Source organism: Meles meles, chromosome 18, assembly GCF_922984935.1.
Source record: "Meles meles chromosome 18, mMelMel3.1 paternal haplotype, whole genome shotgun sequence".
NCBI lineage: Eukaryota > Metazoa > Chordata > Mammalia > Carnivora > Mustelidae > Meles > Meles meles.
In genome coordinates, this window is record NC_060083.1 from 1,430,605 (window position 1) to 1,501,049 (window position 70,445).

The 70,445-nt window shown below is 49.9% G+C and overlaps 1 protein-coding gene across 1 annotated transcript; it reads left to right on the top strand.

Annotated features, from left to right (window-relative positions):
• Positions 1-2,958: 2,958 nt before the first annotated feature.
• Positions 2,959-57,795, top strand: SLC47A1 (solute carrier family 47 member 1). Its single transcript, XM_045984872.1, has 20 exons — positions 2,959-3,156; positions 9,963-10,129; positions 23,215-23,222; positions 23,284-24,071; positions 28,854-28,955; positions 29,625-29,693; positions 30,601-30,749; positions 31,586-31,628; positions 32,946-32,990; positions 35,987-36,084; positions 36,408-36,505; positions 36,614-36,727; positions 36,856-36,923; positions 40,230-40,338; positions 40,462-40,537; positions 44,141-44,210; positions 44,679-44,811; positions 53,840-53,934; positions 54,637-54,706; positions 57,044-57,795. Exons 1-20 carry the CDS (start codon positions 2,959-2,961, stop codon positions 57,265-57,267), a joined length of 2,724 nt encoding a protein of 907 aa, XP_045840828.1. The 3' UTR covers positions 57,268-57,795.
• Positions 57,796-70,445: the final 12,650 nt, after the last annotated feature.

A 70,445-nucleotide genomic window follows, 5' to 3' on the forward strand; every position in this document is an offset into this window, starting at 1 on the left:
GGGGTACATTCTCTCTGAAAGAAATACACCCTCAAAACAGGCCTTCTCGTTTTAAAGGACCAGTCAGAATAAACTCATAAAAAGAGGGCTAAGAAATTAACAGAGGGTGCCTGGGTGCCTCAGTGGGTTAAGCCTCTGCCTTCCGATTGGGTCATGATCTCAGGGTCCTGGAACCAAGCCCTGCATCTGGCTCTGCCCAGCAGGGAGCCTGTTTCCCCCTCTCTCTGTCTGCCTGTCTGCCTACTTGTGATCTCTCTCTCTCTCACTGTTAAATAAATAAATAAAATCTTTTAAAAAAAAGAAATTAACAGAAAAAGAGACAGTAAGAATGATTTAGTATGTTTTAAAATAACAAAAGAGAAAATTCTAGAAATGAACAGTTTAATATTTGATATTAGAAACACAGGGGTATATTATCCAGCAGATTAGAGAGAGTGGAAAAAAATAATAAAATAAATTTTTTGGCAGTTCAAAATGTGTTTGTAAATCTTGGCATTCCCTCCAAAAGGTGATGCCTAGTTCTTGTCCCCTTGAGTATGGGTTGAACTTAATGCCCTTCCTCTAACAAACAGAGAAAGGATAAGTTATGCTGTGTGACTTGGACACTTAGAAAAGAATGGTGGATTCCTGCTTCTCTCTTGGATGACTGCAGCCCCAGCCAACATTTTGACTTGAACTTCATATGAAGCCCTAAGACACACCTTGAATTTTTTTTTTAAGATTTTATTTATTTGACAGAGAGAGATCACAAGTAGACAGAGAGGCAGGCAGAGAGAGAGAGAGGGAAGCAGGCTCCCCGCTGAGCAGAGAGCCCGATGCGGAACTCGATCCCAGGACCCTGAGATCATGACCTGAGCCGAAGACAGAGGCTTAACCCACTGAGCCACCCAGGCGCCCCAATACACCTTGAATTTCTGACCCTCAATAACTGTGTGAGATAATCACCGTTAAGATGCTACGGTTTGGCGTTAATTTCCCCTGTAGCGATAGATAACTAATACAAAGGTAGAATTAAAGAGCTACACCAAAAGCATATGTGTGCGTCCGACCCAGTGTGTGACCTTCCCATGTGCCTCCTCTGTTGACCCCATTCACGTGACCCTTCCCCTCTAGCTTCCAACTGATGTGGCGTACCAGCTGGAGGAGGAAAGGAAGAAGCGTGGACGGGAATGAAGACCAACGGAACGTGAAAGTCGGGCCACATGCTCTGAGCTTGCTGTAGAATGGAGTCCACGACCGGCACCTGTGTTTTGGCGGAGACCCAGAGGCGGGCACAGGGTGGGAGGAGGGCTTTACGGTGGCGGGGGGAAGCTGGAAACAGGCTGCTGTGTGATCGGTGCTGTGTGATTGCTCCCAGGTGCATCTTTGCTTTGCTCTGGCTGCTCCCAAGCTGGAGGCAGGGACAAAATTCAGGGCAGCTGTACGTGGTTAATCAAGTCCTGGCCATTTGGAGCTGATTGTTCTAGAAGTCATTGCTTGGCTTCCTGGATTGTGGCTGGAGATAGCAGTCTGACTTCCGAAAGTCCCACCTACAGCCAGTTGCCTTCCTGGGCTGGCTACTGTCCTGAGGAGTAGATGGTGTGTTGGAGCTCCCCACCTTTTTTTTTCTTAAATAATCTCTGTGCCCAACATGAGGCTCGAACTCCCAACCCTAAACTCAAGAGCTGCGTGCTCTACTGAATGAGCCAGCCAGGCGCCCTTGGAGTTCTACTTTGATATATGGCCTGGCATCGTCCATTCGTATATTCAGTCTCTCAAAGGCTGCGTATCCCCAGCTGCTTCCCTACGGGGTCACTGCAACCTGTGGCCTCAGCGGAGGTTCACAGATCCCATCAGGTGGCCTCTCTGCGGGGTCCCCTCGGTCCCCAAGTGCAGGTAAGCACTGCCTCCCCTCAGGTCCGCAGGCCCCAGGCTCAGACACCCTGGTGGGACTCTCCAAGGGACTCATGAGTGCGTCCTGTCGTCCTTGGTTCCAGAGAGGTGGAATATGGTTGGGCATCAGAATCTGCTCCTTCAGGAAACAGAGCACAATCGCAACCCAAGCTTCAAGAATTCGGCGGTGAGCCCGGTTTCTGTTTTCTCCCCATGTCCCATTTGAACTTGGTGCTTCAGAGGAGGGCAGGGGGACCTCAGCCCAGGGGCACACAGCAACACATGGAGGGGTCCCTACCACCACATTCCCCTGAGCTGCCCTTACAGGGGAAAATTCTAGAAGCTGAATGTCAGAAAGAAACAGAATGACGTCTGCCAGCTTTATCTTCAAGGGATGCACAAAACAGACAGTGGCAAAGAATAGAGACAAAAGTGACCGAGGGAAACCCGGATGTATTTTGAGGTGTCCCGAGCACGTTCTAGAAATAGAAGGTTTCTCGTGTATCAAACAGAATGATAGACCCACACACTCACACGCGGGGCTGGAAAGGAACATGCTGAAACACTAGCCAGTGACTATCCCTGGGTGGGGAGGGGACAGATTTTTATTTTGTCTTTGTGCCCATGTTTCTCAGTTTTCCTCAACGAATGGGAAAGAACGGTGGCAAGTGTGCCAAATGGGGTGGGCCTGGGGGCTGCTTGGCTCCACATCCTGGCTGTGTCTCTGATCAGTTGTGCGACGTGGGCGATTTATCTTATTTTTCACTGCTCGGTGCCCAAAACCCTCCTCTGGAGAACGGGAACAATAAAGGTTCCTACCTCATAGGGCTCCGGGAGTGAATTTACGGAGAGTGCTTCGGACAGCGACGGACAGGCACATAGTAAACACCATCGACTGTGGTGCTGGGTATTGTTACCGTGATTATTCCAACACGATTACTGTTTCCAAGGCCAGAAACTTCTGGTTCCATCAGTGGGCAAGGGAAGGTCACGTGAGTCCCGCACCTGGGCGTGAGAGCATTCCGGGGCCTGCCGGACCGCGTGATTCCGTGCTCTGTGTGCGGCGAAGGGATCACGCAAATCCACATGGGTCTGACCACAGTGGCGGCCACGGGCAGCCCGACTCTGTGCAGGCCCCACGCGCGTGACCTGGACCCCGCCGGGACTGCAGAGAGCAGAGACCGCGCTGCCCGCTTAGAGACGCGGCTCACCAGCAGAGGGCGCAAGCGGCAAACCCGGGAAAAGCCCGGCCTTGGCCCTTGGAAAATCGTTCTCCGGGACACAGTGAGTACTTTGGAGATTTTCTGTTTGCGCACCCCGAAAAGACTTTCTGGAAATCGACGTGACCTTTGCATATTTTGTAGCGGGCACCTAACACTTTCTGTGATAATTAAAAGTCGTTGCAAGAGCCGGCATGTTATAAATAGTAATATGCTAAAACCTGCACTTACGTCATTTTCTAAATATAGCCCGTGAAGTGTAAACACCGCCACGATTTGATACTATGATGCACTTTAAAAAGACAAGAACAAACTCCTATGTGCTGGTTAGAAATTTTGCATGGTTCCTTTTTCTCTTCGTATGTCCCTGTTCCTCCCTCCACAAATTCAGGATGATATACACTTTCATGCCGGATGACTTTTTATTTTACCCCCCCCCCGCCCCCGTCATACTTCTCTCCACAAAAATGCAAATATAAGTTGAAAATGAAAATGCCTATTTCCTGAGACCTTAGAGGTCTAAGCGTTAACAACTTTTCTTTGGGATGGAATTATCACTGATTCGCATTAGCGCAGCCCTCAGACAGCGCAGATGTATTACAAGTTTTGGTAACAGAGCTTGAAATGGTCCGATTGCAAGTTTCTGCACCCTGGGGCAATGCACCCTTGGGAGAAGGTGACTTTTCTGGTGGCAAAGACCGAACAGAGAAAGGGCAAAGACAACCCAAAGGAACACTCAACGCACTGTGCTTTTCTCAGGCAGGGTGCTTGTAACAAGGAAATGGAGAGTCTGGAAAATCAGTTCCTTAAAACAACTTGTCACAGACTCCCTCCGAGAGTCTTGGGGTGCGTCCTGGGGTGTGCTGTCAAAGTCCATTCTTTAGAGAATAGAAAAGCCAAATGAGTACGTTGGCCACTGGACTGGGGGCGGGGGTGGGGGGCTGTGTTGGCCCAGCTGAGTGGATACAGTAATGGGGAGAGCACAGCAACATGCTTTCGTTATAATGAAATGTCCTTGGCCCATGGGGTGGCTGGATCAGAAATCACTGATGGGGGGGGGCCCTGGGTGCTCTGCCTTCGGCTCAGGTCACGATGCCAGGGTTCTGCGGTGGAGCCCCAAGTCAGGCTCCCTGCTGTGGCAGGGCGGGGAGGGGGAGGTTTGCTTCTCCCTCTCCCTCTGCTGCTCCCCCTGCTTCTGCTCTCTCTCTGTGTCAAATACATAAATACATAAATAAATAAAATTTTTAAAAAATCACTGATCAAAGTCAACCCAGAGGAAGCTTCAGGACCCACTCACAGACGGCATCTGTGCCAAGGGATGAAAAGAAAATGTTCCTGGTGACATCACTCTTTTACTCCAGGGAACGGCAGCACAGCCAGCCGGACCCACTCACAGACGGCATCTGTGCCAAGGGATGAAAAGAAAATGTTCCTGGTGACATCACTCTTTTACTCCAGGGAACAGCAGCACAGCCAGCCGGAGCTATGTCTGTTTCAAATGTTTTACATTCTTTTTAAGAGTTTATACTTCATACCATAAGCATCACACGCGTCTATAGTCTATCTAATGGCCTTACTTTGCTCACTGAAATAGTTTACAGCTCTTCAAATCCCGTTTTTAGCAAGTCCTATAAATAGAACCTGAATGTGAGAAAATGAATGTATTTGTAACTCGCCTGTTTTAATTTGTAAAAATAGGGGTAGTTTGTGATTGAATGGAGCTTCAGTCCCCTTGCTTTTTTGGTCACACGTGATGTCTGGTCTCTGAGATTTTAAAATAGATGAAATGCATGTTTCTTAATGGAAAGGATAAATTTTATGTTTGACGTATTTACATTAGAATCCTAGTTAGGCCTGTAAGGTCCTGTTTAGCCAGAGTGCCCCCCTGCCCAGAAATTACTTCAAAGTAAGTCCCGGAAACCAGTCCCAGGTAGCAAAGCCCAAATACAAGGGCAGGTCAGGCCAGGTGGAGACATCTGATCAGTGGGGGGGATGCATACTGTCTCCCTAGCTACCAGGGAGTGTGGGTCCCGCCTTTTGGGCTCCAATTCTGACCAAGGTGATAGGCTCGTTCAAATATCTACTATAGAGTAAATTGTAGTTCAATTGGCCACCCATGTGTGACTTAGCGTGACTGTGCAGCTTTCTCTGGGTGTTGCAATCTCATTGGCCACCTGTGTGTGGCCAGGCCCAGCTACATGGCCTTTGCTCTATAAAAGTTAGTCTGTGAGGCTGGGAGGAGTCGCCTCTTTGTAAGAGACGGCCCCAGCTGGTGGGTTTGATTCTCCATGCTTGGCTCGAAATAAAGCTTTGCTTGACCTTCGCTTTGTATCAGTCTCACTCCTTTGATGACGAAGCTAACAAGGCCAATTGCTTTTTTTTTTTTTTTAAAGATTTTATTTATTTATGTGACAGAGAGAGATCACAAGCAGGCAGAGAGGCAGACAGAGAGAGAGAGGAGGAAGCAGGCTCCCCGCGGAGCAGAGAGCCCAATGCAGGGCTCAATCCCAGGACCCTGAGATCATGACCTGAGCCTAAGGCAGAGGCCCAACCCGCTGAGCCACCCTGGTGCCCCTCTCTCTTTCTTTTTAAGATTTTATGTATTTATTTGACAGAGAGCAAGTGAGAACACAAGCAGGGGGAGGTGCAGAAGGAGGGGGTGAAGCAGATTCCCCGCTGAGCAGGGGAACCCCCCCCCCCCATGTAGGGCTTGATCCCAGAACCCTGGGATCATGACCTGAGCTGTAATCAAGACACTTAACAGACTGAGCCACCCTGGTTCCCTGTCCTATGTGTTGAATTCGAGGATTTTACTGGCAACTAGTTATAACCCTTCCAGCATTGACGCTCTCTACTCGTGGCTTCTCTCAAACTTCACTGCTCTCGTGTGGTCCTCTGACCTAGATTAAATAGATTTGAGGCACTTTAGAGAACAAAACTGCTGGAATCATTATAAATGTAGAAATTTCACAGACTCTTGGGTCGAGGTTGCTCCTGACAATATGGAGATGGTGGGTGCCTTTTCTGAACCCCCACATCTGAAAATATGGGATTTCTTCGTTTTTGTCACTGTGTGCCTAGGGACAGGGGGCTCACACAATGCATTTGCTGCGTATCCCTGTCTCTCAATGATCGGATATTAAATTACGACCTATTTTCCCGCTGTCTCTGGAATCAGGCAGAAGTCATTTCCAGTCCCCTTTCTGCACTTAGTCATCACTTACCCTGGGGCAAGTTACTTAGCCATTTGAACCTGAAAGGAGGCCCTCTGAAGAAGCTAAGAACGGCTTGCTCTAGGATTGCTGTGAAGATTAGGAGATTATGGATGAAAGCACTGACCATAGCCCCAGAATATGTGGCTAATGCTATTACAAAAAAAGAAAATGTCATTATGTCAAATTATGGGTAATGACATGACATTTTTATTGTTGTTGCATTAGTCAGCTTGGGCTGCCATAACAAAATACCATAGCCTGGGAGCCCTAAACAACAGAAATTTATTTTCTCTTGGTTCTGGATGCTGGAAGTCCTAGATCAAGGTGCTGGGTGGCTCACTTCCTGCTGGGGACCTGCCCTGCCACTCTTTGATGGCCGCCATCTTGCTCCGTCTGTATGGCCTTTTCTCTAATGCATGCTGTCTTTTTAAAAGGGCATCAGTCCTACCAGATTAGGACCCCACCTTTCTGACCTCATTTAACTTCAATTACATCCTAAAAGTCCTACCTCCGGGGCGCCTGGGTGGCTCAGTGGGTTAAGCCTCTGCCTTTGGCTCAGGTCATGATCTCAGGGTCCTGGCATCGAGCCCCGCATCGGGCTCTCTGCTTGGCAGGGAGCCTGCTTCCTCCCCTCTCTGGCTGCTACTCTGCCTACTTGTAATCTCGCTCTCTCTGTTAAATAAATAAATTAAATCTTTTTTTTTTTAAAAAGTCCTGCCTCCAAATATAGTCACCCTGGGGGTTAGAGCTTCGACATGGGAATCAGGGAGGGGACACAATTCAGTCATCATTGTTATTAATATTCTTGGGGTCAGGTGTGCCTGGATGGCTGAGTTGGTGAAGCATCTGCCTTTGACTCAGGTCATGATCCTAGGGTTCTGGGATGGAGCCCCATATCTGGCTTCCTGCTCTGCGGGGAGTCTGCTTCTCCCTCTGCCCGCTGCTCCCCCTGCTTGTGCTCCTTCTCTCTAACAAATAAATAAAATCTTTTAATTTTTTTTTAAAAGATGCTGAAATGGCCAAAAAATATGTGAAAAGAGAACAGATCTCATTAATCCTTAGGGGAATGGAATCAGAAGCAAAATGTTCTACGCACAAACACACACACGCACACGCAGCACACGTTGGTGAGGAAGTACAGCAAACGGAAATGTCTGCCCTGCTGGTGGGCATTTTCTGACGGAGGATTAGCACAGTCATGAGAACCAGCCAACTTCCATCGCACACCTGAGCAGGGATAACCCTGAGTGCTGAGAGAGAGAACGCTGGGTGAGAGAAGTCACACACAAAACGTGCGCCCTCACTAAATTCTTTTTATGTCAGCAGAAAACAGCGAAGCTGAGTTTGTATTCATTTCCCAGGGTTGCCATAACCGTTGATCTCTACACACTCCATGACTTTCAACAGGAGGAATTCATTCTCTCACAGCCAGGAACCCGGAAGTCTGAAGTCAAGATGTCCGCTTTGTTCCCTCCAGAGGCTCCAGGGGAGAACCCACGGTTACCCCTTCTAGCTCCTGGCAGCTGTAGAACAGCTTGCCCGACCCCATCATGGTGGCCTCCCTCTGTCGTCTCCTTCTCTGTCTTCCCATGCCCTTCCCCAAGTGGGTCTTTTCCCTCTTCTGTCTCCTGTAAGGACACTTGTTGTAAGAGCCAGGGCCCATCCGGGCAATCCAGGATGATCTCTTCTCCAGACGGTTAATTGAATAACATGAGGAACTTTTTTCCAAATAAGGTCACGTTTGTGGGTCCTAGGGATTATATTTTTGCAGAGTGTGGGGGAGGCACAGTTCAGTCTGCTACCACGCGGGATAGTGGGTTCATTTGGGGAGATTAGTGACTAGAAGGCCACAAGGGGGCTTTGGAAGGCTTGGTAATGTTCTGTCTTTAATCTGGCTACTGGTTACGGAGGTGTGTTCACTCTGCGAAAATTCACCAAGCCGGAAACCCATGATCTGGGTGCGTTTATTTATGTATGTTGAGATACGGTGGTTCTTTCTTTTCAAAAGGGGTAGGTAAAGATTGTCCGTTCTTTGCTGATCTTCCCAGCTTCCTAATGAAGGGAGTTTGGGGTTCTCTGAACAGACCAACCTTTGGGATGACATCTCAACTTTCGTCGGATGTGGAGGCTTCAGTAGAAAGAGGGTCAATGACAGATCACGCACCCCAGAAGAAACTACAGAATTTTTTTTTTAACAGAAAAAATACAGAAGAAACCACATCCTTGGCTCAGATCATTCTAGAACTATCATGTGGGAAGCAGAGAAGCCACACATCATGTGAGAGCAGCATTAGGACTGGCCGGTGGGGATTTTATATTATGTCTCAGCGTACTGAAGAGCCTCCCCCTTCTGGGGTACGTTAGGCAGAAGAGAGGCTCCCAACCATGCCCATGCCTTAATCCCTGGACTCTGTGAGTAAGTTAGATCACACGGCAAAGGGAAATGAAGGATGCAGGTGGAGACGGATGTGATTTGACAAGGACTCCATCTGCGTTGCTAGCTTTGAAGATGGAGGAAGAAGCCACGAGCCCAAGAAACATGGACAGCTCGCTTCCTGAAGCTAGGAAGGACGAGGGAATGGATTCTTTCTTGGCGCTTCCCAAGAGGAGTGGAGCCCGGCCAACACCTTGACTGCAGTCCAGCGAGAACTACTTTGGACCTCTGACCTCCAGAACTGTGAGATAATCCACTGGTGTTGTTTAAACCACTAGGTTTGTGGCAACTGGTTCCAGGAGCTCCAGGAAACTGGTAGAAGTCATGAGACCCATCACTGAAGGTGTTCAAAGAAAGACTAGACGGCTTGCCGTGGTGGTCATAGAGGACACACAGAGTAAGCTAGAGATTCTGTAAGACCCCTTGTCTCTTGGAGAGGAGGAAGGCTCCTATTTGCGTCCTTCAGTAGAGTTCATGGTGTGCTGTTATACACATTTTATCCTTTAAGCCTCTCAACAAGTTTATGGAAATAGAGGGCACCTGGCTGGCTCAGTCAGTAGAGCCTGCGACCTCTTGGAGGTCGTGAGTCCGAGCCCCACGTTGGGGGGAGTAGATGACATTAAAAAAAAAAAAAGTTTATGTGAATAGACCGAGTAGGAATTATTTTTATCATTTAGTGGCAAGAATGTTGAAATTCAAGGTACGGTGGCTGGTCTGCAGTCATGGAGCCAGGAAATGCTTCAGGGTTCTGGTCTCCTGATTTACCGCTGGGTGGCTCTTTCTTTCTTTTTCTTTTTTTTAAAAGATTTTAAAATTTTATTTATTTGACAGACAGAGATTACAAGTAGGCAGAGAGAGAGAGGAGGAAGCAGGCTTCCTGCTGAGCAGAGAGCCTGATGTGGGGCTCGATCCCAGGACTCCGGGATCATGACCCGAGCCGAAGGCAGAGACTTTAACCCACTGAGTCACCCAGGCACCCCTGGGTGGCTCTTTCCACTCAAGGATGCTGCTGCTTTCAGAAACTAAAGGTCTCCATTGGTGGGGAACCGAATGGGCTTATTTCACGCTATCCCAGAGAAAGACCTAGGGTGTCTCCTTTTAGCCTCCAAATCCAACCCCCGTCCAGCTCTGCCCTGCACCCTTTCCCTGCCCCCCGCCCCGCGGCAGCGCTGAGTCAGTGAGCTCCTGACTGGTTTGGGGTGTTGAGCTCCCTCGTGGCAGAGCAAGCCTGGCCTCCGAGCGGCCAGCCTCCGGAGCTCACTGAGGCAGCAGCTGGTGCAGGTGTTAACCTCTGGCGTTGCCTGGAGTTTGTTTATCCTGATCGGAAGGAATGGCAGCCACGCCTTTGTACCCTGGCTGGCCGCCCCGTGGGACATCAAGTCCCCAAGGTGCGGGCTGGGCGGGGCCAGCAGGCATTCCCTTCCAGGTGTACGTGGTGTACCTGCCTGGGGGGGTGCAGAGCTCCAAGCCCAAGGGGAGTAGAGATCCGCCCTCTCCCCTCTCTGGGGCGGGAACACTGGCTTTCGCTGACACTTCCGACCGGAAGACACTCACCTCTAGTTGTCTGCTCTGTACCCGTTCCTCCCCTCTTCTATGCCAGAGGAACCACACAGTGCTTGTAAGGGGTCATTTCCCACCACGGCCTGAACTCCCTCCTGTTTGAAGCGGTCGCCCCTTGGATGCATCATGAAGGCGTAAGACACACAGAACAGTGCCCAGATTCGCGACAGAGTGTGTTAGCCTAAATCAGTCCCCAAGTCCGCTTCTCCCAGCTTACATAGAGGCCTTTCTGAGGACCCTATTGGGGAGGGCATCAGTTTCCCACTCTAGGCAAGATCAGGTTCTACCACTTAAATTTTACTTTTCAGGTGATAGGGTGACCTTGGGGCGCCTGGGTGGCTCAGATGGTGAAGCGTCTGCCTTCGGCTCAGGTCATGACCTCAGGGTCCTGGGATCGAGCCCTGCAACATGCTCCCTGCTCAGCAGGGACTCTGCTTGTCCCTCTCCCTCTGCCTGCCTCTCTGCCTACTTGTGCTCCCTCCCTCCTTCCCTCTCTCCTTCTCTTTCTCAAATAAATAAAACCTTAAAAAAAAAAAAAAAAGAAAGAAAAGATGACAGGGTGCCCTCAGCAGGTTGGACAGTTTGGGGACTTCCAAGTTGCTAGAGTTGCGTGTACACGTGGACTGGAATTATCTTGATTCTGCCACTTTGCGGAGTTCATAGTTGTCCCTTCTGTAAGTGCTGATCCATACGAGCACCCCCGTGGGGTAAGATACCTTCAAAGCTATTTTGATGCATCATAGATCCTTAAGACACAAAGCTCAGACAGACAAAACAGCACCCAGATTTGCTAAAGAGTGTGTTTGCCTTCACAAAACCCACCGGGAAACGGCGAGGGGACATTGGGAAAAACATCGGAGACCTGGATTCAGAGGCCTCAAAGTTTGTAAGAATTTGGGGCAAGTTACTCTGTTGGTCGTGGTTTCCCGGTCAGTGAGGACCATTTGGCCGAGCTGAGGAAGTTCATGAATGAAGGGCACCACAAGTTCAGGAGCAATTGAGGGAGGACCTGACCTCTGACAAATTCTGGTGAAATATCAAAATTCCAAAGATAAAGTCAAGATTGGCCATATAAGGAGGAAGAAGAAGAAAAAAGCCGTCTTTTATTTATTTATTTAGGAGAGAGAAAGAGCAGGGGGTAGGTGGGCAGAACGGGAGAGAGAGGAGGAAGCAGACTCCTCGATGAGCAGGGAGCCCAATGCGGGATTTGATTCCAGGACCCGGAGATCATGACCTGAGCCGAAGGCAGACGCCCAACTGACTGAACCACCCAGGCACCCCAGAAAAAAGCTTTCTGTATCAATGAGGCTGTTTTCCTCAGTGTGATAGGTACAGTTGTCCAAACTGGACCAGAGTTAGACATGGAGGAGCCCAATGGAGGGAAGGCTCAGCCATACCCATCAAAGCTTCTAGGGTCTATGTTCTTTGGGGAAGCAACTCTGATTGCTGACACTTTGCCGACACGGTGAATGGGAGCTTATGTACATGTTCCAGGCAGGAGCGAATCCAAAGCAAACACTTTGTACCCTGAGCTAAGCCAAACCAAACCCCAAACCCACTCTGTCAAGGTCTGGTTTCCCAAATTAATGAGACCTGAGTCCTATAAATTGTTTCCCCTCTGACCTAAAACCGTCCTCCTCAACTTTTGTAATGCCGACATCTGAAGGCATGTGGCCAATTTTATGGATTTGATTTTCACGTGATCATGGGATCAAGGCCTGCATCGGGCTCTTTGCTGGGCCGGGAACCTGCTCCCCCCTCTCTCTCTGTCTACTTGTGATCTCTGTCTATCAAATAAATAAATAAAATCTTAAAAAGAAAAAAAGAAGAATTCACTCAAGGCAGAACAAGAGAGAAGTTTCTTGAACACAGTGCAAGCGAGCCATGGACGGGACAGCGAAGGAGAGAGTGTCTGCCACGCGGCGGTGGTCAGGGGTATATTTACAGGATGGAGTGACGGAGTATGGGACCGCAGGGAATTTTTCCTTTTTTGGTGATTTTAAGAACTGGGCCGGTTGTAATTGGTCCCTTAGGGTCTGTGGCCGTTCCGAGGTGTGTCTTTTAAGGAGCCTGTTTGCATTCAGCTCCGTGGTCACTGCGGCCTTTTGCCTTGTTCAAGTTCACTTTGCTCAAGCCTGTTGCCTGAATGCAGCCTCTCCATGGCGGTTTGCCCTGGCCTGGCCCAGCATGAATCTCACAAAACAGTAAAGCTTGGGTCTCACGGACCCTGTGTTTTCTTTTTTTTTTTTTTTTTTTAAGATTTTATTTATTTGACAGAGAAATCACAGAGAGGCAGGCAGAGAGAGAGGAAGGGAAGCAGGCTCTCCGCCGAGCAGAGAGCCTGATGCGGGACTCGATCCCAGGACCCCGAGATCACGACCCGAGCCGAAGGCAGCGGCTTAACCCACTGAGCCACCCAGGTGCCCCCTCACGGACCCTGTGTTTTCTATGAGTCCTTTGGTTCTGCTTCGTCCCAGGTGATACCTGCGTGTTGGCCAAGTCCGGTTTGGTCTGGTTCTGACCCTCGTACAGAGACTTCTGTCCCTATGGCAGGGGTGGGGGCCTGGGGGGTGGGATTTATGGCTGGACTGTTTGGTGAGCAGCGTCAGATGTCCGTATTTCTGGTCATTAGTTTATTTCCTCCTTTATCTTGGAGATTCTGGTATCTCGATTGGGAAGCCTAGTTTTATTTTTTTGTTCCTACGCCAGTACGAGCTCAAGTCACTTAAATAGGAAATGTAGATTTTTTTCCTCCCTGGGACGGAGAGAAGCTTGATGGTAACTGTAGTTCCGCCGTCCAGTAATTGTTACAGTTCCGTGTTTTACTTAGTGACCTGTGCGTTCTCTCTCTCTGTGTGGCTATGCTTGTAAGAAGCATTCTGCACCGAATTCCAATGTGCGTGTGCGTGTGTGCGCGTGCGTGTGCACAGGGGCCAGTTCCCCACACCACCGAACAATCCTTAGACACTAGCAGGGTATCCTACGAGTCAAGTCAATTTTTATACCATCTACCTGGAGATAGGGTCATATCCCACGGGTAAAGGGCTGTTCTATAAGGCCGCCCCTCACCCTCCTGTCCCCACACTTAAGATGCCAAACACAAGTCCAGACTGGCCCCTGTACTTTTGACCAACAGGCCAGAGTCTGGAGATACCCATGACCCCCACCTTCGATTCAATTAACTTGCTAGAGCAGCTCACAGAACTCAGAGAAACAGTTTACTGACGAGGTGACGGGTTTGTTGTAAGAGGATATAACTCAGGAACGGCCTGATGGAAGAGATGTGCAGGACAAGGTATGTGCGAAGGGAGGAAGCTTCCATGTTCTCCAAGGGCCACTGTCCCCAGATATACACCTGCTCACCAACCTAGCAACTGTCTGAACCTCATCCTTTGGGGTTTTTATGGAGGCTTCATTAAGTAGGCACGATGAATGAAATCATTACCATTGGTAATTGAACTCCACTTGGATCCAAGCCTTCTCCCCTTCCTGGAGGGTGAGGGTAAACCCAGAAGGCTCCAACCCTCTAATTACACAGTGGCCTCAACTAGCAAACCGTCCTCACCCTTGTGAGGCCTGGGAGTCACCATGAACAGAACAAAAGGCATCTTGATTGCTCTTCTCACTTGAGAAATTCCGATGGTTTGGGGAGCTCTGTGCCGGAAATGGGATGAAGAACCCAATACAACATCCATTTTTTAAAAATTTAAAAAGATTTTATTTATTTATTTGACACACAGAGAGAGATCACAAGCAGGCAGAGAGGCAGGCAGAGAGAGAGGAGGAAGCAGGCCCCCTGCTGAGCAGAGAGCCTGATGTGGGGCTTGATCCCAGGACCCTGAGATCATGACCTGAGCCAAAGGCAGAGGCTTAACCCACTGAGCCACCCAGGTGCCCCCGTATCCATTTTTTTTTTTATTATAAATCACATTCACAATTTTAAAAAACTTTCCCCTTCTTGCAAATGAGAGTAACTTACCTTTCACAATGGTCTATTTATAATCTCTCTGGAGCTAGAGCCCTTTCTCTCTGAGTCTTTTGACTCTGTGACTCCCCTGACTGTACCCTTTTCCAGTTTTGGTTTCATCCTTGGGCTGGCAGCATGATGGGATGGCTGGACTTTTAGGGATCACACCTAGATGTCGTAGGGGCCTACTTACCTGGAGCAGCCCCACCTTGGTAGAACAGCCATTTTGTTGTTTATGCAGTGAACTTAGATTGACCCTGTCCCCCAGAGGAGCTCACTTAGAAACGGGTCTGGGAAACCGGGAACGTATGGCCGACCAGCCCCTGATGAAAGAGCCCATATACCAGGACGTGTCAGGTCAGGTAGAGAGAACAGAGCCCAGAATGCAGGGATGAGTCAAGCCAGGTGGAGACATCCAATCAGTGGGGCGCACATACTGCCTCCCTAGCTACCAAAGAATGTGGGCCCCGCCTGTTGGGTGCCTTTTGGGCACCAATTCTGACCAAGGTGATAGGCTCGTGCAAATGTCTACTATGGGGGAATTGTAGTTCAATTGACCACCCGTGTGTGACCTAGCGTGACTGTGCAGCTTTCTCTGGGTGTTGCAATCTCATTGGCCACCTGTGTGTGGCCAGGCCCAGCCACATGGCCTTTGCTTTGTAAAAGCTAGTCTGTGAGGCTGGGAGGGGTCGCCTCTTTGTAAGGGGTGCCCCCCCCCCCCCCCGGTTAGTTTGGTTCTGGATGCTTGGCGCGAAATAAAGCTTTGCTTTACCTTCGCTTCGTATCAGTCTCGTCCTTTTGTCCCCGGGCCCTTCAATATTGCAACACCTGAAGGGGAAAATAAGGGTTTTCCCCTTCGAGGACTCTTTCTTAGAAACAAGGTGGTCCTTGCCAGACACCTGCGGCACACGTGTCCATTCCAACATGGAGCCCTGACCAGGAAAATGAGAACTAGCCTAGACGAATCACTTGGAATGAAAAGAATATTGGAAAATTAGGGGCGCCTGGGTGCCTCAGTGGGTTAAAGCCTGTCTTCGGCTCGGGTCGTGATCCCAGGGTCCTGGGATCGAGCCCCGCATCGGGCCCTCTGCTCCGCGGGGAGCCTGCTTCCTCCTCTCTCTCTGCCTGCCTCTCTGCCTACTTGTGATCTCTGTCTGTCTAATAAATAAATAAAATCTTAAAAAAAAAAGAATACTGAAAAATTAGCCACAATGACCGCCATGGTTCCTTACAATAAAAAGAATCTGAGTGGCTTTGAGTTTTTCATCTGTAACACACAGTGCTGGAAACAAAGGATACCTCGCATGTGCTTTCTAAAACGTGGCGACCTGCGAAAATAGCCACTCTGTAATGAAGAGTTCATCAGAATAAAGAATCAGGAAACCAGAGACACGTTGAGAATACGGTGAGTGTGGGACGCAGAACACTGTTCCCGAGAGACGGCCACACCCTAACCCCTGCAAACTCTGGGCGTTGCCTTTTGCCTGCCAAAGGGACTTTGTGGACGGGCTTAATTTTTTTTTTTTAAAGATTTTATTTATTTATTTGACAGAGAGAGATCACAAGTAGACAGAGAGGGAGGCAGAGAGAGAGGAAGAGAAGCAGGTTCCCGCCGAGCCGAGAGCCCGATGTGGGACTCGATCCCAGGATCCTGGGATCATGACCTGAGCTGAAGGCAGCGGCTTAACCCACTGAGCCACCCAGGCAGCCCTGGACGGGCTTAATTTAAGGATCCTGCATGCAAAGATCATCCTGGATTATCAAATATAATATATAATTATATAGAATAATTATAAATTATAAATTCATAATAAAACTGTAATTATATATTTATATATAAATTTATATATAATTTCTTATTATAATATAAATTTATAATAAAATTATAAGTAATTGTGATTATAAACATATATAACATTATATAATATATAATTATATAATATATGATATATAATATAATCTCAAAGGTCCTAACAAGAGGAGAGCAAGAGGGTCAAAATCAGAAAAAGGCCATGTGGTGCTGAAGCAGAGGTTGGAACAATGAACTTCAAAGATGGAGTAAGGAGGGGCGCCTGGGCGGCTCAGTGGTTAAAGCCTCTGCCTTCGGCTCGGGTCATGGTCCCGGGGTGCTGGGATCGCGCCCCGCATCGAGCTCTCTGCTCGGCGGGGAGTCTGCTTCCCCCCACCTCTCTCCCTGCCTACTTGTGATCTCTGTCTGTCGAGTAAATAAATAAAACCTTAAAAAAAAAAAAAAGATGGAGGAGGGAGCCATGAGCCAAGAGGTGCGGGCAGCCTAGAAACGCTGGAAAAGGCAGGAAGATGGATTTCCCCCTAGAGCCTCCAGAGCATCGCAGCCCCGCTCACATCTTGCTCTTACCCCACGAAACCCATTTGGGACTTACGACCGCTGCAAAATAAAGTTTCTGAAAGAGGACTCCACCAATCTCCAGGTTGACCTCAACATTCTAACCGATTAAGTTCTTCTTTCCAGTTTATCTCTTACCTCAGGCAAAAGACCCCGTGGGCAAGTCACCCGGGCTGGGAACCGAACTATCCAGCCCCTCAAGCCATCAACAACCGCCCTGAGCCAGCGGGACCCCTCCCGCGGGTGACTGACTCCAGGACAATGATGGACCAGATCTTCACTGCCCACCTGTGGGGACCCACCGACCTTCGTCCCTTAGGTAAACCTGGAATTTTTTCCGGCACTTTGGAGACAGTCTCTGAAACTGTTGATTGTCTTCCCCAGTGCTGGCCTCACTGAAGTAAATTCCTGTCTGTTTCACCACCATGGTCTCTCCGCCTTTGGATTTTGTCAGCAGTAAGCGGCTGAACCTGGTCTGGGAACCCTCGGACCCCACCTGCATTCTCTTGTTTCAAGCCACTAAGTTTGCGGTCGTCTGTTACAGCCGTAATCCACAAACATTTATCACTGGCCAAAACCGATTCAAGAAGAGGTAGAAAATCGTAATACACCAGCAACCTCTTAAGAAAAAGCAACTTGTTCCCTTTTCCTTTTTTTCTTACGTTCAAACAAAATATAGCCCCTAAAAGGATCAGCCAGTTGTCTAGACGCACGCCTTCAAACCTTCAAAGAACAGATAAGTCTTTTAATTAATTAATCACCTTATTTGACAGAAAGAAAGCGTGGGCACAAGCAGGGGGAGCAGCAGGCTCCCCGCGGAGCAGGGAGCCGGGAATGCGGCTCGATCCTAGGACCCTAGGATCATGACCTGAGCTGAAAAGGCAGACACTTAATGACTGAACCACCCAGGCACCACAAGAACAGATAATTCTTTTTTTTTTTTAAGATTTTATTTATTTATTTGATAGAGATCACAAGTAGGTAGAGAGGCAGGCAGAGAGGAGGAAGCAGGCTTCCTGCTGAGCAGAGAGCCCGATGTGGGGCTCGATCCCAGGACCCTGAGATCATGACCTGAGCTGAAGGCAGAGGCTTAACCCACTGAGCCACCCAGGTGCCCCAAGAACAGATAATTCTTAAGATATTTTAATACAGAGCATAAAAAGAGAACTGATTCTACAAGGTTATAGCCTACGTTGGACAAAGATGGGAACGCAGATATAAAAAATCCTGAATAAAACCCCTGTAATAAATTCACCACCATACACCAACGGGACTACGTCATAATAAAAGGAAACTGGTTCCAGGAACCAGTAATGGTTAATCATTAGGGAAGCTAGGATGAACTTACATTAAAATCCGAAAAGAAGAGGGTTTCCTGGGTGGCTCAGTCAGTAAAGCATTTGTCTTCCGCCCAGGTCCAGGTCGTGGTCTTGGGGACGTGGGGTCGAGTCCCACATCCAGCTCCTCACTCAACAGAGAGCCAGTTTCTCCCTCTCCCTCTGCCTGCTGATCCCCCTCCTGTGTTCTCTCTCTCCTAAAAGAAGAGAACGTGATTTCTTTGGTGAATGCTGGGACAAAAAGGAGATAAATGGAACTTCAATACAATTAAAAAAAAAAAATCTCTTATCAAGAGCCACGTATTGGGGCACCTGGGTGGCTCATTTGGTTAATGACCTGCCTTCGGCTCAGGTCATGATCCTGGGGTCCTGGGTTCGAGTCCCACATCGGGCTCTCCTCTCAGTGGTGAGTCTGCTTCTCCCTCTTCCTCTGTGATCTCTTTTGCTTTCACTGTGTCTCAAAAAAAAAAAAAAAAAAAGAGCCACATGTGAACAGAATATGAAAACTTGTCAAACATCACCAGCAAACTCAATACATTACTCCTCCAGGGGAATCAGAAATGAATCGAAGTAGGGATATGATTAACCGGGAAGGCTCAGTCTCTTAATGTGGTACATTCTTTCTGAATAAATGTCAGTCAAAATCCCAGCACTGTCCAAGTTAAGCTTTTCCACAGCTCTTCATGAAGTGACCCTTTACTTCTTCATTGACTCCAATAGCCCTTTGTAACTATGACTTTTTATTTTTTTTAATTTTTAAATTTTTTTATAAACATAAAATATGTTATTAACCCCAGGGAATATGACTTTTTAAAAAAGATTTTATTTATTTATTTGACAGAGATATCGAGAGAACACAAGCAAGGGGAGTGAGAGAGGGGAAGTAGGCTTCCTGTGGAGCAGGGAGCCCGATGTAGGGCTCGATCTCAGGACCCTGGGATCATGACCTGAACTGAAAGCAGCTGCTTAACTGACGGAGCCACCCAGACGCCCCTAAATATGACTTTTTTTAATGTAAGAAAAAGCCTATCCATAAGGTCCATCTCTTGGCTCCCTACCATTCCCTTGATCAAGCTGTCTAGTCTTTGCTGTGTATTGTTTTAAACTGATGATCGACCGACAGAACTTCTCTCCCCCCTAATTTCCTTTTCCAGAAAAACATATTTTTCATATCTTTGCTTCTTTACATTCCTAAATGCTTTTGAGTTATTTTTAATTTTTTTAAGTAGGACATGTATTGCAGTAGACTAAAACCTGATACATTACTTGGAAAAGACTGGTCCTCTTCAAGAACATCACATGTCTCTAACTGATTCAAGTCTTTTCTAAAATTCACAAAGACATGCCCTGTCTATTTCCTATTAAGGTTACTCTTAGGGCACCTGGGGGCCTCAGTGGGTTAAGCCACTGCCTTCAGTTCAGGTCCTGATCCTGGAGTCCTGGAATCGAGCCCCGCATCAGGCTCCAGCTCTATGGGGAGTCTGCTTCTCCCTCTGAACTTCTCCTCTCTCATGCTCTTTCTCTCTCGAATAAATAAATAAAATCTTAAAAAAAAAAAAAAGATTACTCTTAAGCTTTGTTTTTGAGGACCTGCCACAGCCCAAGAAATGCCTGTACTCTGGTCTGATTGCATTTAGCTTTGGTTCTTTTCATCCAGATGGAAAACTGAAGAACTCGGAAACAGGCCAGTTTCATAAGCCTGTTATTTATTGCCCAATAAAGATACTTAAAAGCTACTTAAAAACTAAAATCAACAAGCGTTGATTGTAGTTCTCTGCAAGGGAAAAACTTCCAGGTGTCCCCCAAGCTCCCAATTTGCCTGCCTTTGAGAGTCGAATCTGTTTGTTCTGTCTGATTCTATATAAACAATAATTTTCAGGAGCTGAACTGATGCGGATACATTATTACTAACTGAAGCCCATACTTCACTCCGATTTCCTTGGTTCTTACCTGATATTTTTTTTCTGTTCCGTGATTCCACTCAGCATACTGCCTGACATTTTGTTGTCCTATCTCCTTAGGTTCCTCCTGGCTGTGACAGTTTTTCAGAGGGTCCTTGTTTTTTGTTGACCTTGACCATTTTACGGAGTGTTAGGTGTTTCATAGCATATCCCTCGGTTGGGATTTGTCTGATGTTTTTCCGATGCTTAGACAAAGTGGGGAGGTTGTGGGTTTCAGTGAGAAGACCAGAGGTTAAGTTCCTTTTTCATTCCATCACATCAAAGGTGCTATGCTTGGTTAAATAGCATCATCTCCCCCAAAGGCCTGTCTACTTGGACTTTCAGCATGCGACCTTAGGGACACCTGGGTGACTCAGTTAAGCGTCTGCCTTCAGCTCAGGTCATGATCCCAGAGTCCTGGGATCAAGTTCTGCATCAAGCTCCTTGTTTAGCAGGGAGCCTGCTTTTCCCTCTGCCTGCTGCTCCCCCTGCTTTTGCTCTCTGACAAATAAATAAATAAAATCTTAAAAAAAAAAAAAAGTACATGACCTTATTTGAAAAGAGGGTCTTTGCAGATGTGATGAAGTTAAGATGAGGTCGTAATTAGAATGAGTCCTGATCCCATGACTGGTGTCCTTACAAGAAACCAGAGACATAGAGGTAGACACACAGGGAATGCTATGTGCTGACGGAGAGCGAGATTGGAATTGTGTTGTCACAAAACAAGGAATGCCAAAAATTGCAGGCAGCCCCCAGAAGCTAGGAGGGAAGCATGGAAGAGAGGGAATCAACCCTGCCGAGGCGTTTACTTTACTTTATTTTTAATTAATTTATTTATTTGAGAGGAGAGAGAATCTCAAGCACACTCTGTGCTGAGCACGGAACCTGACATGGGACTCGATCCTGGGACCCTGAAGTCAAGCGTAGAATGTTTAACGGACTGAGCCACCCAGGCACCCCTAAGTCCTTGAGTTTAGACATTCTTCCGCCATTAAGTTTGTGTTAACCTGTCACAGCAACCTTAGGGACCTAAGATAGTTGCATCCATCAATATGATTTTGATAATGACCTTGATCATCTGGCTGAGACAGCATTTGCCAGTTGTCTCCACTCTGAAGTTACGATTTTTCCCCCTTTGCATACTGCGCTCTTTGGAAGGAAGTCACTGTACATAGCCCCTCTAAGGAGGGGATTCTGTTCTACATCACAAGGTACTACTACTTTGAGATTTCTTCTTCCAATATTTTCACATATGGTATCACCAGTTTAAAAGACTGATATTCGGGGCACCTGGGTGGCTCAGTGGGTTAGGCCTCTGCATTCGGCTCAGGTCATGATCTCCGGGTCGTGGGATCGAGCCCCGCATCAGGATCTCTGCTCAGCGGGGAGCCTGCTTCCTCCCTCTCTCTCTGCCTGCCTCTCTGCCTACTTGTGGTCTCTGTCTGTGTCAAATAAATAAATAAAATGTTAAAAAAAATAAAAAAAAATAAAAGACTGATATTCTCTGTTGAAGAACTTGCATGTAGCAACTTGTTAAACCTTGTTACCTTCTCTGTTAGCTTTCTTTCCCATTTTTCTTTGGATTGTATGTAATTGTCCTTGCAAGCTCTTACCTCTTTTTCCTAGTATTTATAGATTACATTTGTTATATGTCTAACTGCATTGGCCAGAACTCCAGAAGGCTGTTCAAGTCAAGAATAGCAATGATTGGGATGTAGCGCCCAGCCTAGGACTTTTGTCTGGTGGGGACTCACGCCTCCTCCTCCACTCCCTAATGAAATTCTGGTGGGTCTATTAGCAGTCACAGTGGTGACATTCGGACGCTTTGGGTTTGTGAGTGGACAGCTAAGAGAGAATTCTTGAGATGTTTTTGGTGCAAAAAGGTGATTGCATTATAGCATGGGGACAGGACCCGTGGACAGAAAGAGTGGCACTGGTTTTGTGAAGTGTTAAAAATACTTTTTAATTAGCGGGGCTTAGGAATAGCATAAGTTTTTAAGGAATTGGAAAGCAAGGCTTTCGGGATTTTAAAAGGCTAGCTGCTGTTAAGATAAAGTCACTTTTAGTCTCTAATAAAACAGAAACCTTAAGGCAGGAAGGCAGCCATGAATTCCTTGAGGAAGGTCACACTCTGTAAATTTCAGGTATTTATCAATGGGATGCAAGCTGGACGGAGATTTTTTTTTTTAAAGATTTTATTTATTTATTTGACAGAGAGAGAGATCACAAGTAGGCAGAGAGGCAGGCAGAGAGAGAGGAGGAAACAGGCTCCCTGCGGGGCTCAATCCCAGGATCCTGAGATCATGACCTGAGCCGAAGGCAGCAGCTTAATCCACTGAGCCACCCAGGCGCCCCTGGATGGAGATTTAATTCAAGCTACATTTGTCTTGCCTTTGTTTCCCTCATCAATAGCACCCAGCCCTTTTGGGACAGAGCTGAGTGCAGGGTGCCCTCCAGCCAAACATTCCACCCTATTCCCCTACCCAGGATGATTGTTTCAAAGTGAGCAAGAAACCTACATATGAAACCTACAAACATAAGTTTCCTCTCTGTTTTTTTGTCTGTTTGTTTCCATCTAGAAAGGGGAGGGTCTTATTACCTGGCTTAGGGGGTGGGAAAGAAAGGGGTGAGTGTTGCTGAAGGTCACCCTGCCCCCCCAAAAAAAGGTTGCCTACAGAGAAAAATATGAAACTGGGGAGACAATCGAAAAACGAGGGGAGGATGAGGAGAGCGGAAGGGGGGAGGGAGAACCCTAAAGATCTTATTTTAAAATCCCCGAATCCAAGCTTTCTGGTTATGGGAGCCCCCAAAGTTGAATCACTTCTTCTTTTTTTTTTTTTTTAATTTATTTGACAGACAGAGATCACAACTAGGCAGAGAGGCAGACAGAGAGAGAGGGGGAAGCAGGCTCCCTGCTGAGCAGAAAGCCCCACGTGGGGCTCGATCCCAGGACCCCGGGATCATGACCCAAGCTGAAGACAGAGGCTTTAACCCACTGAGCCACCCAGGCGCCCCAAGTTGAATCACTTCTTACAACCGAAGGCATTTTGACTATTAGAGAAGTCATCCTGTCCCGGGGACTGATGTCCGCTGGGCGGTTACTGTGTAGCAGGCTGAAAGCCAAGGGGTCCACCTTCACAAGCTCCGAGTCCTCACCCAAACCAGCGACGGAGAGGCCATTCCAGTTTTACAGAGGAGGAACTGAGGCTCTGGGAGGCAAGCAAGTCGCTCTGCTCTCCGGGTGGCAGGTGTCTCCCGAGTTCGAGCTTGTTAACGCTCACAAACTTCTGTTCCCCCACTTCAGGCCGATGGGTAAATAAACAGAGGCCGCATAGTTCTGTTTGGGAAACGTGGGCTTGTTGCTCTCTTTTAGTAGATACTAAGTCTTCCAAGCAGTTGGCGGGCGAGGAGGAGTACGCATGTCCCAACCGCGGCCTCAAAAGGCGCGCGCTGAGCGCACTGCGCGGGGCGAGTCCCGCCGAAGCTCAGGAGCCCGCGATGCAGGCGAGCGCCCCGCCCGCGCCCCTGGCCGACCGCCCGGGCGGAGTGACCACTCTAGACCCTTCTTCGCCACACGTTTCACAGCCTGAAGCCCTCGGCGCAAGGCCCAAGACCCGGGCAAGCCGCGGCGTCCGAAGCTCGGAGGCTCCAGGCGCCCAGAACGCTTTCCGTCTGGTCCCAGACCTTGTGCAACCCCTCGGCTTCCCGGTCCGGGCGTCCGTGGGCCTCTGCGACACCCGCGGGCGTCCACGCTCGTGCGGAGATGCAAGGGAAGCGCCCAAGGTCGCGGCCGGACAGGCGGCACGCGCGGCTGGGCCCTGGGCTGCTGGCGGGCTCGCGACGCTGGGCAGGCGGCCCGGGGCGGGGACTGGGGCGGGGGCAGCCCTGCGTCCTCCCAGAGGCCGCCTCTGCGCTTCCCAAACGCACAAGGCAGAGGTGGTCCTGTGCCCTTTCACAGGCCCGTTCTGCGCTCCCCAAACGCAGAGCGCCTGGCGCATGGAGGCTGTAGAGGGGCCCGGGCCGGGAGGTCAGGGGCCCGGCCCCGAGAGCCCCGGGCCGGGAGGCCAGGAGGCCGACCCCGAGAGCCCCGGGCCGCGCTGCCCGCTGCTGTCCGGCTTCCGAGAGGAGCTGCGAGCGCTCCTGCTTCTGGCGGGCCCAGCGGTGAGTAAGGCGGCGTCGGGGACCCAGGACGCGCGTGTGGCCCCGGGTGACCGGGGAGTGGGGGGAGGGAGCGAGCGAACTGGCGGCTGGCGGGCGGGCGCCGGGGGACGCGGTGCCCAGAGAGAGCCCGGCGGGCGCGCGTCCTGGTGCCTCCGCGTGCGTCCCGGGCCGCGCTCTGCACCCTCGCCGGGGCGGACCGCCGGGCGCGGCTGGCACACTTGGCACACCCGCCCGGGCGTGGGGAGCCCCCAGGGAGCGGGCACCTGCTCGCCTCCAGGCTCTCCCGGGCGCATTCTCGGGGTGCGGACTCCATGGAGCAAACAGGTTCGCCGAACCTTTGACATTGTTTGAAAACTAGCTGCCGAGTTGGGACTTCAGGTAGCTAAATTACCCCAAGACAGGGTAATTAAATTAGCCATTTAGTAATTAGTAATTAAGCTACATTAATAGTTTAGTAATTAAGCTAAATTATCCTCCGTGAGGCAGGGAGGAAGGGGGTGAAATTGTCTGTCCTGGATCAAGATCTCCAAAACCGTCAGAGTTACCCAGACTTTGCAGGAGGAAACCAGAGGCGTCCTCTTCTGCCCCACACTCCCCTCCCGTTAGTGAGTTTATTTTTTAAAAATGTTTTTATGTGGTTCTCTTTGGGGTTGAGGTTTCTTCCCATCATTAGGTTAGGTTTTTTTCTGCGTTATCTAGCTGAAAGTTATGTGGGTTTCAAAAACCACAAGAAATAGAATCCCGTCCCTGTTTTCCTGACAGTTTGGGTGGTTTTCCAGTCAGCGGAGTGAGTCATTTCATTGGACCAGAAGAATCCATTGTGGTTTTAAGGGCTAAGTCGTGGGCGGCTGCGTAGACATTCCGCACCCGCGAAGGTTAAGGTGGGCTGGTGCGTGTTCCCGGCGCGCTGGCGCCGCTGTCGGTGGGATCGGATCGCGGGATACCTGCTGTGCTGTGCAGGAGGCAAGAGTAACGCCAGGGAGAAAGCCAGGAAACACCAAAGACGTGTTTGTGAAGCTCTTTTGCAAAATGCAAAGAATGCATGGTTTGGAATCTCCATTCTCTATACCTGGGGCCCAGTTCCCTGCTTTAATCTCAGAAGGAAGGTTGGGAAACAGCTGTGTGACCTTGAGTAATTCCCTGTCCCTACTCTCTTCTAGCCTGTGCTTTTCCATCCATAAACTGAGGCTCATAATCTGTGCCCAGATTTCCCTCACGGGGCCGCTGTGAGAAAGTTCTCTCCATAACATCGTGACTGATGTAGTAATACAACAAACACCACAAGGCAGCTTCCTGAGACCCTGCGTCTCCGGGGACCAGTCCTTTGTCTCTACGGGTCCCCGAAGTAACCTGGTCCCCCTTGATGCAGGAGACTTTCTAGGTCTCCAAGGACGGGCATGAGCCTGATATGCTTGGTCCTTTATGTCTGTGCGTGTACAGCGTAAAGATATATGGGACTGTGTTAGTTACGAGTGTAATTAATATTTGTCATTGGAGGAAAGAAACCAGAAAACCCAGGCAACCAAAGGAAGACGCCACTGAGATAATTTGGGAATGCATTTTCCTTCCAGTCCTTTGTGTGTGGGTTTGTATGCGATGGCTTTACCGAGTGACGTCCTAGAGTTCCGGCACCTGGTTAGTTTCTTGTGAATTCTATATGGAACCCCTCTTGGTCTTTCTACAGCTCTGTTTCCATCCGCTGTGAGCGCTCTATTTCCTGAGGGGCTTGGAGGGGGAGGAGATAGATGCCTCCTTCTTCTCCCGTGCTCAGTGTCCCATACTCTGCTCTCCAAGGATCTACCATCAATTAGGTGGGATGCCTGGTCTGAATTTCCCGTCTCCGATTTTGTCTCCGCTATTCACGATCTGCCTTCCAGGCCTCTCCTGTGAACGTGGACCCTTGAGGATCTGAGATAGGCTTCAGGCTCAGGTGTTCAGACTTCCCTTACCCCTCTCCCATCGCGCTTTCGGTGAGGCCTGTAGAGAGAATATTCCTAACACAAGGGAAAGCGGAGCGTGTTAGAATGCAAGTCACTACGTGTTCCATTTGTCATGCGGAAAACGTATTTGTGTGGGAGAGGGACGTAGCTGGTAGTGCCTAGTCTCGGGCATTTCAGTCACGCCTCCTTCTGGTCATTAGCGTTTTATCTTTTTTTTTTCTTTTAGGATTTTATTTATTTGACAGACAGAGATCACAAGTAGGCAGAGAGGCAGGCAGGGGGCAGGGGAAGCAGGCTCCCCGCTGACCAGAGAGCTCGATGCGGGGCTCGATCCCAGGACCCCGAGATCATGACCTGAGCCGAAGGCAGAGGCTTTAACCCACTGAGCCACCCAGGTGCCCCCCCCCTTTTTTTTTAAGTATTTTACCTTTATCGCGAGACTAGGTCGTAGTCCTGAAAATAATCTCAGAGAGGGACGGCACTCTGCCCAGAAGCACGGGCTGAGCGCCGCATTGCTGAGGATGAAAACGGAGTGGAATAGCTTGGGTCCAAACCGAGTGAGTTTGTTTCCATCCGTGTCCAGAAAGGACTGCCTGAGAGGGAGCCGGAGAGCCTTCTAGGGCTGCAGGGCAGGAAGACCAGAGCCGGCCCCGCAGGGCGAGGGGTGGCTGGATGGACGGGCCAGACTAAACACAAGGCATGCAGGCTAATGGCTTGATTTTTATCCTAGAGGCAGTGGGGAAAGTCCTTGGTGACATACTAGGGCTCAGCAGAAGCGAGCTCCTGTCACAGGCACAAGGTGATGTAGGCTCAGGAGATAAAGGTCTCCAAGAACACGAGGCATTTCAAAGGCTGATGGGCGCGGGGGCAGGTGGGCGGGGGAGGCCTGGGGGGTCCTCCCCTCCCCTCCCCTCCCCTCCCCTCCCCTCCGCCATCCATGCTCCAAGCCTGGACCAGGCAGCCTCCCTCTGCCCTCTCCCCTCTTTAGCTCGCCGCCTTAAATGCTCCACGTGGAGCCAGCCACCAAAGTCCTCTTCGGAGGGGAGGTGCGTGTGAGCTTGTCACCCGCTTTGTTGGTCTCGTGAGGTCCTCTGGGGTTTGGCTTCTGTCAGGAGATTTTGTGGTTCCCGGTGGTCCTTCCCCTCGGCCTTGCCTCCGACCCCACATCCTCCGGCTCTCCGTTTCCTCTGCCCGGAACGTTCTGCCCGGATGGAAAGCCCACCTTCACCTGCCTGCTCACCATTCAGGTGTCTGTGGAGCTTCATTTCTTCCAGAACCTTCTCTGACTCCCAGGTTGAGCTCTTAGAGCTCCTGCTGTCTTTGCAGTGCCCATCTCCTGGGTAACTGGCCGCGTCACCCCATGTCGAGCCTCTTCCCCTGCTCTAGGGTGGGTCCCATGAGGTAGGAATGGAGCGACAGCATTCTTCGTGCTTCCGTCCCCGTCCCCAGGGCTTGGCGTGCGGTTTGTGCTCCAGAGATGTTGACCCGCAAGTCAAGTGACGTGGGTCCCAGTTGTCCCTCCGTGATGAACCAGCTGTGTGACGTGGGGCTGCCTGGGTTTTCTCCTGTGTCAACGATGAGGCCGTACCCCATGACTCTGCAGCTCCTTCCAATGCTGACCTTTCAATAACCAGGAGTGAGCTTTCAGGATCCATGGGAGGGGGCGAGACCAGGGCTTCCGGCACCGTGCTTACACAGCGAGCACACTGGGCAGGCTTCTAGCCATTGCCTCTGTGGCATCCGGCCCTGGGGAGCTCCTTTCCAAAGCCTGCAGGTGGCAAGACTTTCGGTTATACTGGCGGGGTAAAAACACGAGCGGGGCCTCAGGAACAGAGGGAAGGAACAGAGGCACGGTCTCAGTCTGATGATTTCGCTTGTGCATTTGACTATAGCTAGCTCCTGCCAGTCAGGCTGTTGCTGAGACAGCCATCCGTGAGGACGCGGGGGGACAGAATTGTCTAATGCCTCAGGCACGGCAGCGGGCCCCATGCTGGGTCTCGTCCTTGACCGGGTGTGTGGATGCGGTGGGCGTGGGGGTGTTGAAAGGCAGATCCCACTGCCCCGAAGATGTCTGGGATGTCTCTTGAGCTAGGGCGGGGCATCGGTGGGCTGAGTAATGTCCCCAGGGGCCCCTCCTGTACAGGAACCACAGTGCGCTGGCCAAGAGCCCACCCAAAGGGCTTGAAACCAAGATTCGAGAACAGGGACTCAACGGCTAGTGAGCAGAGGCGTCTGTTTCCCTTGAAGGAGTCAGGAATTAAAGGTGCTTGGCAGATTGGGGGATTCTCACCCCACGATTTCCAGAACCCACTGATTTTCTGGTTGAAGAACCTCATTTTTTAAAAGGTTTTATTTATTTATTTGACAGACAGAGGTCACAAGTAGGCAGAGAGGCAGGCGGGGGTGGGGGGAGCAGGCTCCCTGCCGAATAGAGAGCCTGATGTGGGGCTCGATCCCAGGACTCTGGGATCATGACCTGAGCCGAAGGCAGAGGCTTTAACCCACTGAGCTACCCAGGAGTCCCTATTTTTTTTTTTTTAAGATTTATTTATTTACCTGAGAGCGAGCGAGCACTAGTGGGAGGGACAGAGGGAGAGTGAGAATCTCGAGCAGACTCTGTACTAAGCACAGAGCCTGACTCGGGACTCGATCTCAGGACCCTGAGATCACAACCAGAGCCGAAACCAAGAACTGGACGCTTAACCAACTGCACACCCGGGCACCCCGTTTCTTTATTTCTGACTAGAGTTGATTGTGGGGGAGCTCCCTGCCGGGACCTCATGCCCTTTTCCCGCTGTGATGGTTGGGACTCACCTGCGGCTCCTTTTCTGTCTCTTCCAAGTTCTTGGCGCAGTTGATGGTGTTTCTGATCAGTTTCATAAGCTCGGTGTTCTGTGGCCACCTGGGGAAGCTGGAGCTGGACGCAGTCACCCTCGCGATCGCAGTATGTATGGGACTTCCTAACATGCCTTTCTGAAAGCTGTCCTTATGGGTTTCCTCTTGCTGCTTCCCATCCTTTAATGGCTTAAACCAGCACAGTTCATTATCTTGCGGTTCTGGAGGTCAGATGCCTCAAATGGGCTTCGCTGGGCTAAAAACAAGGTGTTGACTGGGCTGTCCCCTTTTTTCCGTTTGCAACTCTAATTCTCCTTTGCCATGTAACCTCACATTTTCCCAGGATCTGGGGGTTAAGACCGGACATCTCTGGAGGGCCGTTATTCATTCTCTCAGATCAGTGAATTTGTAATCTGTGGAGCTCTGGCTCCCGTCCCCACTTCCATCTCCACGATACAGAACTGGAAGGGGAAACCCTGGTGTTCACACCTAAAATTGGGAGGAACCCCAAACTGGGGATCAAAATGCCCAGGACTTACAGAAGGAAAGGACTTGGTAATAACCTCTGGCTGAGACTTTGTCTTCTCTCTCCAAACTTGTGCCCATCCTTTAGTGGGCCCAGCGGATTTGTGCAAGGGCTCCGGGGGGAGGGACAGGCCTGGGCGGGCTGACTTGGGAGGGTTGCCGGAGGCACACAGCAGCCTCTGATCCAGGCGGACAGAGAAATCGCCTTCCTGCCTCCCTTTCATTCTGAATGGCCGTCTTCGTTTCTTTCCAGGTTATCAATGTCGCTGGTGTCTCCGTGGGCTTTGGCTTATCTTCTGCTTGCGACACCCTCATGTCCCAGGTAAATGGAAGCCGCAGGTGACCCCACAAGTGACCCTGGACACGAGGTGGGAGGGCCCCACTGGCAGGAAGGGAGGGTTTCCTGCGCAGAGGGAGGGATCCCCGGACAGCAAGCCCTCCATTCCGCTTTCCACTGCCTGCTTTCTTGGAAATGCGGCCAGGTGCCTTGCGGGCTTGGGAAGCCGTATTTATTATCCTTTTCGCCGCGTAGGAGACACTTTGTACAAGTCCCAGTACTTTCCACATTGCTGAGTTTGACACTGTCCCACGCTTCTCGAACTTAAGTGCCCACCTGAGCTACCTGGGAGTTGGGGGGGGGCTTGTTAAAACAGGCCGGGGGCCTCCCACCAGTGCCCTGCTGGTAAATGTTGAATGTCCAGGTCTTGGGGGGGGGGGGGAGGGAAATGTCCTGACCTGCATGGTTTGCTCGTTGCGGTGGCAGAAGGAGCTACTTTGTCTGGAGCCGGTCTCAGGCTGCCACACAGACATCACTGAACATGGCCCTGGGAGAGACGTGCACAGTTTGGCTTCTTGAAGCCCATGGAAGCTCAGAGTTTCTGCTCTGAGCTTGGGGGTCGGACAGCAGGATACCGCATCTCTAAGAGGTTTCCAGCTGACCAACAGGTCATTAGGATCTCACCAGGAGCTTTCTAGAACGACTGCTCTCTGCGGCCCCACCTTGCAGCTGTTAAATCCTGACTTGTCCTTGGTGGACCGTGGCATCGGGGTTTTCGGAAGGCCCTCCAGGTGATTCCAATGGGCAGCCAAGTCTGAGAACCACGAAACCGTAAGGAGTGTGGCAAAGTCTTAGGACCATCTTTATGGATCGCAACTGCAGGCCTTTGCGGGGCCAGGGCTGTGGGGGTGCCCTTCCTCTGCTAACGGGTTTGTTTTGACTGCGCCCCTAGACGTACGGGAGCCAGAACCTGAAGCACATGGGGGTCATCCTGCAAAGGGGGACGCTGGTGCTCCTTCTCTGCTGCTTCCCCTGCTGGGCGCTCTTCCTCAACACCCAGCAGATCCTGCTGCTCTTCCAGCAGGACCCGGCCGTGTCCAGGTCAGGCGGGCCCGCGCCGCGGTGGGGTTGGGTCCCTCTGGGCAGAAGAATGACCTGTCCTGGTTTGGCCTCTGGCAATTACAAAGGCCACACACTGAGAGGGGGAGGTCCAGGGATTCCCCTAGCTGGCTTCTGGCAGGCCGTGGTGCTGTCCACACCTGGCACCCAAGGTCTACACTGGTCCTTACTTGAGTTGACTTCAGGGTAAAAAGTTGGGAGTGAAACAAGACTTTGCAGACATTCTCCACTTGATATCGTAGTTTGTGGTTCTTGACCTTGGCTGATAATGCAAGTCACCTGGGTGTCTGCACCCCCCCCATACCTGTTCCTCCTCCCCTTCTTAGCATTCTGTTTTAACGGGCCTGGGGGGCCGGTGTGAGCTCCAGGGTCTTCCGGAGTTCCCCTAGAGGATTCTCATCTGCTGCCAAGGTTGAGGTCTGCTGGTTTAGTTCAAATAAGTCCTTGTCCTCGACCAGTGGCTGTGAACCTGGGGACGTTTGGCAATGTTGGGAGGTACTTCTGGTTGTCAGAACTGGTATGGGGAGAAGCCAGAGAGAACACAAAACCTCTTTCGAAGCACAATAGAGAATTCTCTGGCCAAAGTGCTGAGTTTGAAAAACCCTCTCCGAGGCTTAGAGATTTGGAAGAACCAAGAGACGTTATCTGGGGTCTAAGTTGATAAGGTCTGTGTGTCCATTTCCACATTCGTGCTAGCACGGTAAGCCCATTAATTCGGAAAGAGCCAAGAATGGGAAAGGGGTTGTTAGTTAGCTGAGCCTCCCCACCCTGGCCTTGGAATGGAGACCCCTGCCACTTTTTTCTCTTTCATCATACAGGCTTACCCAGGACTACGTCATGACCTTCATTCCAGCTCTTCCTGTAAGTCTGAGGGGTACAAGGCCCCCTTCTTGAGGTTCACTGGGGGCAGGCAGCTGGGACACCTGGGAGCTCAGTGTGTTGGGTCAGTCTGGCCAGTCCTAGGGGATTTGCACACGTGACTTTGGCTCCTTCAAGAAGCATTAATTATGCCCCTGGAACGCATGGACGTCTGTCCTTCAAGAAACACCTGGGTCAAAGCAAGTCCAAGGGGGCCCTGTCCTGAACTCTTAGAGCCGGAGGGACCTTCCGGAATCATCCATGGAAAGGAGTTCAGACTTTTTTTTTTTTTTTTTTTTGATGTGGTGGTAAATTCTTCCCTGTGTTGAGCCCTCGGGGCCTGCCTCTGAACTTCTAGGTTTGTTTCCCTCACGGTGCATGGTCACACAGACCCCTCAGTGTGCGATCTTGTTGGACACAAAAACGCGTGGTCTGTGACAGTCAGAATTCCTTTTATTCAGCTGGGCGATGAGGCTGTCTTTGGTTTGCCTGGGCGGTCATAAGACAGAACACAGACTGGCTGGCTGGCTCTAACAACAGACATCGATTTTTCTCGATGGAAGCGGGCAAGTCCAAAGTCAAGGTGTGGCCGGGTTGGTGTTCTCCGAGGCCTCTCTCTGTGGCTTGCAGACGGCCTCCTTCTTGCTGCCTCTTCTCACAGGTGTCCCCCTGAGCAGGGGCAGCCCTGGGGCCCACCTAATGGCCTCATTTTAACTTACATTTTATTTTACTTCTTATTTTTCACTTTTTAAAGATTTTCTGTTTACTCATGAGAGACAGAGAAATAGAGAGGAGGGGGGAGGCAGAAGCAGAGGGAGAAGCAGGCTCCCCACTGAGCAGAGAGCCCGATGTGGTGCTCGATCCCAGGACCCTGAGATCATGACCTGAGCCAAAGGCAGAGGATTTAACCAGCTGAGCCACCCAGGCGCCCGTGTGGCCTTGAACTTATCCTGAAATCTTTAATGCTTAATATTCTTTAACTGTTCACCAAATAGGACTGTTGTCTCGTCTACATGAGAGGGGTTCCTCCCCTAGAGTTTGCCCAGGGGTCTCCTTGACAGCCTGCGACCCCCAGAAGAAGTGTCAGGCACTCACGGGGACCAGTCTCCCAGACCCTAGGGTCACTTGGATTGTGCGCATCCACGAGAGATGTTTGGAACACCCCGGGCCCAGACACCCTGGCTGCCACCCCCGTCCCCTCCTGTCATGGCGTGGCTCCGTGGCTCCGTGTGGGAGCCGGGGGCAGCCGAGTGGTGGCTCCCAGCTCACGCCTGCGTGGCAAGGCCAAAACGTTAACCTTCGTCTCTTGTTCTCTCGCAGGCAACCTTTCTTTATATGTTACAAGTGAAATATTTACTCAACCAGGTAATACAGACTCTCTTCTCTCTTTGGCGGGGGAGCTCATGGGAGTTCATGGCTTTCGGCAGTTGGGGGGGGGGGTTGCCCTAAAATACTCAGGAACCGTCGCAGTCCATTTCCCTGTGTTGAAGGCGCAGGACTTCGGTGTGGAGAGGTTTATGGGTGAAATCGAGGAAAGTGTATGTTATAGTTGGAAAAAATCTTACCCGATTGCCCCTTGGAAATGTTGCCGTTGGCAGGATGGGGTCAGCTCTGGAGCGGGCTTTGGCTGCCTAGGAGCGAGCGTGTGTGGCTGTGCGGCCTGCAGAGGGCGCCGGTCGGGCTCCAGGGAGCCAGCGTCCCAGCTCTGATCCATCCAAAGCGTCCACGCTCCTCGGCGGGGCGTGATGGCCCAGGTCGTAACTACACCTGACGTTGGTTAGACCGTCACAGGCGGCTAGCAGCGGAGACCCGGGACGGGAGGCGTGGATTTGCCGTGCCTGGGTATGAGGGACCATGGACTTGCTTCCAGATGGGTCCGGGGAAACGAGGGTACCCGGCAGGGGGTCATGGCCACGGAGGCAGGCTCTCCAGGACACATGGAGGGGCCAAGGCAGGGAAGAGAGAAGGGAGGAGGTTTTCCAACTGTTGAGTGTTCTTAAACGTAGGATCTCACCCTGTGAAGGAAAGTTCGAAATCTTCTTTAGTGTCTGTAAAGAGGCAGAAGTCTCCATGTCTGGGGTCAGCCCGTAACCTTGTCCGAACCCACGCAGAGGCCTCGGCCTGCTCGGGACCTCCTCCCGGACCATCTCCCAGCAAACGCGGGGGCTTCTGACCACAGGCTCCAGCTCGGTCCAGTGAGCAGAGTGGGAGCGGCGACCCCCCTCTCTGATCCTCGGAGGGGCAGGGAAGGACCTAGAAGGAGGAGCCCGGAGCCGAGAAGGGCCGGGAGGCATTTACTGCGCTTTGGAGAACACACGGGGCTCCCAAGGCATCCGAGTCACCGAGGGGTGGGAGTGCTGAGGTCACAACCAGGGTAGAGGGACGCAGTGGAGGACAGAGCCGGGGAGGCGGGTTGGCCTGGGCTCAGCGCATGGGGCTCTGTGTTGGTTCCCTGCTGAGGATGTTTCAGTTGGTGGAAACCAGTGCGTGGGTGGAGGAGGAGAGGCGAGTTACGGACATGGTCCAGACGAACGATGCCGTGGGTCTCTGACAAGAACACATGTCCTGTGGAACCACGGAGCCCTATGCTGGGGTATTTCCTATGGAATGAAATGACCCTCGGCTAAAGGACCGGCAGGAGAGCCAAGCGTTGGGTGTGACCCAGCTTCCGTCCCGGGGCACAGCAGCTGGGCTGGGGACAACGTTAACAGTGCTGGGGAGGCTGGGAAGAGCCCCAGATGAAACCAGGGGCTGCTTAGACTTTCAGCGGGGAGAGCCAGAGAAGGCGACCCCGCCGGCTTCCGCTGACCTTCTGCGGGAAGCTGCCTCTTGGATGTCTCCGGTTTCCATCTGTGTGTCCACGGCTCCCACGTTTCCAGCCTGAGCCACCAGTCTTCTCATTCCCCAGGCCTGCCTCTGCGCTTGCCCGCCTTCCCTCCCAGTGAGTGGCCTCCAACCCCTTTTCTTCGGGTAACCTGGCCTCACGTGGCACCCCATCCTTTCCTTCACTCCCACAGGCCATCAGGGGCGGTCCTGTAGGTCCTGCCTGGCCCCTCCTGGCCCCCTGCCCCCCACTTCAGTTCCGCTCTCGTTCTTCCTCTTCCTTCTGTGATAACTTCCTCTTACCAAGCTTCCCTGCTGCCAGTCCCTGCCTGGGCCAACCGCACCCCATATGCTACTTTACTTTCCGTCTGAAAGGTGGGTGTGGTCACCTGCCCCCTCGCTAAAAACTAAGCAGGTCACCTGATAAGTTGGTGACCCATAGTAGTGGTTGGCCACGATCCTTGCCCTGCTCCCCGAGCCCAGGACTACTGAGACCGCTGGAGACGAACACGCAGCAGGACGGAGGTCAGAGGAGTGTGGTTCTCGCTCAGCGGGGGAGGAAGAGTGCTAGGATTCTGTAGAGCGGGGTTCGGGAGCAGTCCAAGGGAGGCCATGTTTTGGTGGGCTCCGAGCAAAGCAGGAGGGTGTCTGCCCTGCCAAGTGGACCCAAGTCCTCTCTTCCTCGGGGAGCTCAGTTGCAGATGGCCACATCCAGAAACCCAGGAGAAGCCCGCCCCCACTGAGATGGAAATCGAGGCTGCTTTTCGTGTGTGAGAGAGTGACTTCAGTCCCCCAGGCAGCTGAGGGATCTTTGAGGCCTACTGAGATGACTTCAAACAGCCCAATGTCCTGTGTTCTGGGATTTTTAGAGAGCCAGTTTTCTCAGAGAGAGGAAAAGCATTCAGAGAAGGGGCCGGGGTGACCTGTTTGCAGCTGGAGAAACAGCACCTCCTGTCATGGTCACCGCTGGCTTCCTGGTGTCCGCGGTTCTGTCCTGATGCTCGGCGGCCGGGTCTGTACGTCCCCAGCCTGTGTGTGTCGTTTTCCCCTTCCGCTGGAAGTCTTCGATTGAGATGCCGGACAGCCTGGAACTTTCTGCCCTGTACTTGCGGGCAGAGCAGGTGTGATGGAGTGCTTCCCACATTCTAGGTTTGTGAGGTCGTCCTAGGTTTTCTTACACCCTCGAACTTCCACTTGGTCAAGAAAGCGCTGAGCTCTCGCCCACCATGCAGTGCAGAACGTGACTTGTTTATTCTCCGTCCCTGTCAGTCCTTGCCCTCTGGAAGGCCAACGGATTTGTCTTCCTGCCTCGTTTTCACCCGCCTGCCTGCCAGTGGCCAGAGCTCCGTGCTTCCCGGCCCTGGAAGGAGAAGGTGTGGGAGGCAGGCAGGTAGGAGCAGCGAGGAAGGGCATCCAGTTAGGGATGCTGTTGGGGCTCCAGTTGGGGAGCCTGTGGCAGCCTTCCGTGCCTGTGTGTTGGGGACAAAGTGGCAGTCCCGCTCCTTGGTCTCCAGCGTGCGGTGTGGTCTCTGTTTCAGGGAATCGTACTACCCCAGGTCCTAACCGGAGTAGCGGCCAACCTTGTCAATGCCCTCCTCAACTATCTTTTTCTTCATCAGCTGCATTTTGGGGTGATGTGAGTGCAACTGATTCTTGGGACGGGGGAAGGAATGACCTTGGGATGGGGGGAAGGAGTGACCTGGGGACAGGGGGAAGGAATGATCTTGGGACGGGGAAGGACTGACCGTGTGGCTTTTCCAGGGCAGGATGGTGGGAGGGGTGGAAACCGAGACTCGGTCAACGTGTCTGTGTGTGGTTCCCTCCCTGGGCCACTCTGGAATACATTCTCCGGGATGGACAGTGAGGCTGCCCCAGAAAGAAGACACGTTCAGGGCTTACATAGGGGTCCCAGCAGCATGGAGGACGGGCACCTCCCCTCACTGGGACTGTTCTTTCCAGGGGGTCGGCACTGGCAAATACCATTTCCCAGTTCACCCTGGCACTCCTCCTTTTCTTCTACATCCTTGGGACGAACCTGCACCAAGCCACCTGGGGAGGTAAAGACCGGCGTTTGCGCTCCAAGTCGGTTGCGGGTTTTGTCTTGGGTTGAGGTCTGGCCCGACCACCCATGTATCGTTAATAGGTTTGTGTCCCCACTGTTACAGGGTGGTCTCGTGAGTGTCTGGAGGACTGGGCCTCCTTTTTCAGCCTGGCCCTCCCCGGAATGCTCATGCTGTGCATGGAGTGGTGGGCTTACGAGATGGGGAGCTTACTGAGCGGTCAGTGTGGGGGCAGGGGCGATGGGGCAGGGGCGATGGCTGAGCGGCCAGTGGGGGGGGGGGAGCGATGGCCGGCGTAAACGCAGGGCCTGTCCGGAAGCGTGGTGTCAGCTGCCTCTCTCCCCCAGGTATCCTCGGCATGGTGGAGCTGGGAGCCCAGTCTGTCCTGTACGAACTGACCCTCGTTTTGTACATGGTGAGTGTCTGGGAGCCGGTCGTGGGGAGGTGCTAGATGTTTCCCTTGAACAAAGAGTCTGAAAAATAAGTACAGGCATTCCTCCCATGAGTAATTTTTATTCATTCATTCATTCATGCGTTCATTCATTTGACAGAGAAAGACCTAGTGAGAGCGGGAACACAAGCAGGGGGAGTGGGAGAGGGAGAAGCAGGCTTCTTGCTGACCAGGGAGCCTGATGCAGGGGTTGATCCCAAGACCCCGGGATCATGACATGAGCCAAAGGCAGACGCGTAACGACTGACCCACCCAGGCACCCCACATTAGTAATTTATAGACTGATTCAGGAAAGTAAAATTTCATCCCAGAGCCTGGGAGGGTCCGTTTGGAACAATGGGGTCTTCCTTGGGAGCTCTGGAAAGTTGGGAAGAATGAGACACTCAGGGCTGGTCAGGCATGTCCTTCATTGCCACACTTGCCAAACATGATGAATGTTTTCCAGTTGTCACTATTCAAATGCCCAGGGTGCGGTACAGGTGGGGGCCTGAAGGACAATGGCGCTAGGTGCCTGGCAAGAAGAGCCTAGCTCCTGTGGGTCCCCGAGCTCCCCTGCTGCCTGGGTCTGAGGCTTCAGACCCCTCATGGATTAGACCCTAAAGGCATGAAAGCAGGGTCTCCAGCAGGCAAGCCATGCCAAAGCCCCCAGCAGCATTGTTCGCGATAGCCCAAAGGTGGCACCAGCCCAAGTGTCCACCAAGAGACGGACGGAGAAGCTCACTGTGGTCGGTCCGTGCAGTGGACTATGACTCAGCCTTGGAAAGGAAACACCTTCATGTGCTAGAGACGAATCCCAGTTGTTAGAGGCTTTCCTTTGACTTTGTTTAAAAAGGTTTTGTTTTAAACTTGAAAACAGCAACTGGAGATTCTGAAGGGCTTTCGTCTCTAGCCCAGTGCCCGTAGAAAGGGACAACTGTGATGTGGAAGGGACTGAAGACGGCAACTAATGCTTAGCACCCCCACCCCCGCCCCCCCTTGGGTCTGGTTATGTTTAAGAATTATGTAAAGTACGTATTTACTATTTTTTTAAAAGATGTATCTTTTTGAGAGAGAGAGAGAGAGAGAGAGAGCGCGCGCGCGCACTTGAGGGGGAGGGGCAGAGGGAAAGGAAGAGACACTCTTAAGCAGACTCCGCGCTGAGCACGGAGCAGGACGCGGGGCTTGACCTCACGACCTTGAGACCAGACCTGAGCCGAAACCAAGAGTCGGATGTGACTGACTGTGCCACCCAGATGTCCCCGTATCTCCCTTTTTTTTTTTTTTAAAGAATCAATCTCCCAAGGAACTCTGATTTTTGTTTTTGCTTTTATTCTATGTTTGGCGGAATTTCTAAACCTATATTCATCACTTCAACTCTTGATATTTTATGTATATGTTTTTTGAATTTCAGTAAGTTCTGTAACTATATCCAAATCAAAATGCGCACCAGTGTCCCCTTATACATATAATTTTAAAATCCATCTCTCTCTCTTTTTCTTTTTAAATCCATCTCTTACTGCGAAATTAAATATTCCTTGCTTTAGGACAAAATATCTACATCTTTCCTTAAAATAAATTTCTAAAAGTGAAATTTAATTACAGTTTTATGTCTTTTGCATATATTGCCATATGCTTTCCAAGGCTTATAAGAATTTATATTTGTATTTCTCTAATTGAAACAAAAGTTTGTATCCTTTACTCCTGTTCCCCAGCTGTTTACATTTTGGCCCATTTCCTCACTTTATGGATCAATCTGTGTATCTACCCATTACCTCCGCAACCTGTATTCAAATACCACCCATTGTTCTGATAATGTCCTTTAAAACTACTTTTCTTCTGGAACTAAAGTGTTATACTTTTCTAAAATAATTGATTAACTTGAGAAAGAGTGTATGATCGGGGAGGAGAGGGAGAGAGGGAGCAGCAGACTCCCTGCTGAGCAGAGAGCCCGATGTGGGACTCGATCCCAGCTTCCTGGGATCATGACCTGAGCCGAAGGCAGATGCTTAACCCACTGAGCCACCCAGTTGCTCCCTCTTTAAAAAAATTAAAAAAAAATGATTTATTTATTGGAGAATGTGCAGATGTGGGCGCAAAGACAAGCGAAAGTGGGGAGGTAGATACAGACGGAGAGAACGTTGCAGACTCCTCGCTGAGCGTCGAGCCCAACGCTCCATCCCATGACCCAAGACGACGACCCTGAGACCGTGATCTCACCCAAAACCAAGAGTCGGAGCTCAACTGACTGAGCCCCCCAGGTGCCCCTAAAGTGTTAGGCTTCCTTAATCTTCTTTAATCTAGAGCAGATCCTCAGCCTTCCTTTGTCTTTCTCGACCTTGACCTTTTGAGGAACAGAGGCACTTTATACAGACTTTCCCTCGATGCGCCCAGCTTCCTTGTGAGTGGTTTCCGAGCCTGCGTTTTTGGCAGGAATGCGACAGAAGTGTCGCTCTGTGCTTCTTGCGTGTTCTGTCCGATGACCTGGGTTTGTTCCACGGTGGGCGATACTAACTCATTTCGTGGTCAAGGTGGTGTCTGCTCTTTCCCTTGGTGGTTAATACACGACCAGTGGGAGAGCTGTATGTCCGCTCCCACTAGTGAGTTTCCGGAGGGTACTCAGTCTCCCAGGTCTCCTGTGTTCCTCACTCTGAGATTTCTGTCATCCTGCCCCTCGGTCAGCCTGCGCAGGAGGCAAAATTCACTTCCAATGGCTGATGACTTTTTTTTTTTAACCTAAATCCTACTTTCTCCCGGGGCAAATTTGTAGGTCCTAGTGATGACTAATTTTTATTGAACAGTTACTGCACGTGAGGCCTTGTCCTAAGCAGCTAGCATGTATGGACTCATCCCATCCCCACAGTAACCCTACAAGCTAGGCTCTGTTACAGGATCCCATTCACAGCAAACAACCGAGGGCAAGAGAGGGTGAGTAACTTGCTCAGGAGATAAACAGCTGCATCAGGACTTGAACCCAGGCAGCGTGACTTCAGAAATACCCATTCCTTGGGGCGCCTGGGTGGCTCAGTGGGTTAAAGCCTCTGCCTTTGGCTCGGGTCATGATCTCAGGGTCCTGGGATCGAGCCCCGCATCGGGCTCTCTGCTCAGCGGGGACCCTGCTTCCTCCTCTCTCTCTGCCTGCCTCTCTGCCTACTTGTGATCTCTCTCTGTCAAATAAATAAATAAAATCTTAAAAAAAAAAAAAAAAGGAATGGACTCGGGAGGCAGGGCTGCCTCTCTGCTCCCGGCTTGCTCTTTCCTTGTCTATACTGTACGTTTCCTTTTGTATTTCAGATACCTTCAGGCTTCAGCGTGGCTGCCAGCGTCCGGGTGGGGAATGCCCTGGGCGCGGGAAACATCCAGCAGGCCAAGAAGTCGTCAGCTGTCGCCCTGCTGGTCACAGGTGCTTAGCGTCTCCCGTCAGTGACTCACCCGAGCACGGGTCTTGGCACGGGAAGCCCAGCTGCCCGGTTCCCGACAGCCTTCCCTTCTCACTGCGCTGTCTCTCTGCCATTTTTACATCCAGGACTCTTTGCTGTAACCTTCTGTGTCCTGATGTTAAGCTGTAAAGATCTCGTGGGGTATATTTTCACTACCGAACGGTGAGTGCAGAGATTTTCTTGAAATGTGAAATCTGCGGTAAAAAATCGGTTGGGTAGATGCCTTCCTGGGAGAGCTGCCTCCCAGAGGGTCCCTGAGCCATTCGCAAGATCAGAAATGCGCTGCCGTTACCTGGCAAGAACGGGTCCGCTCTGGGAGCTAATTTATCATCCAGAATCTGCTGATAGCTGCTGCTGGTGTTTGGGACATGCGTGTATTTTATTTTATTTATTTTTAAAGATTTTACTTATTTATTTGACACAGAGAGAGAGAGATCACAAGTAGGCAGAGAGGCAGGCAGAGAGAGAGGGGGAAGCAGGTTCCCCGCGGAGCAGAGAGCCTGATGCGGGGCTCAATCCCAGGACCCTGAGATCATGACCTGGGCTGAAGGCAGAGGCTTAACCCACTGAGCCACCCAGGCACCCCAATATGTGTGTATTTTAAAGATTTTATTTATTTATTTGAGAGAGCGCGATCACACAGGGAGAGGGAGAGGGAGAAGCAGACTTGTTGCTGAGCGGGGAACCCGATGGGGGGCTCGATCTCAGGACCTGAGATTATGGCCTGAGGTGAAGGCAGGTGCTTAATCGAATAGCATTCAGGCACCCTAGAATATGCATGTATTTTAAAGAAGGAACCCCCTTTTGGGTCCCATCGATTACATTTCTAGTTAAATATTCTGTTCCCAGGGACACACATCATTTTGGTATCTCAGAATCTGCCCAAGTGCCTGGTCTGGACGAGTTGGGTCATAGACTCGTCAGTTCAAATTGAAGTTAAAATCCCCCTGATGAATCGTCTCAAAAAAAGTCACGTTATCAGACTGATCACTGAGAAGGATTCTTGTAAGGAATGAATTGGCTCCGTGGTTCTCAGGTTCTGTTGGGTTGGTTGTGGTGTGTTTTGACTACATGGATATATGGGAAGGATAACTGTGATCTGGGATTCTTTTTTTTTTTTTTTTTAACATTTTACTTATATATTTGAGAGAGAGAATGAGAGAGATCACGAGTGCCGGGGGGTGGGCGGTGGCAGGTGGAGGGTAAGGGAGAAGCAGGCTCCCAGCTGAGCAGGGAGCCCGATGCGGGGCTCAATCCCAGGATCCTGGGATCATGACCTGAGCCAAAGGCAGACGCTTAACTTACTAAGCCCCCCAGGAGCCCCTGATTTGGGATTCTTTCATCAGCAATTATAAAATGCAAAATTGACTTTTCCTTCATGGATTTACAGGACTGCTGTTCCCAGTTCATTCTTTGGGTATTTGTCTGCTGACTTTTTTTTAAATTTTAAGATGTATTCATTTATTTGAGAGAGAGAGAGAACGAGCGGGAGGGGCAGAGGGAGAGGAAGTGAGACTCTCAAAAAGACTCCACGCTCAGCACGGAGTCCCAACACGGGGTCGACCTCACGACTCTGAGATCATGACCGGAGCCTAAACCAAGAATCGGACTCTTAATTGACTGAGCCATCCAGGCGCCCCTGTCTTTTGCCTTCTGCTCTTGGGTTGTCCTCTTCCAGCCTCCGCCATTTCGCTGTGGGGAAATACAGTGTTTAAGTGTGCCTCACTTGAGAGTGAATGGAAAGGCAACCAGAAATCATTCTCGTGTTCTTGCAAGGAAATCAGAATTAACATCCTCAGATGTGCGTCTGTGCTGATGGTTTCAGTAGGCACAGGGCAGACCTTGGATCCTGAGTCTGTCCACTTCTGGAAGCCGTGCAGGGCAGGCAAAAGCATGGAAAACAAAAGGCCCACAAACCATAGCCTTGATGATATTACGAGACACAGAAAACTCAGAAAATCAAATTACTTAGAGCTGGCAGGGATCAGCGGGACCTGGCCACATCGGTGACATAGATTTTTAACAACAACATGGACATTTAACCTAATCAAAGAGGAAAAAGGCAGAGACCTCGAAGCAAAGTAAGAAAGGGGGAGATTACTAAAAGAACAATAATTTTTTTAAGACATGAGAGACTAGTTTGCATGACTTTTGCAAGTAAATTAAGAAAAAATCTGGAAGGAATAAATAACGTTCTAGGAAAATAAGTTACCAAGACTTACCTTGGAAAACACAGAAGGACTAACTGGATCGATGTCCTTAGAAGAAATAAGAAAAGTTTATTTTAAAAATCTCAAAAAGGCACTAGTCCCTGGAGGTTCCAAGGAGAATTTTATAGAACCTCCAAAATGTAATTCCAATGCTGTTGAATCGTTGCAGAGACCCGAAAAAGGAACATTTCCACATTCTGTTAAGGACTAAACAAAAGTAGAACATCGGTACGAACATCTGAGAGAGTTGGTACAAGAGAAAAAGAAAGTTGCGGACAAACCTCACTTACTAATTTGTCTTATAATCCAGAAGAATATATTGGGGACCGCATTCAGCCGCACATAAAAGATAATACGTTTGGTAGACGATGGAAGTGAATGTAGTCTACCAGGGAGACACACCAGGCTGGGGAACACCGTGTAGAGGATGCTAGAACACGAAATGACGGAGGCTAGAAGGGGAGATCAGAGTGCACGTTGTATCTGGACAGGGACAGACGGCGCCAGGGTCCTCGCCTCGTCTTGGGGGAGGTGGTGGTAATGGGTGGACTGGGAACAGAGCGGAAGTAAAGATTTTTCTCGATGTCCTTTTCTTTCTTTTTTTTTTAAGATTTTATTTATTTGACGGACAGAGATCACAAGTAGGCAGGGAGACAGGCAGAGAGAGAGAGAGGAGGAAGCAGGCTCCCCGCTGAGCAGAGAGCCCGAAGTGGGGCTCGATCCCAGGACCCTGAGATCATGACCGGAGCCGAAGGCAGCCACCCGGCTGCCCCTCGATATCCTTCTCGTATTGTTGGATTCCTCTTAACTGTTGCATATGTTACCTATTCAGAAAATAAAACTCAGTTTGAAGAAAAGAACTGTGTTTCTGTCCTTTTTTTGGAGGGGGAGGGGAGCGATTGTCATGGTCTGTGCTGGATTTCTTGTTTGTTTGTTTAATTCATTCAACAATATTCACTGCCAGACAATGTTCTAGGCTTATTTATTAATCACTGGAAAGTACTACAGATTTTTTTTTTGCCTCTGTGGGTCAGGGGCAGCATTTTCTAGTTTCTCCTTAAGTGTAGGCGTTAAAATCAAAATCTCTAGCTGTAGAGGTAGGGACGATTTCTAGGAACCGTGGAAAATTCCGTAAACTATACCCATAGCCTTTATAATTTGCCTACTTTGGTTCCACACGGAGAACCTTAACCACTCCGTTGTGGTTTCTCCAGACACACGGAGAGATACACATGGAATCATGTTAAAAGAAGGATGGCACTATAAACCAAATTTTATTTTTTTGTGGGGGCAGTGGAGTACCGAATCATTGAACTGTCTACCTCGGCTGATTGGACCAGATATTTCTTCTACAAGTCATGCGATGCATTGACTTGAGTTGGTTTCCACTGTGGGCCAAGAAGCAGAAGGATTGTCCCCGAATTGGGTGTTGGCTGGAATGCACGAGCCCGTCCGGTCGTATGTGGCAGCCAAGTGCACACACCTGAATCACGTAGTCTGCTTTTTCCCACGTGTCTGTCTCCTCTGATCACCATGTGCTTTCTTTTCCTGACAGAGAAATCATTGCTCTAGTGGCTAAAGTGATTCCGATTTCTGCTGTTTCCCATCTGTTTGAAGCTCTTGCTGTAAGTATTCTGCAATATTCCCTTTATTTTTTTAAAGATTTTACTTATTTATATTTGAGAGAGTGAGCTCACCAGTGGGGGGTGGGCAGTGGCAGAGAGAAAGAGAGTAGACTCCCCGCGGAGCAGAGAGCCCGATGAGGGACTCGATCCCAGGACCCTGGGATCTTGCCCTGAGCCAAAGGCAGACGCTTAACCAACTAAGCTACCCACGTCCTGCGATACTCCCTTTAAGCAACTTTATGATCTAAATGTTCCTTCTGTTGGTGGTAAATTTAAGCAGAAAAGAGCAGCAGGGGTGGGGGGCAGGTAGGTGATCCTGAATATTTTTAGCATATCCGCTTGACAAAGACACTGGTCCGTGATGATGGATTTTTAAGTCCGAGTCTTTTGGGGACGGGACGTGCTCGGGGAAGGCTAGTCTTTCCGAAGACTCTGGGGCGCGGTCTCACGGACGGACGGTTTCCGCAGTGTACAGGTGGAGGAGTTCTGCGGGGGAGCGGTAACCAGAAGGCCGGGGCCGTTGTCAACACCATTGGGTATTACGTCATTGGTCTCCCCATCGGGATTTCGCTGATGTTCGCAGCCAGAATGGGAGTGGTTGGTAAGCCTTCACCACGGGCAGGCGGGTGTCTCACTCACGGGCCCCGGAAATGACCGCTGGAACGTGTAGGCTTTTTTGGGAGACTTGGCTTTGGAAGCTCATGCCCCTCTTGCTCCGCTGGGCCCTTTTCCACACTGACATACTTGAGTGGAGCCGGGTGACCTTTCTGCCTCCTCTCCCTGTCCTATGTCATCAAGTTCTCACTTCTTCCAAGCTGGTGATGGCAGGAGGGCTGAAAAAGCATTCAGAAGTGTACCTTTGGTGGCCTCAGTTCTCTCCTTTGGTGACAGCCCTTTTATGGTGGGACCCTGGGGGTGAGTTGAAGCCATTATAAACTGGCCCTATTGGAGTGTGTGGCGTGAGGCAGGAGAAGCCAGGGATCGGCCCTGCTGTGACTCTTTTTTTTTTTTTTTAAGATTTTATTTATTTATTTGACAGATCACAAGTAGATAGAGAGGCAGGCAGAGAGAGAGAGGGAGGGAAGCAGGCTCCCTGCTGAGCAGAGAGACCGACGCGGGACTCGATCCCAGGACCCCGAGATCATGACCTGAGCCGAAGGCAGTGGCTTAACCCACTGAGCCACCCAGGCGCCCCCTGCTGTGACTATTAACAGAACTTCTGACAACAGACGTGGTATGGGGGGTGTATACAATTCTAGATCGTGCCCGCTGTGGCTTCGCCCACGCAGGACCTGGAGCTGTGCTCTGGAGGTCACCTCTGTGGCCATTCTGCACCTTCCATCTTCCGGGCACCCCCCGAAGGGCATGGGTGTGATGTGTGTGAACATCACGGAAGGCAGGGGCCTCTATCACCTTCCCACCTGTGGAGGAAAGAACTTAGTCCACGGGGTCTGGAATGACCAGAGCTGACCTTTCAAAGAGTACAGAAACAGAAAACTGCTCAGCTTTGATTTCTAAAATAATAATTTGGAATATATTGGCAGTTTGTAGAAGATTCTGTTAAAATCCGGACACATTATCTTTGGGTGAAGTAGTGAGAAACTTATTGACCCATCAGTACTTGGCAGGCCCTGAGTGGTGAGAAGTCATTCCGATATCTCGAATGACCTCCCCATCCCATTACGCTGCTCGTTGTTCTCAAGGTCAGTAATATTTTAATAAAAAATAGGGGAGATGTTCCAAGATGGGAGTTGCCAACGCAAAGTTCACTGGACTTTTCATCGTGGCGCAGAAAAAGGTTTAGCTGAGTTTCTGGCATTACTTGTATTTTGGATTTGCAGGTGGCAAATCTAAGGGAAATATTGGAAGAATCTACTTAAAAATACGGATCTAAAAAAATAAAAAATAAGAAAATGAATTTAAAAAAGAAATAAAAACAGATCTACCTGTGTTCCCAGTGCTGGACGAGGCCCATTGCTCATTTGACAAAATCCTACCTAATACGTGCAGAGTCGAGGAAGTTAAGAATCGCTGAAGGGAAGTGCTGTGGAAAATTCCAGTTCGTCCTGGTGCTGGAATGTGTCACATGGTGACTATAGTTAGTAATACTGTATTGCACTTTTGAAGGTTGCAGAGGGAGCTCTCAAAAGTTCTCATCCTCAGAAAAAGAACTTTGTAACTACGTGCGGGGAAAGGTACTGAGATTTATTGTGATGGGTCCGCGATATATACGAATATTGAATCATGATGTCTCACGCTCGAAACTAATTGATATGTCCGTTATATCTCAATTTAAGAAATGTTGGGAACTCTGGGCAGGTGAGGGCTCTGTGAGGAGACTGCAGTCCGTCCCTGCCACTCACCTCTTCCAGAAAAAAAAGTATAAAACTAACTCGAATTTCAAATGCTGTGTCTCCATTGGTAGGATATGCAATGGCGAGCATCACACCAGTTACCCTTAATACCCTCATGGGCAGCTCCTTCCCGAAAATCAGGAAGTCCCCATCTTGATCTCCTGGGGACGCTTTTCAAATACACACACATTCCTAGGGGATTCTGACACGCACCGTGTTTTGGGATTCCTATGTTGAATCCAATAAATCTTGTAAATGGTATATAATGAATTTCCTGGAAATGTAATCCATCACTTTCAAATTACAGGTAGAGGTACCTGGTTATTTTCTATTTAGAGTGATTAGAGTAAGCTGGTAGTTTTTATGGATCCAGAACACTGGATTTGAATGAGAAAGTGTGTGTGTGTATTTGCTTTTTTTTTTTTTTTTAAGATTGTGTTTATTTATTTGACAGAGATCACAAGTAGGCAGAGAGGCAGGCAGAGAGAGAGAAGGAAGCAGGCTTCCCGCTGAGCAGAGAGCCCGATGTGGGGCTCGATCCCAGGACCCTGAGATCATGACCTGAGCCAAAGGCAGAGGCTTAACCCACTGAGCCACCCAGGTGCCCCTGTATTTGCTTTTATTAGTCCATTATAGGAATGGCAGGTGGCTATCAACTTTACTCTTCTAAATATTGGGCTGATCACTCCTGAAACACGTGACATGGGTGTGACTGCTTGTATCAAGGAGCAGGTCCGTAAACCATGCACCGAGTCTGGCCACCCCAACCTGTAAACCCCGTCCAGCCACCTCGCCCTTATCGAGATCTCGAAGGCTGTGGAGATAAACCGAAACCAGCCAAATGGGAAAAGCAAAGACTGTTTATTCTGAGCTTGCCCCAGCAGGAGACTTGACCACCATCACTAGAGTTTTAGCAGAGACCGCAAGGCAGGCCGAGGAGTGGGAGAGCTTCATGGTGGAGAACGGGAAAGCGTCAGGTGGACCCTGATGGACGCCAGTGGCCTGGGAAAGAGGTAGGCTAACTGAAGTGGGGGGTCCTGTGTGGCTGATCAGGCGGGGTGCAGCTTTGGTTTTCTCTGCTTGGTCCTGAGCTGGAAGTAAGCACAAAAATGACGCTTTCAGTTATTGATGGCGTCCTGGCCATTTGGGGTCAGCTGTTACGGAAGTTATCGTTGAGCTCAGTGCAGTCATCCTGGAGATAGAAGTCTGGCCTCCCGTGGTCTGATGGGTAGCAGGCTCGCTTTTGGGGTGCTTATCGTAGATGGGGGGTTTGCTGGGTATGGTGCTACAGGTGGGGGGGTCCTCATTCTCTGATACATGGTGTGGTCGCTGCCTTTGTATTCAGCGTCTCAGTCTCTTTTCAGGGAAAACTAGAGACTCAGGGAACTCAGGGAAGGCTGGAGAACCAGATCTTTACCACCTGGGGTTATGAAGTCTCACAGTCCACTGTATTGCAAGACCTTCTCGAGCCCCTTGATGGTGTCCATCATGGCGGTCATCCCCTAGGAGAGGGGCTGCACGGAAACATTCCAGACTTGGGAGAAAAATGCAGCCAGCCAGCCTCAGAACCCCTGATAGGGTCCCTTCCAACAAGGTTCAGGAGCAGTTTCCCTCTGCTGTCTCTTCCAGTAGATGAAAGCTCCTGGCTAAAGATGGTGAAGAAGTTATTTAGGAAGATGGTGTGGGAAAGGCAGGCTTAAGCCGTTGGCGGTAGGACCCTGGTGAGACTTGGCAGGTAGCCGGTCAGTCTGGTCAGTCTGGTGTTGGCTGAAATCCCTAGAGACAGGCCTTCCAGTTCCAGATTCATAGGGGCAGCTAATGTGTCCCTGCGGGTGGTGACTGTCTGTTGTATACGGTGTGCAAAGACTATAGGGAGTACCTTTGGTCAAGGGAGCTGAAGGGTTGCTCAAAGTTTTGCTAATTTCAGTTCAAGGAGGACGTTGGTCCTTTCTCCTTTTCTAGGACTTTTCCCACCCACGGCGGGTGAGGACAGGATCGTTTTTGAGTGAGGGGCAGAATCTTAGAGTTCTTTGCTATGGTTCCCATGGTGGGTGTGTCTCAGTCACTTGATAAAAAACTGGGAATGTCTCAGGCTGGAAACAAAAAAATCAAGCATCTTTTTAGTGATGGTGGGGGCTGGGGCTTTTCAGCAAGGACATGCTTCAGTCTATCCTAAAAAGAGCATCCTTTTAGTAATTTATTTCATTTATTTTTTTTTAAGATTTTTATTTACCTATTCGACAGAGAGAGGCTAGCATAAGCAGAGGGAGCAGCACGCAAAGGGAGAGGGAGAAGCAGGCTCCCCACTGAGCAGGGAGCCCGATGCGGGACTTGACCCCAGGACCCCAGGATCATGACCTGAGCTGATGGCAGACGCCTAACTGACTGAGCCACCCAGGCACCTCGTAATGTTGATGTTTTATGATGGCCTCTTTGAATCCTCCAGAGACTGATCTTTTGGGGCCTCAGATAGGACCAGAACCTGGTTAAAGCCGCTTTTTTGGCATCAATGATATGGGAGCGTCTCCTTCGGCGCCCATATTTTCTTGTCTGACCGGATCCACAGCCTTTAGAGCAGCCTCCCATCTGGGAAATACGAGTGTATTTAAAAGCTCGTCGTGGCTCCTCGGTGGTACGGTTGCTTAAGCTCCCGACGCCTGGTCTTGGTTCCTGTTCTCAGGGTTGTGAGATCGAGCCCCACGTCTGGCTGTGCGCTCAACGCGGAGTCCGCTTGGTCTTCTCTTTCCCTCTCCCTCTGTCCCTCCTGCTCGTGTTTCTCTCTCTCTCAAATAAATAAATCTTTAAAAAAAAGTTCCTTAATTTGCTGTCCATCTGTGATGGGGGCTCCAGCAGAAGAGAGCAACCCGCTCTGTTTCCCGAGCACCCCCAAACCAGGGGCTGCTTTTCCAAAGGCGTGAGTCTGCGGTCAGCACAGATGTTCCCTCTCTGGTCTCTGGTGGCTGACGTGCTTTAGGAAGCACAGCGGGGTCCGCCGCCCCGGCTGATTGCAGGGGGAGGACCGTGGTCCGAAGGAGAGCTCACACTAGGACTACCTCCTGGCCGATAACCCCCAGCTCCCGAGCTAAGGCACGGCTCACGAGCGAATAACCTTAGGTCAGAGTCGTCAAGAGGGCTCTGGGATACAGCTGAGTGAGGTACGGAGAGTTCCCTGGCACGGGGAAGACAGCCACCAGGCTCCCCTTCTTCTGGGAGTTTCGGAGAGTGACAGGGCTCTCAGGCTGTTGGGGTGAACAGTAGCGGGAGAGGAAGGGACTGGCAGCAACAGAATCTTCTAAGCGGTTAATCCAGTTAATCCCCTGGCTGAAGAATGCTGTGTGTTCCCAGCAGTGGGATCTGGGGTGGGGGTTGGGGGGAGCCTAGAACTCGCTCATCAGAATTTTTGATGCATAGAGAACCTGTTGCCTGACCTGAGAGGTTGAGTTAAAACCCCAGGGGCTCATCCAGATGGCTCAGGCGCAGAAGGACAAAATGGGGTTTTGGGTAGTTAGGGATGCCTGGGCTTGAAGGAGGCAGTTGAGGAGCCTTCGTCAGATTCCAGAAACCTGGGGCCTCCTGAGCAGAGGGTCTGTCCCTGTGGACTTCGTCAGTTCATAAAGACGGATTGCAATCTCAAGGAAATTTGACGCCCGTCGTCTACAATATCCAGCTAAGCCTAGAAATCCCTGACTGAGGTCAGACCCTAAATGAGCTGTGTTCTGGCAAAATCGTGATTTTGGTTTTGAAACGAGGTCCCTTTTGTGCCAGGGCTACGAACCAGAGAACAGGATTTGTAAGGCAGGCTTCCTCATTTTCTGCACAAGGCAGGAGCTCTGGTGCTAAATGTAGGAGATCGGAATCACAAGGGAAATTTAGATGTTGACGGCTCTTGATGGAGGAACTGAGAAAAATAGGAGGGGGCCTGACTTCACAGACCCATTGTCGTCCTCCGCAGCGCAAGCCCAGAGTTGTTGGCTGTCCCGGTGTAGAGGCAGCTGTACAAGGCAGACCAAAGACCCGCCTTGTAGCAAGTGGCTTCAGGCAGAATTGATGTCAGGATGGTACTGGGTTAAGTATTAGCGGCAAGTGAGGGATCACAATTTTGTTGATGGCCCTGAGGTCTTGCGTACATTGATAGCCTCATTCGTTTGATTTTTTTTTTTTAGATTTTGTTTATCTATCTATTTGACAGAGAGAGATCACAAGTAGGCAGAGAGGCAGGCAGAGAGAGAGGAGGAAGCAGGCTTCCCGCTGCGCAGAGAGCCGGATGTGGGACTAGATCCCAGGACCCTGAGACCACGACCTGAGCCGAAGGCAGTCGCATAACCAACAGAGCCACCCAGGGGCCCCAATTTTTATTTTTTAGTTTTATTTTTTATTATTTATTTATTTATTTATTAGAGAGAGCGAGCACAGGCAGACAGAGAGGCAGGCAGAGAGAGAGAGGAGGAAGCAGGCTCCCTGCCGAGCAAGGAGCCCGATGGGGGACTCAATCCCAGGACGCTGGGATCATGACCTGAGCCGAAGGCAGCCGCTTAACCAACTGAGCCACTCAGGCGTCCCTTTATTTTTATTTTTTAGTGGCAGCTACAAGGGCCCATCCGGGGAATGAGGAGACCTCTGGCTAAGACTCTCAGCTCTGGATTTGATTCCCTTTGTTGGCCTTGAAAGGATGCTGAGGAAGGTTAGGGAGCATTTGGTAGGAGCGATCTGAACTTTTATGCGTCTTGCTGCAAATACTTGGCTCTGTCAGGAGAATATCAAGGCTGTGGAGTATCAGGTACAGGGTCAAGTTCCTTGTCTGGAACCCACCATCCAACCCAATAGAGGAGGCGAGATTATGAATACAAGAGTCGTCCGATGGGGCGCCTGGGTGGCTCAGTGGTTAAAGCCTTTGCCTTCAGCTCAGGGCGTGATCCCAGGGTCCTGGGATCCAGCCCCACGTCGGGCGCTCTGCTCAGCGGGGAGCCTTCTCCCCCACCCCCACCCCCACCCGCCGCCTGCCTCTGTGTCTACCCATGAGCTCTCTCTGTCAAATAAATAAATAAAATCTTAAAAAAAAAAATAGAGTCATCTGGAACCTCTAGACCTAGTTGCCTCCGCTGTGCCTTTGATAACCATAATTCTGTCTGCAAAGTCAGTCTCTGCCTGTGACGTTCTGCTCGTAATCACAGAGCAGGAAGGTGTGTCTCTTAGTCGAGGGTTCAAGGGTCCCAGTGAAAGACTGGGAGATTGGGGAACCCTGCGGCGTATTTGGAATGCCACCTGTGTGGTTCGTGGAGGCTGAGGCTGAAGGCGGGCAAGGGTGGCAGGTGTCCGCCGAGCATCGATGAGAATGACCGCCTATATTTACAGTCAATTCCCCTGGAGGGTCTAACGAGCGCTTTTGGCTTCCTTGAGGAGTCTCGCTGATCCGAAATGAGAGACTCTGCCTTGCCTTGGTTTATCTTTCTTTTTTTTTTAATTTATTTGACAGGCAGAGATTACAAGTAGGCAGAGAGGCAGGCAGAGAGAGAGAGGAGGAAGCAGGCTCCCTGCTGAGCAGAGAGCCCGATGCGGGGCTCCATCCCAGGACCCTGAGATCATGACCTGAGCCGAAGGCAGATGGTTAACCCACTGAGCCACCCAGGCGCCCTGCTTTAACTTTCTTAGCATCCTTGTCTTTGCGGTGTCTACCAGCGTCTTTGTAGTAGGTGTCTGGCCTGGGGGTGGGGAGGGTGGGGGTTGGGCCCCCCAGCTGTCTCTCTGCTGGGCGCCTCGTTTACTTTGGGTCTCGTCTCATTTTTGTCCCAAAGTCCTTTCCAAATGTTCTGCCAGGTGTTGTCGTTTGGCAAAAGGGCTATTTATCGTATCAGGTTCTGTTTTCATATGAGGGCTCGGATTTCAGTTTTCACTTTCTCACGGACGTAAGGAGACGAAAGGGCGGCCGTGGGGACACATCAACACTTTCTCGGACTCCGGAACTGCAGGCGGCACGGGCGGGCGGAAAACCACAGAAGAATGCTCTGGATCAAAGCCAAGGTCTCAGGACCCGAAACTGCAACAGGAGAACTTGTCTGGTTTTTGTGGTAACCCGTAGCAAGAGTTGGTGCAAATGGGCGCCCATTGGGTGAAAACCATAAACTCTCAGGTCTAGGGGATGGGCGCATGTAACAGGCCATGTCCTGGCCTCTAATTCTCCTTCTGTGACAACACTTGACCCAGCACTGCAAAAAAAAAGAGCACAAAGCACAGCAAAAGGGATGAAGAGGAACCCCGGTTCCACCAAGGATGTCAAACACATGGGAAGCAATGGTACCCGGGCACCAAACCAATGAAGGTACGGCCAAGGCAGTCACGGTAGAGAGACTGGGGTGTGGACCTGGCCCCCAACTTACCACGACCCTTGGACTGCACGCGCCACGAGCAGAAAGGCACAAGGGGCCTCTGCAGGTCCCACGTGGGGTTGGACGTTAGCGTCCCTGATGTTTGGTCACGTAGGCCAGGTCTCGGGGGGCCTCCATGATGGGCTGTGGAAATAAAGACCAACCCGATGCGAAAAGCAGAGGCCATTTATTCTTTGGCAGAGACGCAGAGGCAGGCAGAGTGATGGGTTGCTGTAAGGCTATGGATCCGTGTTCTGTTTTTGCCCACGGTCTGACAGGTGCCTGTTGGTATATTCACTGTCTCACTGTTGACCAAAGAAACCCTCCTTGCTTGGGGCGTCCTTCTGTGTCCGGTGTGGGTTTTCTAGGTGGAGTGTGATAGGACCTTGGGAAACACGTGGCCCTTCCCGTTTTCCATTCCCACTCAGCCTCTCCTCTGGTGTGGTCCTCGCTCTTTGCAGACAACCCTGTCCTGGGAGCTGGAAGTCTGTGCCCGGAGCCAGTGGGGGCCCGCAGGAAGTGCCAAGGGAGAGAACGTACAAGGCAGATGTTGTCTTCTGCCTTTCGAACACGTTAGCTGAGGAAAATAGAACATAGCGGTTTGGAAGTAGGAAATAGTTTGTCCTGGGAATCTCATCTCCTTATAACTGGTGAATAGTTAGACTCCCAAAGACCAAAAAAGGCTTTGGATGTCAGTTCTGAGATCCAGCAGGCCTGGGCAGTGACTTGCCCTGGGCCTCCCAGAACCTTCTGGAAACCAAAGGAGAGAGCACGTGCGAGGTCTGTGGCTCACTGTGGGTTCCACCCTGGGGTCATGAAAGCAGATTCTCAGAAGTGACAGGGGACCAGCTTCCTCCCCAGGGACGCCTGGTTTTCCACGGAATTAACCTCTGTTACCTGTTTTCACTTCTAGGTCTGTGGTTGGGGATCATCATTTGTTCCATCACACAATCTCTGTGTTTTCTCGGCTTTATTGCTTGGCTAGATTGGAAAAAAGCTTGTGAAGAGGTAACTGCTCGTTGCTGGCCGGGTAAAAATTCCTGTCCTGGAAAACAAAATCAGCTCAGGCGCTCTGTCTCTCTCATCTCGGAAGGGTGTTTCCCCTTTTATCACCAATGCTGCTGTGTCGTTTCAGCTGCATTTAGTTCGGATGCGAAGGGCCAGATGACCCTGGTTCTTATCGTTTATCCATTCCCCTTTGTTTTAGACTTAAAAAATAGGGGCTCCTTTCTTCCTTGTGTCCCATAGTAAGCTACCAGCCTTGTGCCCGGAAAACCAATTTCAGGACAAGATCTGGAACTGGAGAGACGGTGGGATGCCAGCAAATTCATCCTGATACTGTCTTTTATGATCCCCAAATATTTCACGAGGATACCTGCGTGTATCTGTCTCTCCAACTTGCTAGGGTCAGTGTGGGTCTGAAATAGATAGTAGATAAAGGGAAGGGAAAGAAAGAAAGAAAGGAATTTTATGATCCCGGGGCCTGCCTTCCCCTTAATGTTGTGCTTTTCCATCGGTCCTTCCCTCACCGAGACCCCATGTCAATCATTCCGAAAGACGATTCCGTACTTGTAAACTGGAGAACTTCCAATCACATGCCAGTTAAAGAAAATGGCTTGGTTTTTCCTAAGCCGAGTGGTCAAGTCAAACGATTTCCTAACACTATGGTAAATAAAGCCTCGTGAATTTACTTCGAGTTTCACCTTCTAGGCTAAGATCCATGCCAATTTGAGACTGAACACGGTCCAGGATGAGCGTGCAGCTGCCCGCCAGGACCCAGGTATGGAAAACTGCCTCGGCTCTGGGAACAGGTCCCTCTGCCGATGGTCCTGGAGGGGCGGTCCATGGGACACAAACAGATTGGCTGCGGTGAGCGCCCCCTGAGATCGGGCAGTAAAGCTTCAGAAACAAATGATAAAGTCACACCAGTTTGAGGTCAACAGACTTGGAATTTTGTCTGCTTTGCATTCTGGGTATTATACACTGCTCTAGATGGTTCGAGGCTGCTGGTCATCCATGCCTTGGATGTAAGCCTCTCACAGGCATTTGTAATGCTTGATCCTGCGTTGGGACCCTTATCTTGGAGACTGACATGAGTAAGTTTATGTTCGTGGGGTTCCCCCATTCCCCAGGCCAACACATAGGTGGGCTTTAAACAGATTGTTGTTGTTGCTGTTTTTTAAAGATTTATTTATTTATTTATTTATTTATTTATTTATTTGACAGACAGAGATCACAAGTAGGCAGAGAGACAGGCAGAGAGAGGGAGGGAAACAGGCTCCCCGCTGAGCAGAGAGCCCGATGCGGGGCTTGATCTCAGGACCCCAAGATCATGACCCAAGCCGAAGGCAGAGGCTTAACCCACTGAGCCAACCAGGCACCCCCAGATTGCTGTTTTTAACTATCATTTCAGGGGAGCAGGGTGCAACTGTGGGTATCGTTTTCCTTCTGTCCCATTAGTAACCCCCCCCATTCCCAGTTCCTCGGGCAGTGAGTCATGGACTCAGACTTGTTCCTTGCTGCTTTCTGACCAAACCCCTTTGAGCCCACCCGCTGGCTGAATTACAGCTCCCACTAGTTTTCATTCATTCCGTCCGGTCCCCCGTGTGCCTGGTTCCAGATCTTGCATTTGAACACTGCGGGTAGAAGTAATTGGAGGCCGACGACGATACTTGTCTTCAGAGAGGATTTTCCTTTGGTTCTGTCAAACTCTTAGGGTTACCAGCCGTGTAGGGCGATTTCAACAACCCAGACTCCTGGCCCATCCAGCTTGGCGGCAACTGGGGTGAGGGCTGGTTGGCTTCTGGTCCGTCCTTAATTCTTGGATCCAGCCCTTGAGGTCCAACCTGAAGTCAGAGGGGTTTACCTGGGTAGGGACTGAACTCCCGAAAGCATTGGTCCGTCCCGATGGAGAACTCTAGGTCCAAAGAGGCTCCAAAGGCTGGCTCCCAGCTCTGGGTCTCCGGCTTCCCCTAGATCTTGCCCTGATGACTTTTTATTACCTTGGTAAGCACTCTTGACCCCTTCAGGGTGATACTTTTCACTTACCTTGTCCAGCTTTTGTAATTGTCTTCCGAGGATGGTTGGTCCCAGTTTTCTCCTGTCTGCCATTTAGAAAGGCAGGTACTGATACTTCCTAGTACCTCATGCTGCTGTCCTGAGAGGCAAGTGAGCTTCGTACATGTGAAGGGCTGAGAACGATGCCCGATGTGGAGAAAGCACATTTTTAAAAAAAGATTATTTATTTGAGAGAGAGCGTGAGGAGGGGGGAGGGGCCAAGGGAGAGGGAGAAGCCGCCCCCCCCCCACCCCAGGAGAAAGCATTTTGTGAGAGTGAGAGCTGGTGTTACTCTGAAATTCCTTTCTCTCACAACTAATACCCACTCTGCTTACTGGGAGGTCTGATGCCCATCTTATTCTCGTTCCGTTAGGTTAACTGCCTTTATTTTTCCCTCGGGAAGCGTGGGAAGACGACATACATCTGTCACTGTCCCGAGGGATGCTCAGTAGACTTTCTGACTCGATCCACGTCTCTTCAGTCCTGGGGATGCCCTTGGGTTCTTTCTTTGGTTATTTTCTCCTCCGTTGGCCTTGTTCTCCTTCGGGACTGCTCATTAGACGAGTGTTGGCCCCCTGAAAACTTCCCCTATGAACCTTCACTTCGAGAGGCCCCGTATTTCTCTAGTTCCTGTGGGGTGGGGGGCGAGCTCCCTAGAAGACCCAGGCCGACCACCGTAGGATCCAGCCAGAGTTTGTGAGTGAACAGGCGGAAGGGAACTCTGAAATGGAACTTCTTCTATGTATCCAAGGTAGCAACCGCTTCCTGAATAAACTTTCCTCTGATGAGTAACACGTATATATATATATTTTTAAAGATTTTATTTATTTATTTGATAGAGATCACAAGGAGGCAGAGAGGCAGGCAGAGGGAGAGGGGGAAGCAGGCTCCCTGCTGAGCCCAATGTGGGACTCGATCCCAGGACCCTGAGATCATGACCTGAGCTGAAGGCAGAGGCTTATCCCACTGAGCCACCCAGGCCCCCCTATATGGCATCTTTTATACCTAGGGAAAAAAAAAATCCTTTTGGACTGCTGACTAAGTTCCTTTTTCCCTTCAGGGGGCCCCAGGAACCGTGGAGGAATTTCAATGGGAGATGTGAGGAGAAAACAGAAGACCGGGTTGGACCAGCACAGGCGCCAAGAAGATGTTCAGGCCCAGCCAAGGGACACGACTGACTTGACTGGGAAACATTTGGTGCTGTGGCGGGGGCTTCTGCTCCTGGGGGTCGTTTTGGTCTTGATCATAGGGATTTTAGTGAGAGTGTATGTCAGAGTTGAGTGATAGGCAAAAGAGAGAGAGAGAGTCAGGACAAGTGATACTTCTGAGCTGACAAATAATTCATAGACCCCACAGTGGGAATTTGTTTTAAGTTAGTTTCAACTGGGCTCGCGGGCTTCAAGAATTACAAGTTCCGAGTTACGTTTTCTCATGAAGAAAAGGAACTAAGGTACAAATTATGTTCCTGTCCAAGACAGTGTCGGAAAGTTCAGAGGGACGATTCAGTTCATGTGCCATTGTCTTAACCAAGGACCACTGTGTACTTGACTGCATTCAGGTCCGGCTTTGCCGGCTACTTGTTATGCTGAACGTTTCTTTAGTTAAAACCCCTGTGCTTCAGGTTTCCTACTGTCTTGAGTCATTTAAAAAAATATTTTGCACTATATTTTCCTCGTGCCTTCCGTGATTATGCAACGGGCCAATGGCATCCGTTAATATCCAGATCACAGGCGCTATGAGCCGTGGCGTCGCTTGAGAAACCAGACGGGGAGAAGACGTAGATTAAGCAGAAAGGAGTCAGAGGGCATTGATGAGCCAGCTTCCTGTCTTAAATCTGTTTTAATTTTGAATTTGTTTCAAATTTGTTAAACTTGTTGAATTAAAATTTGTTTAAAATTTGAATACAGGGTTTGAAGAGCTCATTCAGGCAAAGAAGTCAGACCCTTTCCATGTTGATAGAAGAGGGGCGGGAGGGGATTGTTAAATTGGAAGGTAGAAGAAATGAAGAGGGGTGTCTAGGAGAGGGGAGGCTGGGTCCTGGGCGGGCCCCATTCATCTTCCGTTTGGGTCTTTGTCTTTAAGAAGGTCCCCCAGCTGGGCACCAGGGTGGCTCAGTTGGTTAAGTGTCTGCTTTTGGCTCAGGTCGTGATCCCAGGGTCCTGGGACCAAACCCTACATCCTTAATCGGGCTGAGCAGGGAACCTGCTTCTCTCACTCCCTCTGCCAGCCACTCCCCCCACTTGGGCTCCCTGTCAAATAAAATCTTCAAAAAAAGGCAGGCCCCCCAGCTTTGGTGGCCAGCATGGTGTATCCAGGAAGTTTTGTGTGGTTCTGTCTCAAAAGGGTGCGGTTTCAGGGAATGCTCCCTTCTTCCCCTGGGGCCTTGGAGAATAGTTAGGGAAGTTTTCAGAGCAGTCACAGTCCAAGCCATTGCTCATTCCTCTCAGGGGAATCAGAGCAGGAGACCTCAATAATGACCTTGGATTAAGCAGCAGACACGTAGAACTTGGACTCAGCCTTCCCGGGTGGGGCCCACCCCTCAGCGCAGCACACGGGGTGCTTGGATGGATACAAAGAGCTAGGCCTGGGCTTTGCCCTGGAAGAACAGATGCGGACCAGATCAGAAGTTTGCTGCCACGAGTAAAAAGTACCCGGCGCCAGCTTAAGGATCTCCACCTAAAATGCTTGCTGCTTCCTGGAGGATCATCTTTTTTGCGGTGACCAAGATAAAGGCGGCCCTGAAGGTTGGGCCCCGGCAGCATCCCCTGTCCCCGCTCGTTAGCGAGTTCATACACACCCTCTTCCTTTGGTCCCCGGACACCTAGTCCCTGGCCTTCTAGGGACTTCTCACGGTGTCTGCCCCTCTTGGTCCGGTAGGAGCCCCCGGGATGCGGGGTGGGGAGGCTCAGCTCCCGGTCCCAGCCTGCCTGCGAGCGGCGCACCCCGGGGCACACTCAGACACACCCGTAACCCGAGGCAGAGGGAGGGGTCACCGCAAGGGCGCAGCCGCGGGCTCCGGAGGTGCGCGGGGTGGAATTCGGAGTCTCCAGCCCCGCCTCCGCACATTGCCCGCTCACGACCCCCAGTCTCCCTCGTCCTCGCCCCGCGCCCCCGCCCCGACTCCACGCGGCCTCCAGCTCCCCGCACCGTGTGCGGCCCCTCGGGGTCCCCGCCCCCAGCCCCCGGGGGTCTGCGGACCGCGACGGTTGGCGGGGGCGTCCCGGGTGCTCCGGGCGCGCCCCGCCCCCTCCCCCCCCCCACCGCGTGTGCAGGTGCGCGGTCCCGGGGCGCGCGGGGCGGGGCCGGGCCGCCCCCAGCGCACCAGCACGGAGCCCCCCGCCGCCCGCCCCCCGGCTGGCGCGTCTGCCTGCGGGGCCTGCGGACGCGCTGCCGCCCGACGTGCGCCCCGACGGCGGCCCGGCCCGGGCGCAGCGCCTGCTGCCGGCGCTCCCGGGCCTGCCCCGCGCGGGCCCCGCGTCTCGCTCGCGCTGCCCGCCCTTTCCCGCGGCCGCTGGTCCTCGGGGTCGACCCGGGGTGGAGCCGTGGGCGGAAGGAAGGTGGCGTCCGGGCGCGTCTCGCGGCGTCCGCGGGGACCGCAGGGACCAGGCGGCGCAGAAGGAACGGCGCTGGGGAAACGGACCGACGGCCCCGCCCGGCGCACAGCAAAGAGCCTGGACGTGTCGTTCGAATGACGGGGCTCGCGCTGCGGGGGCTGCCCGCGGGCCGAGCCGGCAGCTCCTCCCAGGTCTTGTGCCTGGGCTCCGTTAGGGACGCCGTGGGGAGGGCCGCGCTCCTGCCGCGCATCCGGGCTGTCGGGCACCGGGAAAAACCCTTCCAAGGGGTGACGGCGAGGGGGACCTCCCGGTCCGCCCCCGCTGCAGGTGGCTCTGTGCCCTGAGGTGGGGGCGGGGCCGCCGAAGTTTCCCGCTTGGCTTCGTGGCTGGGATGACCTCGCTCTGTGGACCGAGACCTTGTATTTACAGGAACGTCGTCGAGTGACCTAATTCAGGTGAAGGGATTCTTCTGCGTCCTTTCAGAGTTTACATGGGGCTTCCAGAAAGAGCCAAGAAAGCAGAGCAGCTTCATAGACCGGCTGTGAATATGTCCCCTGGAGAGCATGAACTTGACCCCTCCTCCCCCATAGGTCACTGTGGCCCTGAGACACCTTGAACTCATGGTCATGCTGTTGGCTGTGAACAGATATTAATACTGGGTTATTATTGGGAACTTGAAGGGACACTTTCAGTTTCTCCACCGGACCCATAGTGGGGTGGGGGGTCTACCCTCCAGCTTCCAAACCTTTCTTTCCCAGTGTCTTGTCTTTAAAATTTCTTTTAATTTATTTTTTACTGAGCTGCAATAATCGACATACAGGTGTATAATGTAATAATTTGATACGTGTATATATTGCAAAATAATCACCGTTGTAAGTTTAGTTAACATCTGTCACGAAACACAAGACTTTTTTCCACGTGATGAAATCTTCCAAGATTTGGTAACTTTCAAATGTGCAATACAGTATTATTAACTGTAGTCACTCTGCTGTACATTGTATCCCCACATTTACATATTTCGTCACTGGAACTTTATGCCCTTTGACTGCCTTTACCCAGCTCCTAGTCCCCCAGCCCCCTCCCCCAGTCTCTCATGATCCCGTCTGCCTTCTGTATCTATGAGTTTCGTTTTCCTTTGTTCAAATTTCACATGTAAGTGAGATTCTATAGCATTTGTGTTTGGCCGGCTTATTTCACTTGGCGTAATGCCCTCAGGGTTCATCGATGTCGTTAGGAAAGGCAAGATTTCCTTCTTTCTTATGGCTGAGTCATACTATGCGTCGGGGCTCGCACACGTGGGTATGAGCCACATTTTCTTTATTCGTGTATCCATCAGTGAACACTTGGGTCGTTTCCCTGTCTTGGCTTAGCAATGATGCTGCAGTGAACATGGGGGTGCAGAGGGGCAGATATCTTTTTGAGTTGGTGTTTTTGGTTTTTTTGGTTAAATACCCAGAATGGGGGGGCGCCTGGGTGGCTCAGTGGGTTAAAGCCTCTGCCTTCAGCTCAGGTCATGATCTCAGGGTCCTGGGATCGAGCCCCACACCGGGCTCCCTGCTCGGCGGGGAGCCTGCTTCCTCCTCTCTCTCTGCCTGTCTCTCTGCCTACTTGTGACCTGTCTGTCAAATAAGTAAATAAAATCTTAAAAAAAAAAAAAAAAGAGAAAACAACCCAGAAGTGGGATTGTGGGATTATATGGTAGTTCTGTTTTTAAGTTTTCGAGGATCCTTCCTACTGTTTTCCCAGGTGGCTGGACCAGTTGGCATCCCCTCCCATCGTTCACAAGGATTTCCCATCTTCTCCAGCACTTGTCATTTCCTGTCCCAGACTCTCACAGGTGTGCAGTGGGAGTTCCTTGTGGTTTTAATTTGCATTTCCCTGAGGATGAGTGATGTTGAGCATCTTTTCTAGCATTCGTCGGCCCTTTGTGTGTCTTCTTTGCAGAAATTTCTTTTCAGATCCTCTGTCCGTTTCTAATCAGGTTGTTTGCGGTTCTTTTGCTGTTGAGCTGGATGAGTCCTTCATCTCTTTGGAGATGAGCTCTTTACCAGATACACGATTTGCAGATAATCTCTCCCATTCAGTAGGCTGGGTTTGCATTTTGTTGGTGGTCTCCTTTACGGGATAGAAGCTTTTGAGTGGGGTGTAGTCCCACGGGCTTTCTTTGGCTTTTATTGCATAACCATTACAACTTCACATAACTGACCCGTGTAACTGGCAGTCTGAGGGTAGGTGTTTTGGTGTTCCCATGCAAGGGGCTCTGGATACTTGCATGAAAATTACGTTTCAGGGCACCTGGGTGGCTCAGTGGGTTGGGCCTCTGCCTTCGGCTCGGGTCATGGTCCCGGGGTCCTGGATCGAGCCCCGTGTCAGGCTCTCTGCTCAGCGGGGAGCCTGCTTCCTCCTCTCTCTCTTCCTGCCTCTCTGCCTACTTGTGATCTCTCTCTGTCAAATAAATAAATAAATAAAATCTGTAAAAAAAAAAATGTATCTTGTAGCCATTCAGTAAGCTGTGCAAAACGTTTTTATCTGGATGAAGTCACAACAGTTCATTTTTGCCTTTGTTGCCCTTGCCTTTGGAGACTGTCTGGCAGGAAGTTGCTGCAGCCGAGGTCACAGAGGTTGCTGCCTATGTTCTCCTATAGGATTTTGATGGATTCCTCTCTTCTATTTGGGTTTTTCATTCATTTTGAGTCTATTTTTATGTGTGATGTAAGGGAATGGTCTAGTTCCATTCTTCTGCATGTGGCGGTCCAATTTTCCCAACAGCATTTATTTAAGACACTGTCCTTTTTCCATTGGATATTTTTTCCTGCTTTGTTGAAGATTCGTTGACCATAGAGTTGGGGGTCCATTTCTGGACTTTCTGTTCTGTTCCACTGATCTATGTGTCTGTTTTGTGCAAGTACCATACTGTCTTGATGATGACAGCTTTCTACTAGCTTGAAGTCCAGAATTGTGATGCCAACAGCTTTGGTTTTCTTTTTCAACATTCTTTTGGCTATTGGGGGTCTTTTCTGGTTCCATACAAATTTTTGGATTATTTGTTCCAGCTCTGTGAAAAAAGTTGATGATATTTTGTTAGGGATTGCATTGAATGTGTAGATTGCTCCAGGGAAGCATAGACATTTTAACAATATTTGTTCTTCCAATCCATAAGCATGGAATGTTTTTCTCTTTCTTTGTGTCTTCAATTTATTTCGTGAGTGTTCTGTAGTTTTCTGTGTACATATCCCTTGCCTCTTTGGTTAGGTTTCTTCCTAGGTATCTTATGGTTTTGGGTGCAATCGTAAATGGGAGTGACTCCTTAATTTCTCTTTCTTCTGTCTCATGTTAGTGTATAGAAATGCAACTAATTTCTGTGCATTGATTTGATATATCCTTCCGCTTTGCTGAATTCCTGTATGAGTGCCAGCAATTTTGAGGTGGAGTCTTCTGTGTTTTCCACACAGAGTATCGTGTCATCTGTAAAGAGTGAGAGTTTGGCTTCTTCTTTGCCAATTCAGATTTATTTCTTTTTATTGTCTGACTGCTGAGGCTAGGTTGAATAGCAGTGGTGATAGTGGACAGCCCTGCCGTGTTCCTGACCTTAGGGGAAAAGCTCTCAGTTTTTCCCCGTTGAGAATGATATTTGCTGTGGGGTTTTTGTATATGGTTTTTATGATATTGAGATATGTACCCTCTATCCCTACACTTTGAAGAGTTTTGATCAGGAAGGGATGCTGTACTTTGTCAAATGCTTTTTCAGCATCTACTGAGAGTATCATATGGTTCTTGTTCTTTCCTTTATTAATGTATCGTATCACACTGATTGATTTGTGGATGTTAAACCAACATTGCAGCCCAGGAATAAATCCCACTTGGTTGTGGAGAATAATCCTTTTAATGTACTGTTGGATCCTATTGACTAGTATTGTGGTGAGAATTTTTGCATCCGTGTTCATCAGGGATATTGGTCAGTAATTCTCCTTTTTGATGGGGTCTTTGTTGGGTTTGGGGATCAAGGTAATGCTGGCCTCATAAAAAAAGTTTGGAAGTTTTCCTTCCATTTTGATTTTTTGAAACAGCTTCAGAAGAATAGGTATTAATTCTTTAAACATTTGGCAGAATTCCCCTGGGAAGCCGTCTGGCCCTGGGCTCTTGTTTGTTGGGAGATTGTTGAAGACTGCTTCAATTTCCTTGCTGGTTATGGGTCTGTTCAGGTTTTCTATTTCTTCCCGGTTCAGTTTTGGTAGTTTACCATGGATCCATTTCTTCCAGATTATCTAATTTGTTGGATTTCTTCAGTGTTGTTTGTGATCTCCCCTCTTAAAAATCATGATTTTATTTATTTGGCTCCTTTCTCTTTTATTTTGGTAAGTCTGGCCAGGGGTTTATCAATCTTATTAATTCTTTCAAAGAACCAGCTCTTAGTTTTACTGATCTGTTCTACTCTTCTGTTGGTTTCTATTTCACTGATTTGTGCTCTAATATTAATTATTTCTCTTCTCCTGCTAGGCTTAGGCTTTATTTGTTTTTCTTTCTCTTGCTCCTTTAGGTGTAAGCTTAGGTTGTGTAGCTGATACCTTTCTTGTTTTTTGGGGAAACGCTTGTAGTGCTATATACTTCCCTCTTAAAAGATCACCTTTGTTGCATACCAAAGGTTTTGAACAGCTGTGTTTTCATTTTCATTTTTTTCCATGAATTTTAAAAATTCTTCTTTAATTTCCTGGTTGACCCATTCATTCTTTAGTAGGATGGTCTTTAGCCTCCATGTGTTTGGGTTCTTTCCAACTTTCCTCATGTGATTGAGTTTCAGTTTCAAAGCATTATGGTCCAAAAATATGCAGGGAATGAACCCAAAGCATTATGGTCCAAAAATATGCAGGGAATGAACCCAGTCTTTTGGTACCAGTTGAGACCTGATTTGTCCCAGGATGTGGTCTATTCTGGAGAACGTTCCATGTGTACTAGAGATTAATATGTATTTTGTTGCTTTGGGATGGCATGTTCTTAATAGATCTGTGATGTCCATCTGGTCCAGTGTGTCATTTAAAGCCTTTATTTCCTTGTTGATCTTCTGCTTAGATGATCTGTCCATTGCAGAGAGGGGGGTGTTAAAAATCCCCTACTATTATTGTATTATTATTGATTTGTTTCTTTAATTTTGTTATTCATCAGCTTATATAATTGGCTGCTCCCATGCTAGGGGCATAAATATTTACAATGTTAGATCTTCTTGTTGGATAGACCTCATAATTATGACATAGTGTCCTTCCTCATCTCTTATTACAGTCTTTGGTTTAAAATTTATTTTGTTTGATGTAAGGCTTGCCACCCCAGCTGTCTTTTGATGTCCATTAGCATGATAAAGGGTTTTCTACCTCCTCACCTTCAGTCTGAAGGTATCTTTGGGTCTAAAATGAGTCTCTTGCAGACAGCATATAAATGAGTCTTCCTTTTTAAAAATTTTTTTTTAATTTTTAAAGATTTTTATTTATTTATTTATTTGACAGATAGAGATCACAAGTAGGCAGACATGCAGGGGTCACGGGGAGCGGGGGAAACAGGCTCCCCGCTGAGCAGAGAGCCAGATTTGGGGCTTGATCCCAGGACCCTGGGATCATGACCTGAGCCGAAGGCAGAGGCTTTAACCTACTGAGCCACTCAGGTGCCCCGAGTCTTGCCTTTTTTATCCAATCTGATACCCTGTGTCTTCTGATTGGGGGCATTTAGTCCATTTGCATTCAGGATAAATATTGAGAGATATGAATTTAGTGCCATTGTATTGCCTGTAAGGTGACTGTCACTGTGTATTGTCTCTGTTCCTTTCTGGTCTATGTTACTTTTGTGCTCTCTTTTTGCTTAAAGGATCCCTTTTAATATTTCTTATAGGGTTGGTTTGGTGACATGAATTCTTTTAGTTTGTCCTGAATTTTTTTTTATCACTCCTTCTATTTTGAATGACATTCTAGCTGGGTAAAGTATTCTTGGCTGCATATTTTTCTCAGCACCCTGAATATATCATGTCCATTGTTTCTGGCCTGCCAGGTCTCCGTGGATAGGTCTGCTGCCAATCTAATACTTCTACCATTATAGGATACAGATCTTTTGTCCTGAGCTGCTTTCAGGATTTTCCCTTTGTCTCTTGAGATTTGTAAGTTTCATTATTATATGTTGGGGTGTTGACCTATTTTTAATGATTTTGAGGGAGGTTCTCAGTGCCTCCTGGATTTTGATGTCTGTTTTCTTCCCCACATTAGGGAAGTCTCCACTATAATTTGCTCCAGTATACCTTGTGCCCCTCTCTTTTTCTTTCCTATTCTGGGATCCCAATTATTCTAATATTGTTTCACTTTTTGGTATCACTTAGCTCTCAAATTCTCCCCTTGTTGTTTATCGCTCTTTTTCTCCACTTCTTTATTCCCCATCCTTTGGTCTTCCATATCACTAATTCTCTCTTCTGCCTCATTTATCCTAGCAAGAGCCTCCATTTTTTTATTGCATCTCATTGACAACCTTTTTCACTTTTTAAAAATTTTTTATTTATTTTCTAAATTTCTTTTCAGTGTTCCAGAATTCATTGCTTATGCACCACACCCAGCGCTCCATGCAATACGTGCCCTCCACAATACCCACTACCAGTTAGATTTTAGTTTTTTTACTTCTCCAGAAAGGGATTCTCTAATGTCTTCTATGCTTTTTTCAATCCCTGCTAATATCTTTATAATCATTATTCCTGACTCTAGTTCCAACAGCTTAACTTATGTCCATATTGATTAGGTGCCTGCCAGTAAGTACCGCCTCTTGTTCTCTTTTTTGATAGTCACCTTTTGATATTTCTCCATTTTGTCATTCTCTCCAGAGAAGAATAGATGAACGATAGAACAAAATACAAAATGGCAACAATGACCCCAGAGAAATATATGCTAAACAAATCAGAAGATACCTGAAACTGGGGGTCAGGGGAGAAAGAAAAAAGAGAATATAATTAGACAGATGAGCAGAATAGAGCAATACATTGGATTTTGTGTGTATTTTGTGTGTATTTTGGTTTGTTTTTTAGAAAACTAGATCCCCAAATTGTAAAGAATTGTAAAAAATAAAATTAAATACACTGAAAAGATAGAACATAACTATAAAGATGAAAATTTTAAAAGCCTTTAACAAAACAAAACAAAACAAAAAAAACAAGAAGAAAAACAACAAAAGCGAATACGATCCGATAAATGAATAGAACAAAGCCGTACATTAGATTTTGACTATATTTTAGTCTGTTAGAAGAAGCTGCATCCCAAAATTGTAAAGAAAGAAAAACTTACATAACGAAAGGATAGAATGTAACTGTAAAAATGAACATCAAAAAAGATTTTTAAAAAGTTGATCAAATAAGAAATTGGTTGAAAAGGAAAGAAAAAATTAAAGTTGAAAGACTAAAGCATCATGGGGGGGAAACCATGAGTTCTATGCGCTGTATTCCCTTAGCGCTGGAGTTTCGCAATTCCCATTGATCCGTAAATTTGATGGCCGGATGTTCTTGCTGATCTTCTGGCGGAGGGACGTGTTGCGGGGCTTTTCCAGTGTGTTTGCCCGAGGCAGACTTGCACCAGCCTTGCCAGGGCCCAGGCTAAGCAATCCGCTCAGGTTCGCTCTGGGCGCTTTTGTTCCCAGATCGCTTTCCGTACCGCTTTGGAGGACGGGAATGAAAATGGCGGCCTCCATATCTCCAGCCTGGAGGATCCGAGTGCGGGGGCCCCGCTCCTCAGTGCGCCCGTGGCGCAAAGTGCTCAGTCACTCCCGTCTCCCTGGTCTCGGCTGCCTCTCTGTGCCCACCCGGCCTGTGACCAAACGTTTTTGTCTCTGACACTCGGCCCCATTTGGCGTCTCCAAACCCATTTGATTCCTGCTGTGCGCCCTCTCGCTGGGGGCCTCCCCGGATCTGCCACTTGTGGGGTCCCTGCTGGAAGAGCAGTGGCCCGACTGTGCTGCGGATCACGGTTTAAGGTAACCCCGAGCTGAGAGCCCCCACCGTGCGCTGTCTCTGCAGCCCGCTTCCCCGCTCCGACGCCTGGGCTCTGCCGCACCCAGACACCCCCACCCTGTGACCCGGCGGGTCCTGAGGCCACACTGTCCCCACGAGGATTCCACCCCTACTTAGCCTCGGGAGTGACTTCACTCCGTGAGGCAGACTCTGATTTTGTGCTTCCCCACTCTACTGCTGGCTGGGAGCCGGCCCCTCTCCCCGTGGCCTCTCTTCCTACGTGTCGCTTGGGATTCACTTCTCCCCACACCGAACCTTCCAGATGGCGGTCGGTTTTCTGTTCCCAGCGTTGCTGCTCTTGTCTTCCAACTGCGGTTGAGTTCGCGGGTGTTAATGGTTTGACCACAATCTAGTGGAAATCCGGGACCAGACGAAATTAAGGCCTGTTCCTCCCCCATCTTCGTCCATTTGTTCTTTTTTTCTTTTTTAAAGATTTTATTTATTTATTTATTTTTTTTTTAAAGATTTATTTATTTGACAGAGAGATCACAAGTAGTCAGAGAGGCAGGCAGAGAGAGAAGGGGAAGCAGGCTCCCCGCTGAGCAGAGAGCCCGATGCGGGGCTCGATCCCAGGACCCCGAGACCATGACCTGAGCCGAAGGTAGAGGCTTAACCCACTGAGCCACCCAGGCGCCCCATAAAGATTTTATTTATTTATTTATTTACTTGAGAGAGAGAATGAGAGCGAGAGAGAGCGTGGGACGAGGGCAGGTCAGACGGAGAAGCAGACTCCCCACCAAGCAGGGAGCCTGATGTGGGACTCGATCCTGGGACTCCAGGATCATGACCTGAGCCGAAGGCAGTTTCCCAACCAACTGAGCCACCCAGGCGTCCCCTCCGTTCATTCTTGTTGTTTTCCCCTCAAGCCTTCACCTCCAAATTTGGGGGTGGGGTGGGGTCCTAGGCCCTCTCTTCTCTTGGAACCCAACAAGGCGGGTGGCAAGATGGCTCTTGGTGCCTTTCTTTGTTCTTAGGGTAAAAAAATTCCTCAGTATTTCTCAATGCCTTCTTTCCCTCCCCCTTCTCTCCCTCTCTTATACTGGACCTTAGATCCCAAGCGCTGAGTTTCTCACACTCAAATTCAGGGCGCACAGGTGTCGTGTCTTACAGGGCTCCTCTCCGTTTTAGACCTTCTCTCCCTCCATTTCGTAATTCGCATCCTCCTCCCTCTGTCTTCATACATGTCTTCATTTGCACCTTTGAAAACTGCAAATTGGTTTTATTGTTTTTGGCCCACATATATGTTTATATTTGTCCAATAGTGTTATAGTTCAGGTTTCTCCCCCCCCCACCCCCATAATTTTTTCTCACTTGCTACGGAGATTGGCAAACAGCCCCATGGACCCGATCCAGCCGCAGCTTGTTTCTGTAACCCAAGTTTGACTGGCGCACAGCCACGCCTGATCACTTGCGTTGCCGGTGGCTTGCTGCTACAGTGGCACAGACCATCTGGCCAGCAGTGTTGAAAACATTTGCTATTTGGCCCTTTGCAGAGGAAGTGTGTTGACTTCTCTGACTTAACACGCTATTTTGTTGTTTTAAGTCGTACTGAAACACACATAACCTAAAATTTACCATCTTCTTTGAAGGGTGTAGTTAAGTCGTGTGAAAGCTCAGTCGCACATTCACGCTGTACGGTCACCACCGCCAGCGTCCATCTCCAGAACTTTCTCATGCCACAAAACCGGAGCTCTGTCCCCATTAAAGAGAAACTCCTGTTCCCCCTCCTTCCGTCCCAGAGCAACCACCGTTCCACCGTTCTGTTTTCTGTCTCTGGTTTGACTCCTCTAGATATCTCACAGGAGTGGAATCGTATACAGTATTTGTCTTTTTGTGTCTTAGCGGAGTGTCCTCGGGGTTCATCCCTGTCGCAGCACCTGTCAGACCCGCCTTCCCTTTTGTTTTTAAAGATTTTATTTATGTATTTGATAGACAGAGATCACAAGTAGGCAGAGAGGCAGCAGAGAGAGAGAGAGAGAGGAGGAAACAGGCTTCCCGCTGAGCAGAGAGCCCGATGTGGGCTCGATCCCAGGACCCTGGGATCATGACCTGAGCCGAAGGCAGAGGCTTTAATCCACTGAGCTATCCAGGCGCCCCTATTTTTAATTTTTTGAGGAACCGCCACACTACCTTTCCACAGTAGCTGCCCCATTTTAGATTCCCCCCAGTAGCGCACAAGGGTCACAATTGATCCTCACCAAGACATGTTATTTTCTGTTTCTCTTTTAAAGAGGCCATTCTAATGGGTGTGAGATACCATCTTACTGCGATTTTGATCTGCATTTCCCAAATGATTAGTGGTGTTGAACATTCTTCCATGTGCTTGTTGGCTGTTTGTGTATTTTCTTTGGAGAAGTGTCTGTTCAAGTCCTTTGCTCGTTTTTTAGTTGGACTGTTTTGTCGTTTTTCTGTATATCCTGGTTATCTTGATATCTGCATATCCTTACCAGATACATGATTTGCAAATATTTTTTCCTGTTCCACAGGCTGCCAGATTCTGTTCTGGTGACTGTGTCCTTGGATGTACAGAAGTTTTAAATCTTGATGTAGTTGGGAGGTTCTGTTTTTACATTAGTTGCCCGTGAGCAGTCTATTTTCAGATCTGGCCATATTGCCGCGTATGGATCCGGTGTTCTGCTTTTAACTGTAATACGCATGGATCAGAGTCTGCTTCTCTGGCTTCTTAGCGATGATCTCCTCGATGCCCCAGTAGCCCACAGCCTACAGGTGTTCTCACAGAGCTCTGTCAAAGGGTCTCCACCATTTATCCCCAGGCGTGAAATGTGCGGATGGGAGGGCGGATACATAGCTTAGTTTCACTAAGTGTTGTCAGCCCTGTCCCCAGCATCTCGCACTCTGGTCTTGTCTGACATCTTCAAAATGTATTA

Bases quoted from the DNA above. Each gene is read 5' to 3' on its own strand.
- SLC47A1 (XM_045984872.1), top strand. From the start codon at position 2,959: ATGGGTCTGACCACAGTGGCGGCCACGGGCAGCCCGACTCTGTGCAGG. The intron at 31,629-32,945 runs GTAAGTCTGAGG...GTTCTCTCGCAG, and splicing joins CCTTCATTCCAGCTCTTCCT to GCAACCTTTCTTTATATGTT. The intron at 44,812-53,839 runs GTAAGCCTTCAC...TTTCACTTCTAG, and splicing joins AGCCAGAATGGGAGTGGTTG to GTCTGTGGTTGGGGATCATC.